The sequence below is a fragment of the Prionailurus viverrinus genome, chromosome B4, assembly GCF_022837055.1.
Source record: "Prionailurus viverrinus isolate Anna chromosome B4, UM_Priviv_1.0, whole genome shotgun sequence".
NCBI lineage: Eukaryota > Metazoa > Chordata > Mammalia > Carnivora > Felidae > Prionailurus > Prionailurus viverrinus.
In genome coordinates this window covers 41,925,895-41,997,983 of record NC_062567.1, presented here as the reverse complement: position 1 = coordinate 41,997,983, position 72,089 = coordinate 41,925,895, and the positions used below count along the sequence as shown (strand labels likewise).

Genomic DNA, 72,089 nt, shown 5'->3' with positions numbered 1-72,089 from the left:
AGAGAATCCCAAAAAGCCTCCCTGCTGTCAGTGCAGAGCCTGATGTCAGGCTAGATCCCATGAATCTCGAGATCATGACCTGAGCCAAAATCAAGAGTTGAATGCTTCACAGAGTGAGCCACCCAGGTGCCCCTGCAACAACTTTTTAAATTCAGAATTCCTTCTCTTATTTCCATTAGTCTTAATTACATTTAGCAGAATTTTAACTCTTAGAAACCTTAGTCTCCAGTGAAAACTAAGTAGTAGCCAATTGTAAAATGTTACCCCAGAATTCTTTAGATGGTAAATTCATGAATCAGTTAAGTACAAAACATGTGTTCCAATAGACCCAAGTATTCTTAGTTTCTCTGCAATAAGAAGTCAAAGCACAAGCCTACATTGAGCGATCAATGCTTTAGCATTTTATCTCAGTTGAGAAAGACTTATATGTCCAATGGATTCAATCCCATTTATCATGCAAGCAAAACTTTAAAGTTCCAGGTTACCAAAGTGAAAGCTATCTTAACAGTTACCCATGAAAAGGTCGAGACAGACAAAATTAACCATCATTTTAAGTCATCTTTTGGCTGCTAAATGACAGCAGAGAGAACATGAGCTTATTTGACCTTCAGCAAACCTAGATAGAATACAAGTTTCATATTTAATGCTGATAACTCTAGAGGCATGTCTATCTTTATTAAACCAACAAACTTAACAGGGTGCTCTTTGCTTCTTGACAGTGAAGGTAGGAGGAGGACCCCAGGATGCTGGAGACACTGACGATGGTATATACAGGCTGCACTCAAAGCGGCACAGAAACAGGAGGAGAGGCAGGTGGAGGCAGAAGAGGTGACGTCCTGTTGGAAGGCAGAGAAAGAAAGTTCTAAACCTGGTTCTAAACCTCATCAGCTGGGCTGATGAGCAGCCACCATGTTTTTGTTTTTGTTTTTGTTTTTGTTTTTGTTTTTGTTTTCCCCACCAAAGTGGAAAAACGCAGTCTGTGTTGGGCCGGAGAAGATAGGGAATTTCCCTGAAACAAAGGGAGTTTTGGCAGCTGCTTGGGAATATTCTTTAAAGTCCCCATCCTGAGGTAGATTAACCATAGTTAACTCCAATTTTAGCCATTAATCCAGGGAATGAATGAGAGAGAAACTCCCACATCTATGAGAAGAAGGAAGAGTGAGAGAGTCAGTGTCCCCTTCATTAGGGATGGCCTATTTGTCCTATTTGTTAATAGGCTGCAGGTCATAAGGACATTTAATTTTATCTACATTATTTTCTGCCTTTGTTTCCCACATCAATATATAACCATCAGATGAACATAGAAAGCAGATCCTGTCTACTGTGAATAGATACTGGATGTCTAGAAGATGTAAACGACAATATTTTTTATATAAGGGAAAGAGATAAAGTCAAAGTCAGGTCAAGAAGCCTGGTCACTGACCGTTGTCTGAAGCTAAGGGGCTAAGTCTCACAAATGACCTCCTAAACTAAATCGTGAAGAAGGCATAAGATGGAGGAGTTGCACAGAGACGGGGCATCTGTGATGGGGATGTTCCTCAGTGCAGCTGAGTCCTAAATCCCTAGAGTATCTGCTATGGCAGGATTAGTTAATGGGTAATTTTATTAGTGCAATAACCCAGAGAGTCCAAGGTAAAGGAGGACATAATGGAGACAGTCTAATCAAATAAAACTTGTATGTAGAATAGGAGAGGAAGAGTTGAGAGGGGCCATTACACTAGAAAAAGAATCCCAACTAGTTGAGGCATTAGCCTCATAAGGAAAATGAATGAGTGGTGGGGGTAGAAAGTGGTAACTATCAACTATGGCTTCATGACCTATTACAGAAATGAAGATGTTGGTAGCTATTTTTGTCATGCCTATGTGATAAGCAATTGTATATTTTTTTCTTTCCTTTCCACTGCCATTTTGTATAGGAAGTGTTGATAGAATTTATCAATGGAACGCAGATTTCTGAATTATGAGGGGCCACATCTAGAGCTGATGGGGAGGACTTCATGTCATTCGGAGACACGATGTTTGAGGTGGACGCGATGTCTAATGGGGTTTTGTGTTTCTAGGGAGACTAGGGAGAGGGTGAGAGGCTCTTTATTGGCATAGCAGAGAGTCGCCTCATCTTAGGTTGAAGCATGAAGTTGTTAAATAAGATTTAAATATGAATATAATGATGGCAATGACTTCTGGGCCTGTTTGCACTCAGATCTACTCTTTGCCTCTCTCCTACTCAGCTTTGCACTGCAGGGGAACTAACCCCTCTGGGCTGCATGTCCCAGTGTCTTAACCAAGCAAAGCCTGGGGCAAAATTTCAGTGCTCCACTGCTTTACAGGGTAGTGGAAATGAGGGAAAAGAGAAGTGGGGAGAGAGAGGATGGGAATCATGAACAAGGGGACACATCACTGAGCTGGCCACAGTTTCATGAAGAAACAAAGCTGGCCACTTGACCATGGGGAACGCGGCTGCACAGAACATCGTATGTGTAAACAGTCCACGGAAGGGAGAAGTGGAGAGAGAATTTATGTGTCAGTTCCTTTCCATCTCATCTATCATTGATTGTAGTTCATCCCAAGCAAAAACAAGCAACCTGCACTCATGGTACATACAGCTGCTGGTGAAGCCAGCTCTTATATCCTGTGGTGTGGTGCTTATCAGAGCCTGGAAATGGCATTCAGAGCTAGACAGTTCAGTTGTTGACTTCAGACAGTGGAGACCTATAGGCCTCACTTATAGGTGATCATTGCAGGGGCAACCGTGTAAAAGTAGGGGCTAAGACCCTGAGAGACGTCCGAAGCTGAGGCTGAGAATCTGAGAAGGTACGTAAGATGCGCTTTGTACAACCAGGCTCCAGGATTCAAGGTGGGGTTTGTCAAGAGGGGATGTTGATAGGAAGTTGGGGGATAGGAGAAAGGGAGGAGGCAGGGTGGTTTTAAGCCTTCTCTCCTTGAAGTTGCACCTCTAGCCACAGCTACATTACATTTATGTTTTTCTACCTCTGGTTGGACACCTTGTCTGTGCTTCTCGCTTCCGTCAAATGACCCAGCCACCGCCTTCTTTTGTCCCTAGTTTACCGGTGGTAGTGGCTTCCAGGTAGTGTTAAACTCTGAGTTTCCTTATTGATTCCTGGCTGGTTTCTGAGCATATTCGCCACTGTCTTAATTCCCTGAATGAAATTACCTTCGCTTTCGATACTCAGAGATGTTTCTGTTTCCTTTGCTAACTCTTGCGGACCCACTTATATTTTCTCGTTTTACCATTGTAATAATCCTGTGTTTTATTATATTATTGTATTATTGTATTACTGTATTATTATAAAATAATACCCATTTTATAGATGGGGAAACTGAAGATTAGGAAGGTTCGTCAATTAATTAATGGTTGGAATTGGGTCTTTGAACCCTGGCTGCTTGCCTCCACTCTGACAATGATATAGCTCTGATCTTCATCTTGGATATCTTTGCATTATCTTAATAGGCTGAGAATAATGATTGATAAAAATAATTAATGATAATAAAGGATATTTTCTTGGGTACAAAGGCAGATGTGTATGTTCTCAATGGCATTTAAAAATGGTAGGTGCAATGCTTTCAGGCAAGTTATTATGCCAATTATTTAAAATAGGCCTTTCAGTGGGAATGCAAGCTGGTGCAGCCACTCTGGAAAACAGTATGGAGGTTCCTCAAAAAACTAAAAATAGAACTACCTTATGACCCAGCAGTTGCACTACTAGGCATTTATCCACAGGATACAGGTGTGCTGTTTTCGAAGGGACACATGCACCCCCATGTTTATAGTAGCACGATCAACAATAGCCAAAGTATGGAAAGAGCTCAAGTGTCCATCAATGCATGAATGGATAAAGACGATGTATATATACACACAATGGAGTATTATTCGGCAATCAAAAAGAATGAAATCTTGCCATTTGTAACTATGTGGATGGAACTGGAGGGTATTATGCTAAGTGAAATTAGTCAGAGAAAGACAAAAATCATATGACTTCACTCATATGAGGACTTTAAGATACGAAACAGATGCACATAAGGGAAGGGAAACAAAAATAATATAATAACAGGGAGGGGGACAGAACAGAAGAGACTCTTAAATATGGAGAACAAACAGAGGGTTACTGAAGGGGTTGTGGGGCGGTGGTGGGCTAAATGGGCAAGGGGCATTGAGGAATCTACTCCTGAAATCATCGTTGCACTGTATGCTAACTAATTTGGATGTAAAGTTAACAAAATAAAACAATAAAAAATAAGTAAATAAATAAAATAGGCCTTTCAGTCTGTGACAGTAGCAGTAAGACCAAGTGTAGATACAAATTGGATCTGATAAAAGAAAACAAAACAAAACAAAAGCAACAGTTGAACGTGATACTAAATTCCCTTGGTAGATGCTGACTCATGATGTAAAGAGAAGAATATAGGAAATCAAGTGTGGAATAGAGCCGTTTTCAATTTTTTCCTTCTTTGATTTTATCTGCCAGGTGTTTGCTAGCATCTCAAAGTAGAATCTAGATATTCTACCCCCAAATCCCTAAGGTAATTCAGGCATCTGAAGTGGTTGTTGTTCTTTGTCTTTTTTTTTTTTTTCCTTTTTCTTTTCTCTTTTCTTTTCTTGTCTTTTCTTTTGAGAGTGAGAGCTGGGGAGGGGAAGAAGGAGAGGGAGAAGAAGAGAGAGATCCCAAGCAGACGTCAAGCCCAGTGTGGAGCCCGATGCAGGGCTCGATCCCACAAACGGTGAGAACGTGACCTAAGCCAAAATCAAGAGTTGGCTGTCCAACCGACTGAGCCACCCAGGTGCCCCTCAAGTGGTTATTGTACTTTGAACTCTCTATGCTTAACGCTGGTCGTATCACCCCTACTTGCTCTGGGCTTGAGTTTCATTTGGCCTCGTGTGCTTGTTCCCTTCCCAGTTTTCTCTCAGGAATCAGCTCAGATGGGACCTTTGTACAGTTGCTCACGTTCCAGTGCAGTCGGAATTAACTGCCACTTTCCTGCTCTAGGAAACTCTTGTCTTCTACGATGTCATTTCGGATTACACTGAGTAAATGTTTGTTCATAATTGCGTGGGGAAGGATTTTTTTTTAACGTTTTGTAATTTCTATTAATTTAATTTGATTTAATTTTTAATTTTTATTTATTTCATTATTTTTTTATGTTTATTTTTGGAGAGAGACCGAGCGAAAGTGGGGGAGGGGCAGAGAGAGAGAGGGAGACACAGAATCTGAAGCAGGCTCCAGGCTCTGAGCTGTCAGCACAGAGCCCGCCGCGGGGCTCGAACTCGTTGACCTCGAGATCATGACCTGAGCCGAAGTGGGAGGCTTAACCAACTGAGCCACCCAGCCGCCCGTCTGTTAATTTTAAACAAGTTTCTTTCCTCACTTAGTAGCATTTTGCTTTTGTTATGAAAGCAATACAAAAACAAAACACATCAGTGGCTTTCCTAGAGATATCTTAAAAGAGAAGCAAGCATTTAAAAGAAAAGGAGAAGAAATGTCTTTGGTTGAATATGAAGAAAACTATTTTCCAGTGGCCGAAAGTATAAGCTGAGTAGTGGTATAGCTCTAACACCTCGTTTGAAAAATCTCTCAGAATATTTATCATGGTAACACTGTCGGGAGAGATAAGGCTCTGGAGGACAGTGTGTACTTTAAGGGTCCAACAGGCAAAATGCACTTCAAAGCTAAATAATAAGGACATGTTTAGAGTTCAGTTTCAGTCGAGAAATGTTAATTAAGCAACTACTGTGTATAGAAAACTGTGGTAAGTACTAGATATTCAAAGTGCATATGGGCATGGCCATTGCCTAACATCTAGGCTGATGGCAAAGTGATTATTAATTAAAAGACAAGTATCTATGACAGCAAATAACTTATTAATGAGAAACAAATATTGTAACTAGGGAAAGATTCAGATGATAAATAACATATACTAAGTACAGGGGTGCTAAAGCCTGGGAATATAGATACTATTTGCTCTTACGTTTTCCACATTAACCCACTTGATTCCTTACGGGGTTTGCTAACGGTGCGGGTGTATACACTGAGAATCAGAGGCAACTCTTCACAGAAACATGTTTAGGGACTGATGTCAATGTTACATTAATGTGCTGCACTGATTCCCATTTTGCATAATACATTGCTGACGAGGAACCACACACACAGTGAACATATCAAGTAGTGTCATATTTGTGCTAGAAGCAAATCACTATTCTATAACTTTGCTTATGTTTCCACACGTGGTGGTAACATATGTATAATATACGTTATATATGTATATGTATAATATCATGTATATGTATATATATGTATAATATATATGTATAATATAATACATACCTTAGAATATAATTTAAATATTTGACCATTATTCTTTTATTCTTTCCTTGGAAGAAAAGAAGGTTGTGCTGTTTTCTAGCCAACAGTTTAACAAAGTGAAACATAAGAGCAATTAAACCATGACAATATTTCATTATTTGTAATCTTTCCTCTGGCTAATTAAGAGATCACTTTTCTTCTCTCCCATTTTCCCACAGCTTGAATTTGTAGTATTTTTCTAAGCGGGGAATTCTCTTGTGTATTTTCTTCTTTTGCTCTGTCTGCCCCGATGTGGGAGGTGCTATCAGACAGAACATTCTGTATCCTCTCTTAGTTCTTCTTGGATTTCCTCTGCCATCATGCAAACATCAGGGAAAGATGAGAGCCCTGTATGGACACTACATGCAAAATGATTACAGAGATTTAGCTAACCAGCTCACAATTTTGACCAAATTATTTCCCATTTCCCTCTCTTTTCTTTTTTTTTTTCTCTCTCTCCATTCTTTCCTCCCTTCCTTTCTTTCATTAGTCATCTATGTTATTATTTTTTCCTCCACTCATCGGTCAAAAATAGTTACTTTGCAGATACTTGTTTTGGGCTCTCTCCCCTGGGTGATGAGAGGAGCAAACGTCTTTCAAGAAAAATGCAAACAGATGTAAGAATTATGACCAGAACAGAAACTTTCAGAATGTGTCTGAAAGGTCAAGATCCCTTCTTCTAGTGCTGGGAACATTTTCAGTTGTTCTGCCCATCAGGTCTTTTCTTTCTGTTCAGCCTGTGTTAGGGAAGGCGATCCCCTGTCACCTCTCTATCTGACCAAGCTGTAAATGGCACATTCCAGTAAGGTCAAAGATGTTATCAGCTACTGTTTCTAGATATTGTGTTAATATCCTTAATTCTGTCTGATGGAGATTGATATTTGAAATTCAAAAACAACGGGAGAATAAACTCACAACAATGAAACTTTGGGGAAGGGGAGTACACCTCCTGGATTTTCAGGTAGAATTGTATTAAATTAAAAGAAGATCATTGAGTAGAAAAATTGGTATTCTGGTAACGGAACAGTGCTGGGTCCTCCAGAGTTTCTTTTGGAAGTGAATTTCAAAGACTGAGCAAAGTGAAGATAGAAGTTCACTTTCCTCCTTCTTTAGAAATACTATTTTTGTAAATTTTTTTAAATCATCTTTTTTAGTTAGCCTTAATTCTTAGTTATAAACGATAATCCAGATAGGGCATGTTGTGTTCTCTGGAGGCATGTAGACAACTATATGAGATTTCTTTTTTCCTTATACATTGAAAACTTTTTGGATATGAGCCCTTTGCGTTTTAATTGAAACAAACCCATTTGAGAGCATCAAATTATTCTTTCTTAGATACCAGAAAACAGAACCAAAGGCTCCTTCTTTTTAGATTTGTTTATAATTGTCTCTCCTAAAAGGGCATTCATTTGTTCCTTTATTTACTTGTTTCAAAAATTTGTTCGACTTTTTTTTTTAATAGAGAGCGAGTGCACATGTGCACATGCATGCAAGAAGGATAGGGCAGAGGGAGGGAGGGAGGGAGGGAGGGAGAGAGAGAGAGAGAGAGAGAGAGAGAATCTCAAGCAGGCACCATGCCCAGCTCAGAGTCTGAGTCAGGACCTGATCTGAGGACCATGAGATCATGACTCTAGCTGAAATCAAGAGTCAGGAGGCTTGACTTAGCCACCCAGGCACCCCCAAAAGTTATTTAACACTGACTATGTGTAAGGCATTGTCCTTAATACTGAAATAATAATGGTAATTAAATCACAGACCTTCCCCTTAGAGTGCTGAAACCTCCTCAGGGAGAAATCTCCACAAGGAATTGAAACTCAATGTGAAAGCATGAGTAATTGGGTCATAATTAAGGTGCTCTGAGAACTCATAGGGAGGATAGAATTAACTCCGCTCAGGCACAGAGAGGACTTCTTCAAAGAAATCCATTCAATTGTTTTTACAAGACAACTATGTATTTTGCCAGGTGGACAAGACAGGAGAATGGCATTTCACTCAGAGTGATTTACAGGCCAAATGCACAGCTTTCCATGACTGTTGAACTGCTGAAAGGTAGGATATAGGACATTGCTGGAGAGAAGCTGTGAATTGGGACAAAGCAGGCAAATAAGGGGCAGCTATTTATGGATGTGAGAAGGACTATTAAAGAGACATCCAAAAGTGTCTGAAGATTCCTGCTGAGGCCCAAACTGTTTCTCTTTTCTTCTTTGATGCAGGTCCCAGAAACTCATCTCTCTTTCCTTTGCATTAAAGGTTTCACTACCTATGGGATTTAGTATCACCACCAACTTGGACACATATTTCGGGCGGAAGGTTTTTAAGTCTATTGTGTTGATTTCCTCAAAGGCAATTCTTTAGATTCCTTTGCTTTTAAGATTTGTTTATTCATTCCCTTATCAGTTTGCTTATTTTCACTGATGATTTCTACAGACAAACTAGCAGAGGATAACAATACCAAACAAGTAACACAGTACAAGATTTTTTTTTTACTCACTGTAGTCTGTGGCATATAGTTCCCGGTTCTTTTTTCTGAGAAGTAAAAATGCCCTCGTGGCTCCATTACTCCTACACTTATTTGGGGGTATAAGTAGTAACTCCTCAAAAATTTGTTGACATCTGGTTAAATCTTGTGTTAGCCTTAGCCTAGGGTGACAGAGACTGTTGGCCAACCCATGAGCCATTCCAAATCACCTTTTCCCCTGCTAGTCCCACAAGTTACTCACTTTCCTGGCTCCCCATGCAGTGAGAGTGGCCATGCAGCTCACATTTGGCCATTAAAACTTAAGGCAAATTTCGCTAGAAGATTTCTGGAATGGCTTGCATTGCCTCTGTTCTCTTTTGTTTGCCAGAACACTGACAGTTACCTGGAGCCGTGGCAGCTATATTGTAGCAATGAGATTGTCAACAAATGCAAAGACAGTTTAGAAAGATTTTGAGAGCCGGTGGCATTGATGATGTTGTTGAGCTGTTGGACCAGTGCTCAGTCCCTTGATCTCTAGATTTCTTTGTTATATGTGTCCAGATGTATGTCTAAGAACCACCTGTCCACGGTTGTCAATTTCAGTTGGTTCCTCATCACACAGGAGAGGGAACTCACGCTGAATTAAAAATATAAACAGATGGTTTGACAAATGGGGAAAACAAGATGGAGGAATCAGAATGATTCTGTATTTGTTATTACTGTAGCAATAAGCTGTGTTCTTATCATCTGATATTACGGTACACATAGGATGTGCTGTGCTATCGAACAAGATGGTTTAAGATTAAAAACAAAACAAGGCGAAGCACGTGGAAACTCCTTGTGATTCGTGGTTTAAAAATCGAAGGGCCTTATGGGGCACCGGGGTGGCTCAAGTCGGTTAAGCCTCTGACTTCAGCTCAGGTCGTGATCTCAGGGTTCATGGGTACAAGCCCCGCGTCGGGTTCAGTGCTGACAGCTTGGAGCCTGGAGCCTGCTTTGGCTTCTGTGTCTCCCTCTCTCTCTGCCCCTCCCCTGCTTGCACTCTGTCTCTGTCTCTCAGAAAAATAAATAAACGTTAAAAAAAAAGTTTTTGAAAATAAAAGGACCTTAATTCTCACAGGCAGTCCAAGCTGCCTTTTCTCTGACAGCTCTGCTTTTATGTATGTTATTTCCTGACCTGTTATTTTATTTTATTTTTCTGATTATGGTAAGAAGGGAGCCTCTTCAAAATGTCTTAACACCTGATAGTTTTGCCCCCCTCAGAGTTAACACTTTCTCCATCCTTCATTCACACAGCAGCATCTCTCAAACTACAGAAGATCGCAAATGGGAAAACCCAAGATAAGCTTTATTTAGAAATGCAGAGTTCAAAGGAACAGTCATAAAAAGGAAGAAAAGGTACTCATATATTATTTTTTTAAAGTTTATTTATTTATCTGGAGAGAGAGAGAGAGAGAAGGGGAGAGACGGAGAGACAGAGAGAGAGAGAGAGAGAGAGAGAGAGAGGGAGAGAATGAATCCCAAGCAGGCTGTGCACTGTCTGCACAGAGCTCAGTGTGGGATTCAAACACACTACCCTGGGATCATGACCTGAGCCAAAATCAAAAGTTGGATGCTCAACGGACTGAGCCACCCAGGTGCCCCCTCATATATTATTTTTTTACTGACAACTAAATCCCATATGTCATATGGGATGTATGAATTGTACGTAACGACTTTTTTTTCTTGAACTAGATTACATAATGTGAAATCGCCTGACAATAGGTTTCTCTCCTCCCAGAAATGACCGAGGGGGATATTTACATAATGTGAAATCTCATGGCAAAAGGAAGAAAATACAACCCAGAACTTCTGACAGGAAATATGATTCTAGTGAGCATTTATTTTTAACAGAATCATAAAGTTTGAGAAGGATCTTTACGTCTAAAAGTCCCTGCTAAGTGGTGATCTACCATGTTCAAACACCTCCGGGGAAATCTAATTCCTTTTTCCCCAAGAGTCAATCACAGACTTTAACCGCTCCTAGAAAATTCAGGAAAGATTATCTTCTTTTATTTGACATTGGGTCCGCGTATGTTTGCTATTTAAGGGTTTTTTTAAATCATTTAGGGAGATGAATACTAATATCAGAGATTTGAGTTCCAGTGAAAGGAAAAGTTAACTTACACAGCAAACTTCATTGTCTTAGTTTGAGAAGTTGCCACAGCCACCCCAGCCTTCAGCAACCGCCACCCTGGTCAGTCAGCAGTCATCAACATCGGGATAAGACCCTCCACCAGCAAAAAGATGATGACTCATTGGAAGCTCACATAATGATTAACACTGTTTAGCAAGCAACAAAGTATTTTTTTAATGTTTGTTCATTTTGTTTTGAGAGAGAGAGAGAGAGAGAGCGCGTGCAAGCAGGGAAGGGGCAGAGAGAGAGGGAGACACAGAATCTGAAGCAGGTTCCACTCTCCGAGCTGTGAGCACAGAGCCCCACACGGGGCTTGAACTGACCTGCGAGATCATGACCTGAGCTGAAGTTGGATGCTTAACCAACTGAGCCACCCAGGCGCCCCAGCAACAAGCTATTTTTAAATTAAAGTATGCACTTTATAGGGGCACCTGGGTGGCTCAGTGGGTTAAGTGTCTGACTCTTGATTTGTGTCAGGTCACGATCTCGAGTTTCATGAGTTCTAGCCCTGTGTTGGGCTCTGCAGTGACAGTGTGGAGCCTGCTTGGGATTCTCTTTTTCCCCCTCTCTCTGCCCCTCCCTCTCTCTCTCCCTCTCTCAAAATAATTAAGTAAAATTTATTAAAAAAAATGTATGCACGTTTTTTAAAAAGACATGATGCTATTAGACACTTAATAGGTTACAGTATAGTGTAAACATAACTTTTCTATGCGCTGGGAAACCAAAATATTCATTTACTTGCTTTCTTATGATCTTTGCTTTCTTGAGGTGGTCTGCAACTGCACCCACAATATCTCTGAGGTATGCCTGGACATAATTTGTAATAGTGTTACACATAATATCAATAATAATATCATAATATCATATCATATCATATCATATCATATCATAATATCAAGGAAATGTTGGCTAAATGAGACATGAAACTTATATCATTGATAGTAAAGATTTTATAACACAGGTCGTAAAAATCCAAAACCTGTGTGAAAGGTAAGAAATTAAAATGTGCTGTTTTTGTAACAAATGACGTTTATCTCTAAAACAAGAAGTAACTTAACGGTCTCTGTAGTTTCAGTTAGATCACAGTGGGAAAAGGAAACAGGTCCCAAACTCTGCCTAAAAATCAGTTATTTGATAAAACATTTCCTGAAATACTTTGGCTTTTATGACCTAGGGAGATTACCGTAAGACCAGGAAGGTATCAAGAGGACATAGTAACGCAGCTACTGGAAAGTACAATCATAGCCTTGGAAAAGTATAAAAAAATTAAAGGAATAATTAGCAAAATGAAGCTTTAAAACTACTGCTCTGTTTCAGGTTGAGTTTAAGAATAAGAAGAACAATAGATTTTGAAGCAGTCTTATTTGAGTACGTTTGCTACGTAAGGCATTTCAGGTGTTCAGAAAGTTCGACTCTTTGCTTATTTTTGTTATTTATTTATTTATTTATTTATTTTTTTAGAGTTAGATTCTTTAACTGCATTTTACATTTTGTATAGGACTTCAGTAACTAAGTTGAAATTAATGTTTAAATGTTGAAACAGGTTTCAAATTGCCTCCATTAGTGAATTAGGTATTTCTGTGTAATACATCACCCTACAACTGATCTCCCAGTTCTCGTGCACCAGCAGCAAGGCATGGCTCACAAAGCTACCCCCCAGGGTGTGGGCCACAGTTGGGGTCTCAACTGGAGGCTTGATTAGGAAGGATCCTCTTCTGAGCTCACGGACATGACTGTTGGCTGGCCTCCTTCGGACCTTCCTGGCTACTGCCTGGAGACCCCAATTTCTTGCTCCATGGGTCCCTCCGTAGGGCTACTCACAGGATAGCAGTTTGCTCTTGTGGAGGTGGGGAGGAGATGGGGGGAGAGTTATGGAAACCAGCTCACACTCCTGAGGAAAGGATTAGGCGATGGCGTGAGTACTAGGAGGTAGGGGAGGTGATTTGGAGGCCATTTTATACAATTCAAAGTATAAATATTATCTTCTGTCTGCAAATGCCTAGGATCAAGTTTGTAATGGTCAGTTTGCTTTCACGTATCCTGATTAAACTGTAAACTCTTCGAGGTCATGCATTGTGACTCGTGTCTTCTTTAGCACTTGATAGAGTAGCCACCGTGTGAGCAGTGCCGCAGACATTCAGGCTGAATTAAGGAGTATCATTTGAAACAGTTGGTAAGCTTTATTTTACTTTCTGTTTTTTTTTTAAATTTTTCTTTAAATTATTTTTTTGTTTACATCTACATTAATTAGCGTGTACTGCAACAACGATTTCAGGAGTAGATTCCTCAATGCCCCTTACCCGTTTAGCCCATCTCCCCTCCAGTAACCCTCTGTTTGTTCTCCATATTCAAGAGTCTCTTATGTTTTGTCCCCCTGCCTGTTTTTATATTATTTTTGCTTCCCTTCCCTTATGTTTTGTCTCTTCAAGTTCTCATATGAGTGAAGTCATATGATATTTGTCTTTCTCTAATTTCGTCTAAGCTTTATTTTATATGGTTACTGATTATTTTTAAAAATCCAAATGGCAGGAATTCTTTTTGAAAACTTGTAAGACCTGTACTGTCTGCCGCCACTTTATAAATTCGATTCTGCTTGCTACAGTTTTTAAATGATCTTTTTCATTTCTGATTTTGTAATTTTGTACTATCACCACCAGATGGCATCACCACACCGACGAAGCTCTAAAATCAAGGCTCCTAAATTTAGAGAGATCTTGCTCTTAAGAATGAAGTAATGTATATTCTCATAAACTGCTATTGGGAATGTTAGGAAAGCACTACTGCAAGTAAAGTTAGCAAAATATATTTGAGTGTTAAAACTGGTAGTACTTTTTGACCTCATGACTCCACTTGCAGAACTCCATCTGCTACAAGCGGCCGCACGCTTAGATTTTTTACCTCAGCGCTATTTGAATTGCCAAATTCCAGGGAAGATCACATGTCCGACAATAGTGGGAAGGTCGAATATATATGATGCCACCATCCAGTTGAAAGCTATGAAAACTTTAAAATGATTTTGATGAAATATTCCATGATATGATAAATGCTTCTGACATAATGCTAATTGAAAACAATTGGATTGTAAAATAATGTGAGGTCCGTATCGTGTACAAGATAGAGAATATGGGACAGAAATATATTGACATAATTTTATAAGGCAATTTTAAGGTCTTTTCCTTCATATTTTCCTTATGAAAATTGCTCTGCTTTTTAACAATGACTAGCTAGAAATAGCATTGCATGTCATTAAGAAGTCAGTGTGAGGACAACAAAGCAATGGAATAGAAGTTTTTTGTACTTATCACAATTTAAGATTCTTTGTCCTCTCCTACGTTAAGCCATAAACAATTCATTTATTCCGGGCACCTGAGTGACTCAGTCAGTTAAGCCTCCGACTTCCGCTCAGGTCATGATCTCCTGGTTTGTGAGTTCGAGCCCTGCGTGGGGCTCTGGGCTGGAGCCAGGTTCGGATTCTGTGCCTCCCTCGTTCTCTTCCCCTCCCCCACTCACGCGCTGTCTCTTTCTGTTTCTCAAAAATGAATCAATGTTTAAAAAAATTAAAAAAAAATTTTTTTCAACGTTTTTTATTTATTTTTGGGACAGAGAGAGACAGAGCATGAACAGGGGAGGGGCAGAGAGAGAGGGAGACACAGAATCGGAAACAGGCTCCAGGCTCTGAGCCATCAGCCCAGAGCCCGACGCGGGGCTCGAACTCACGGACCGCGAGATCGTGACCTGGCTGAAGTCGGACGCTTAACCGACTGCGCCACCCAGGCGCCCCTCAATGTTTAAAAATTGTAAAAGGTTCATTTACTCAATAATTGTCTAGTGTTTTTTATATGCCAGGTATTACACTGTGTGTAAGACACAGTTTCTGCCCTTAGTGAACACGTGGTCGAGAGAGAGAGAGAGAGAGAGAGCGAGAGAGAGAGAGAGAGCAGATATTCTGAAAGCTATGTGATAGATGCAGTGTTAAAGACTAATGATGGGTTTTCTTTATCTCATCTTATAGTCTCAATTCTCTGAATTTGAACTGTCAAATATTCAATTTATGAGTGTGACATACTGAACTTTGTATAAAGTTTTCATTGTTCAAAGGTTTCCAAGAGCAGACAGGATGCATGAGTAAATAATCTTTGCAAGTATTTACCTACTGGAAGAGAGATTATCTGCCTGTGAGAAATACATTATTGATACTGTCCCTCAGGTAGATTACAACATAGAACACTGTTACTGAAAAGTCTTGGTTGTTTGAGTTTACCAACATTTGGATTGTGAGACTGAAATTAGGTTTTCTGATACAGATTTCTACAAGATTTTCCCTCTTCTCTGGAACTCGGTGGTTTAACACAACATAGTATATGTGTAAGGATTAGCTGAGGTGATTTATGCAGAACTGAAATAATAACACAAATCTCCCTAAACCTAAAAAAAATATGGCTGGCACAAAAATTACCTAAAAGTTCATTTTCTTCAGCTGGTAACCAATGAAATATAGATGGCAGCACACAGAATTAGCTCATTCTTACTCATGTTTGAAGAGGAACAAAAAATACCGGAACAGCAACAACAACAACAACAAAGAAAAAGCAACTTCTAGGACCAAACACTACAATTTCAAGCAGTAGCCACTTTAGTACAATATCAGATTCTCATGTGAAAGTTCGTTACAGACCATACTGGAAGGATCCATACTGAAGAGGCTAAATTTAAACTAAGCCAAGATTTCAAATGTAAATTTTGAATCAATGTTATTTAAAAAATCTACCTTTTACCTTGTTTCTAGACCTTGTATGAAAATGAGGGAAGATAGGAGGCCCTTGTGGGGGTCACCTTGTCTCACACAGTGAAATGTTCCTGCACAGCGCTTTGAGGTACACAGTGAGCTCCTTGAGTTTGAGACTTCCTGTGTGGTTTTAGCTCCAGTTGCTGGGCTAGATATGTTGGTAACCTCTCAGGAAGTGTCTGAGTCTATTTTTATGTTTTATTTTCATAGGGTATTTTATAGTATCTTTGATAGTGGACTTTCAGTTATCTTCATGATGATGGATGGTGGAGTTAGCATAGAAAAGTAGATGATCTAACACGCATTTATGTGTCACTTAACTATATTTTATATTTTACTATTGGTTTGGGTACACTTTGGCAAAGCAATATCAAATGATGATATTTTTCTGAGCTTTAACCAACCGGTAATTAGTGAAGGTGGATTAAGAAGATGAGGTGCTGGTAGGAAGCTAGGTGAGCATGAAAAAACACAAGTGTAAATCCACTAAGTGGAGAAGTCTTTGAGATGTAACACTGAAAGTTGAGTTCAGAGCTATATATCTCTGTGTAGGTTTGAATTGAACCCCTGTATGTGTATATATATATATATATATATATATATATATATATATACATACATCTCACATTTTCTTTATCCATTCATCAGTTGATTGGCATTGGCTCTCTTTCTGTAACTTGGCTATTGTTGATAATGCTATAAACATTGGGATGCGTGTGTTCCTTCAAATCAGTATTGTATCCTTTGGGTAAACACCTAGTAGTGCACTTGCTGGGTCTTAGGGTAGTTCTAGTTTTAAGTTTTGGAGCAACCTCCAGAGTGGCTATACCACTTTGCATTCCCACGAACAGTGTAAGAGGGTTCCTCTTTCTCTACATCCTCACAAACATCTGTTATTTCCTGTGTTGTTCATTTTAGCCATGCAGACAGGTGTGAGGTGGTATTTCCTTGTGGTTTTGAATTGTATTTCCCTGCTGATGATTGATGTGGATCATCTGTTCATGTGCCTGTCAGATCATCTGGATATCTTCTTTGGGAAAAATGCCTATTCATGTCTTCTGCCCATTTCTTAACTGGATTATTTAGGTTTTGGGTGTTGAGTTTGGTAAGTTCTTTATTGATTTTGGATACAAACCCTTCATCAGATATGTCATTTACAAATAGCTTCTCCCATTCCATAGGCTGCTTTTTAGTTTTGTTGATTGTTTCCTTCACTGTGCAGAAGCGTTTCACCTTGATGGAGTCCCAATAGTTCATTTTTTGCTTTTGTTGTCCTCATGTCTGGAGATGGGTTTAGTAAGAAGTTGCTCTGGGTAAGGTCAGAGAGGTTGCTGCCTGTTTTCTCCTCTAAGATTTTGACGATGTCCTGTCTCACATTTAGGTCTTGCATTATTTTGGATTTAGTTTTATGTATGGTGTAAGAAAGTGGTCAGTTTCATTCTTCTGCATGTTGTTGTCCAGTTTTCCCAACACCATTTGTTGAAAAGGCTGTCTGGTTTCTATTGGATATTCTTTCCTGCTTTGTTGAAGATGAGTTGACTATATAGTTGTGGTCCATTTCTGGGTTCTCTGTTCTGTTCCATTGGTCTATGTGTCTGTTTTTGTGCCAATACCATATTATCTTGATGACTACAGCATTACCTTGATTCCAAAATGAGAGAAAGACCCCACTAAAAAGGAGAATTACAGGCCAATGGCCCAGATGAACATGGATGCAAAAATTCTCAATAAGATACTAGCAAATTGAATCCAACAGTACATTAAAATAATTATTCACCACAATCAAGTGGGCTGTAGGGGTGGTTTAATATCTGTAAATCAATCAGCGTGATACACCACATTAATAAAAGAAAGGATAAGAGCCATATGATCTTCTAAATAGATGCCGAAAAAGCATTTGGCAAAATACGGCATCCATTCTTGATAATAACCCTCAACAAAATAAGGGTAGAGGGAACATAACTCAATATCATAAAGGGCATATAAGAAAGACCCACAGCTAATATCATCCTCAGTGGGGAAAAACTGAGAGCTTTCCCCCTAAGGTCGGGAACATGACAGTCTCACCACTGTTGTTCAACATAGTACTGGAAGTCCTAGCCTCAGCATTCAGACAACAAAAAAGAAATAAAAGGCATACAAATTGGCAAGGACAAAGTCAAACTTTCACTATATGCAGGCGACAAGGTTCTCTGTGTAGGAAACCTGAAAGACTCCACCAAAATATTGCTAGAACTGAAACATGAATTCAGCAAAGTCACAGGATATAAAATCAACACATGGAAAGCTTTTCCATATGTTGCATTTCCATACACCGATAATGAAGCAGCAGAAAGAGAAATTAAGGAGTTGATCCCATTTACAATTGCACCAAAACCATAAGATGCCCAGGAATAAATCTAACCAATGAAGCAAAAAATCTGTTCTCTGAAAACTATAAAACACTTATGAAAGAAATTGAAGAAGACACAAAGAAATGGAAAAACCTTTCATGCTCATGGATTGAAAGAACAAATAATGTTAAAATGTTTATACTACTCAAAGCAATCTACACATTTAATGCAACCCCTATCAAAATACCATTAGCATTTGTCACAAAGCTGGAACAAGAAATCATAGATTTTTTTTATGGAACCACAAAAAATCCCTGAATAACCAAAGCAATCTGGACAAAGAAAAGCAAATCTGGAGGCATGACATTCCAGATTTCAAGCTATATCCCCAGAATGCGTTTTAAATAGTTCTCAGGTAACGCTTATGCTATGGGTCCCAGGACCACACTTCCAGACCTTCTAATCTTGTTTATTTTTCATCATTTCACAATGAAAGCATTTCTTATGTTTCCTAATACCATGTGCTGAATCAGAATTTCTTCCTTGAAATGGCTTTCTCTGACAAGATAAACTGCTATTGATTTCTTCAAACATTCTCAATTAGCGTTGCCATTTCAGAGCCATATTTTCTGCTTAAATGTTATCTCCCCAATAGAATCTGCTCTCAGAACGAAGGTTTACATTTTTACCTTGTTAAGGTTCACTCCTCCTTTCTGTAGCAGAAGATCTCTGCTTTGCTTGTTCTTAAGGGAATCCCATTTATGAATAAGTTCAGTTCAGTTTTATTTTGGTCAGCGGCCAAGATTATCCCTTTGTGGTTCCAACCCCCCTGCCCCCACCCTCAATAGAACGTTCAAGTTTCCTACCTTCTGTTGAGGAGAGCTTGAAAGTGTCCAGAACTGTTGAGATAGTAAATCACCCAAAGATGACAGAGAGGTGGTAGAAAATGCATGATCCAGGACAGCTGGGTTATTTCTTGCTTTCTGTCCCATTATGTTCAAAAGTTCTCTTGTTGGCGTCCATCTCCCCACCATCTTGTGCTATTCTCTCTGCCTTTCCCTTCCCAAGTGCCTGTGGGAAAACATCAGGTTCAACAAGTGCACTTCTTCCTTCTCTTAGAGTACTTTCTTTGTAAATTAGTTTCAGCTTTGTCCCAGGCTGGGTGAGAAAGAGTGGCTTTCAGGGTATGAGTGACAGGGAGGGAAAAACTCAGAGAACAAGAAAACAGCTAGGGGAATAGCCTTGAAATTCTGTCTCTCTGTATTTATATACTCATTCATGTATACATTAGTTCAGTCATATATTTTTTCTTCGTTCAGCAAATATGAGTTCTGTGTGACTTCACCTAATGCTAACCACCACTTTTTAAGACATTAGTTCCCCTCCCCATATGTCATTTTCTAATTAATTAAAATGGCATAAATTTAAAAATGTTAAGCATGTATATGCAAATGAAACATATATTTAAATGTATACCATTTTAATATATGTCTATCAAGTGTGTTTAAAATATATGTGTCATAGACTTTATTTTTAAGCTATAATCAAATATGATACAGAATTGGTGATCTTTGGGACACATGTACAGTTCTTGTTTATCTCCTAATCATCAAGAGTTAAAAAATATATATTTTTTCTATACTTAATGACTACATTTCTGTAGCTTCTTGATATTTTCCAGCTTTTGTAAATGTTTCTCTATTGTGTCTACATGATCACAAATATGACATGTGAAATTAAAAAATTTGGCCCAACATTCTTAAATACAGGAAATTATGCAGCTAAAACATCTGAGAGGACAGAGTTAAAAGTTTTTAGAAATTGGTATACTGCATAAAATTACAAAGGACAAAAATTTCACCATCAATAATCACTCAAAATTTGTTTAAACTCCCTTCTAGTCATTGTTTGTTTTCTTGTGTGGTCAACTCATAATAGTTTAATAGTTCTATATATATATATTCTTTACTGCTGGTTTGCAGCCCTCTCTGGAATTTTCCTGGTGTGATCTGAAATTGGCACCTGTACTCAGAGGTCAGAGTGAGATCAAAGAAAGAAGCAGGCCACTCCAGATTGGTAGGTGGCAAGTTTAATAAGCAAAGGGAACTTATGAGGCTTGTCTTGGGCAGCAGCAAAGTGGATGCATTCCTGCACCTACCTGCTAAATCTTAAAAGTTTAAAAAGAGGCCTTAACTGGTATAGGTGTTCTCAATATCACATCACTAGCTCAAAGCTCAAAGCTCAAAGCTGTGGCCTTGGCACAACCCCTGGGAGCAGGAAAGGCAAGCAGAACCCACATTCCAAGGACAAGGAATGGGGTGAAGAGCCTCTGAGTGCTTGGGTCCATCTCATGAGCCAGTGAAGTCAGGGCACATCTTTTTATTATTCCCCAATATTCACAGACGCTTAAAATTTCACATAAGTACAAAGAAGAACGTCTTAAAAAATACAAAATATTTTATATCACCTAGAATAATCATTGTGTGTATACACTTTGTAAACATATAACAGTAGGATATATAGGTAGATAAGTGGGTAGATGCATAGAAGATACAAGTGTTTTTAGTAAAATAAGATCACTACTTGCTTGAATTTTAAAACAGTATTACATTTTATTTTAGCAAGATTTCAGAAAATAACAGATTGAAAATTAAACTAAAGAATACTACTTAAAATGAATACTTCCTCAAAATAAGACATTATTTCCTAGATTTTATTTGTTATGGTTAAGAGAAAACATTATTTTAAAAGTGTGTTGAAATTGTTAGACTTTTACCCTTTTAAGGGTGTTTTAATTTATTTTAACTTTTTAAAAAAATATGTCTCAGCTTTATTCAATATAACTGACAAAATTGTACATATTTAAAATGTACAATGTGATGATTTTATAGACATATAAATTGTGAAATAGTTAATTAACACATCCATTACGTCACATAGTTACTTTTTTGGCAGGCGGAGGAGGTGAGAAGGCTTAAGATCTATTCTGTTAGCAAATTTCAAAAATACAATACAGTATTAGTGTTATTTGCTGTAGCCACCACGCTCTACATTAGATGCTCAGAATGTATTCATCGTGAAACTGAAAGTTTGTACCCTTTGACCAACATCCTTATTTCCCCTACCTCCCCCAACCTATGGCAACCAGCATTGTACTTTCTGTTTCTATAAGTTTGGCTATTTTATTTATTTATTTATTCATTCATTCATTCATTCATTCATTCATTCATTCATCTAAAGATTCTACATGTAGGTGATACCAAATAGCATTTGTCTTTCTCGGTTTCTTATTTCCTGCCTTTTTGATGACAGCCATAATAACACATGTGAAGTGATATCTCATGGTTTTGACTGGCATTTCCAAGATGATAAATGATGTTGACCATATTTTCAGGTACCTGTGGGTCATTTGAATATCTTCTTTTGAAAAATGTCTGTTCAAGTCCTTTGCTCATTTGTGAATGGGATTATTATTATTATTATATTGATGTTGAGTTATATGAATTCCTATATATTTTGGATATTGACCCCTTAAAAGATATGTGGTTTTCAATTACTTTCTCCCATTATTAGGCTTCCTTTTCATTTTGTTGTTGCTTTTATGGTGCTAAAGCTTTGTAGTGTGAGGTGCATTGTTTATTTTAGTTTCCTTTTTTTCCCCTGTGCTTTGTTGTCATATCTAAAAACAAATCATTGCCAAGATAATGTCAAGGAGCTTTCCCCTATGTTGTCTTTGAGGAATTTTATGATTTCAGATCTTACATTTAAGTCTTTCATCCATTCCTTATTATTTAATTTCATTTAATGTATTTTGGTAGAGAGAGCGTGAGTGCAGTAGGGTCAGAGAGAGAGGGAGAGAGAATCCCACCCTTAGAGCAGAGCCTGATGCAGGGTTGGATCCCATGACTGTGCGATTATGACCTCAACGAAAATCAAGAGTCAGATGTTTAACCGATTGAATCACCCAGGCGCCCCAAGTCTTCCATCCCTTTCAAATTAGTTTTTGTGAGTTTTGTGTGTAAGATAGGGGTTCAATTTTGTTCTTTTGCATGTGGATATCAGTTTTCCCAGCACCATTTGTTGAAGAGACTATGATTTCCCTTCTGTGTGTTTTCAGTGACTTTTCAGATTAATTGATTGTATAAGTGTGAGTTCGTTTCTATGCTCTCTGTTCTCTTCCATTGATCTATTTTTCTGTTTTTATGCCAACACCACACTGTTTTGATTACTACAGTTGTGTAATGTGGTTTGAAATCAGAAAGTGTGTTGCTTTCAGCTTTTTTTCTTTCCCAGGATTTCTCTGACTCTTTAGGGTCTTTTGTGGCTCTATAAATGTTTTAAGATTGTTTATCCTATTTCTGTGAAGAGTATCATTGGAACCCTGATAGGAATTGAATTTAATCTAAATATGGATTTGGATGGGATTGGGAGTTAAGACGGTGCAGTCGTAGGAGGACCCTATGCTTGCCTCATCCCTCAAACAAAGCTAAATAATTATCAAATCATTCTGAACACCCATAAAATTGATCTACGGATTGAGAGAACAAACTTCACAACTAGGGGGAGAAAAGAGGCCACGTTGTGGAAGGTAGGAGGTGTGGAGACGTGATTTGGGGGGAGAAAAGAATTGCCAGTGCTGCAGAGGGGAGTGAGCCTTGATCAAGGAGAGAGAGAGAGAAAGAGAAAGAGAGAGAGAGAGAGAGAGAGCGCAGGGCACAGGGCATTGCATAAGAAAAAACACTTCTCCAAAACCATTGACAGGGAAAATGAGAGGGGCTGATAATAACAAGTTTTTACAAGCAGCAGAACGGAAAGTCTGAAGTTCAGAAGTTGATGTCATCGCTGGATTGCAGCATGGTGGGCATAGAGGTGCTCCTGTGGAGAAGAGGGCAGAGGCCCAGGAACAGACTGCATGTTCTGAGGATCCCCTGGGTCCCATTGAGGGAGACAGAGAGACAGTTGGACTGCCCTGTTCATTAGCATAAAGTAGAGACACCGGCTGAGGGCAGCTAACCTGGGTGCTGGCTTTTGGCCACACTTCACCATAAACTCCAAGCTCCTGCATGTTGGTGCCCTTCTGGGACAAACCTGCGCCGGCCCCGACACAGCGAGACCATCCCCCAGCGTATCAGGGCAGGTCTGTGTCATGCCGGTCCCTAAAATTTGGAGTCCTGAAACCCATCCAGTTCACCTGAAATAAAACAGGAGCGCTGCACCGCCAGGTGGGCAGACAGCTGGGACACAGACAAGGTGAAGGCAGGGATCTGAGGGAAGCCTGAGACAAACAAAAGGAGATTGATTGTTCGCTCTTCTGTGAAGGCTTCCTGAATAGCAGTGGGCTTGAACTCCCCTCTCTGGGGCTGAAAGAGCCAGATGACACCATTTTTACCCCTCCTCATCAGCACAGACAGACTTCAGTGGACAAAACGGGGCCCAGAGTGGAGGCTTGAGCCGCTTACGCCAAGCTCTGCCCCACTGTGTACTGCAGGTGCTTTTTTACTAGGGCAAGTGTGCCTGAGAGTCAGGGTAGAAGCAGGCCCCTCTCCCAGAAGGACCAGCACAAACCCTCCCATGCACCAAGTCCACTGACCACAGAGGGCAGCAAAGCTTCAGCTCAAGCGGATGTAGGATCTAGCTTCTTCTAGCAAGCAGGCCAAAGCACATTTAGTTAAAACTCTCCACACAATACACTAAGTCCCAACCCTCCCCACCGCAGGCAAGGAGAGACTCTGCAAAGGACTGATCTGAGGAAAAGAGCAGACAAAACAAAACAGCAGAGTGCACACAGGTTAGACCAGAAACACTTGCCGAAGTGCCAGGCCCTGGATGGTAGATGAGTTCTTCTTAATATAACCATTACTCTCAGGAGCAGGATACATAACAGTATTTCCTAACACAGAGAAGACAGAGACCTAGACAAAATGCCAAGATGGAGGAGTTCATCTCAAAATAAGTTCATGGCTGGGTGTAAGTAGTATGCCTGGACCAGAATTTAAAACAACAATCATAAGGATACTAGTTGGGCCTGAGAAAAGCATAGATGATCCCCAAGAGTCCCTTAACACAGAGATAAAAGACCTAAAAACTAGTCAGGCAGAAATAAAAAGAAAAAAATGCTATAGCTGGGAAGCCAAACTGACTGAATTTACATAATGATTACAAGGATGGAAGAAACAGAGGAATGAATAAGCGATTTATAAGATAAAATTGTGGAAAATAAGGAGCTGAAAAGTAGAGGGAAAGAAAAATATTGAGTCATGAATGTAGACTTGGGGAACTCAGCAGCCCATAAAGTATGATAACATTCATATTATAGGAGTATCAGAAGAAGAGAGGGGAAAAAGGGACAGAAGGTTTATTTATTTTTTGAGGTATTTAAAATAATTTTTTTCTTTCTTCCTTCTTTTCTTTCTTTCTTTCTTTTCTTTCTTTCTTTCTTTCTTTCTTTCTTTCTTTCTTTCTCTCTTCCTTAATTTTTTAAAAAATATAATTTATTGTCAAGTTAGCTAACATACAGTGTACACAGTGAGCTCTTGGTTTTGGGGGTAGATTCCCACAATTTATTGCTTACATACAATATCCAGCCCTCATCCCAAGAAGTGCCCTCTTCAATGCCTATCACCCATTTTCCCCACTCCCCCAATCCCACACTCCCTACAGCCTTCAGCTTGTTCTCTGTATTTAAGAGCCTATTATGGGTTTGCCTCCCTCTCTGAAACTATTTATTTCTCTTTCCTTTCCCCCATGGTCTTCTGTTAAGTTTCTCAAGTTTCACATATGAGTGAAAACATGTGATATCTGTCTTTCTCTGACTGAATTATTTCACTTAGCAAAAACCCTTAGTTCCATCCATGTTGTTGCAAGTGACGGATTTCATTCTTTCTCATTGTTAAGTAGTATTCCACTGTATGTACATATATATAAACCACATCTTCTTTATCCGTTCATCAGCTGATGGATATTTGGGGTCTTTCCATAATTTGGCTATTGTTGAAAGTGCTGCTATAAACATTGGGGTACAAGTGCACTTATGAATCAGCACTCCTGTATCCTTTATCCTTTGGATAAATTCCTAGTAGTTCTATTTTAAATTTTTTTGAGGAACCTCCACACTGTTTTCCAGAGCGGCTGCACCAGTTTGCATTCCCACCAACAGTGCAAGAGGGTTCTCCTTTCTCCACATTCTCACCAACATTTGTTGTTTCTTGAGTTGTTAATTTTAGCCACTCTGGTGTGAGGTGGTATCTCAGTGTGGTTTTGGTTTGTATTTCCCTGATGATGAGTGATGTTGAGCATCTGTTCATGTGTCTGTTGGCCATCTGGATGTCTTCTTTGGAAAAGTATCTATTCATGTCTTCTGCCCATTTCTTCACTGGATTATTTGTTTTTCAGGTGTTGAGTTTGGTAAATTCTTTATAGATTTTGGATACTAACCCTTTATCAAGTATGTCATTTGTAAATAACTTCTCCCATCCCATAGGTTGCCTTTTAGTTTTGTTGATTGTTTCTTTTGCACTGCAGAAGCTTTTTATCTTGATGAGGTCCCAATAGTTGTTTTTGTTTTTTGTGGTTTTTTTTTGCTTTCGTTTCCCTTGCCCCTAGGGACATGTCTAGTAAGAAGTTCCTGCGGGTGAGGTCAAAGAGGTTGTTGCCTGTTCTCCTCTAGGGTTTTGATGGTTTCCTATCTCACATTCAGGTCTTTCATCCATTTTGGGTTTATTTTTGTGTATGGTGGAAGAAAGTGGTCCAGTTTCCTTCTGCATGTTGCTGTACAGTTCTCCCAGCATCATTTGCTAAAGAGCCTGCCTTTTTTCTTTCCTGCCTTGTCAAAGATTAGTTGGCCATACACTTTTGGGTCCAGTTCTGGGTTCTCTATTCTATTCCATTAGTCTATGTGTCTGTTTTTGTGCCAATACCATACTGTCCTGATGATTACAGCTTTTTAGTAGAGGCTAAAGTCCGGGATTGTGATGCCTCTCACTTTGGTTTTCTTTTTCAACATTACTTTGGCTATTCGGAGTCTTTTGTGGTTCCATACAAATTTTAGGATTGTTTGTTCTAGCTTTGAGAAGAATTCCAGTGCAATTTGAACTGGGATTGCATTGAACATATAGATCACTTTGGGAAGTATTGACATTTTAACAATAATTGTTCTTCCAATCCATGAGCATGGGATGTTTTTCCATTTCTTTGTGTCTTCTTCAATTTCTTTCATAAGTTTTCTCTAGTTTTCAGTATACAGATATTTTACATCTTAGGTTAGGTTTATTCCTAGGTATTTTATGGTTTTCGGTATTTGGGATCAATTTCTCGATTTCTCTTTCTGTTGCTTTATTATTTGTGTATACAACTGCAACCAATTTCTGTACATTGGTTTTGTATCCTGCGATTTTGCTGAATTTATGTGTCAGTTCTAGCAACTTTTTGGTGGAGTATTTCGGGTTTTCTTGTAGACTATCAGGTCATCTGCAAAAAATGAAAATTTGACTTCCTCTTTGCCAATTTGGATGCCTTTTATTTCATTTTGTTGTCTAATTGCTGAGACTAGTACTTCCAACACTATGTTAAACAACAGTGGTCATCCCTGTCCCTGTCAGGACACCTCCTGATCTCAGGGGGAAAGCTCTCAGTTTTCCCCCATTGAGGATATAATAGCTGTGGGCCTTTCATATATGGCTTTTATGATGGTAAAGTATGTTCCTTCTATCTTGACTTTCTTGAAGGTTTTTATTAAGAAAGGATGCTGTATTTTGTCACATGCTTTTCCTGCTTCTATTGACAGGATCAAATGGTTCTTATCCTTTCTTCTATTAACGTGATGTATCATAGTGATTGATTTAGAAATATTAAACCATCCCTGCAGCCCAGGAATGAATCCCACTTGATCATGGTGAATAATTCTTTTAATATACTGTTGAATTTAATCTGCTAGTATCTTGTTGAGAATTTTTGCATCCATGTTTATCAGAGATATTGGCCTATAATTCTCCTTTTTTGTGGGGTCTCTGTCTGGTTTGGGAATCAAGGTAATGCTGCCTTCATAGAATGAGTCTGGAAGCTTTCCTTCCGTTTCAATTTTTTGGAACAGCTTGAGAAAGATAGGTATTAACTCTGCCTTAAATGTCTGATAGAATTTGGCCCAGGACTCATTTTTTTCTAGATATTTGATAGCTGATTCAATTTCTTCGCTGGTTGTGGGTCTGTTATTCCTGTTTCAATTTTGGTAGTGTATGGGTGTCTAGGAATTTGTCCATTTCTTCTAGGTTGTCCAGTTTGTTGGCACATAATTTTTCACATCTCTCCCTTTTATTTTTGAGACGTCTAAGGGTTTATGAGTTTTGTTAATTTTTTTAAAGAAAACCAGCTCTTAGATTCATTGATCTGTTCTACTGGCTTTTTTTTGATTCAATATTGTATATTTATGCTTTAATCTTTATTATTTCTCTTCTTCTGCTGGCATTAGGATTTCTTTGCTGTTCTGATCCTAGTTCCTTTAGGTGTGCTATTAGGTTTTGAGTTTGGGATTTTTCTTGTTTCTGGAGATAGGCCTGGATTGCAATGTATTTCCCTTTTAGAACTGCCTTTGCTGCATCCCAAAGGGTTTGGACTGTCATGTTTTCATTTTCCTTTGCTTCCATATATTTTCTATTTCACTTAATCTCCCCTCTGCCTTCTCCATCCTTGCTGTCACTACATCTAGTTTATTTTGCACCTCATTTACAACATTTCTTAATTCATTGTTACTATTTCTTAGTTCCTTGATCTCTGCAGCAATAGATTCTCTCTTGTCTTCTCTGGTTTTTTTCAAGCCCAGCTATTAATCTTATGACTATTATCCCAAATTCATGTTCCGTTATATTGCTGATAGCTGTTTTGAGCAATTCTCTAGCTGTCATTTCTTCTTGGAATTTATTTTGAGGAGAATTCTTCCATTTCATCATTTTGGCTAATTTTGTGTTCCTTATGTGTTTTAATAGCTTATTATGGGTCCTGCACCTGTGAGCACTATTATATTAAAATGGGGTCACACACTGTCCAGGGTATGGACTTTCAGGAAGTGTTTTTGGTGTGTGTTGTGTGGTCTCTGGTTGTTGTGACCCTGGTTGCTTTATTTCCTTACTCGTATTGGTGGTTTGGGCCCTCCACCAGGTCTGCTTTGATTTGTTCATTGACGTAATCCTGGAAAAATTAAAAAAAAAAGGGGTGGTGGTGGTGGAAGAAGCCTTATCCCCTACAAAGAGAGACATGACAGGCATGAGGAAAAAGAAATGAAAAAAAAAATGACCAAGCAGAGAATCAGAGAAACGATATGGTTTAATTCAGACAGAGAGGGAAAATGAAAACGAGGGAGATACAGAAGAGGTGTAAAAAGAATGGATTAAAAATGTCTGCTTAAACAAACCAACAACCAGGATAGCCAGAATAGAGAAGGGAAGGAATAAGCAGAAGAAAAGGAAGAAAGAAGAAGAAGAAGAAGAAGAAGAAGAAGAAGAAATATATATATATATTTAATAAATATATATATATTTAACAAGAATTGATGACGTAAAACTGCTGGACTGATATCTGATGGTACTTTGGAACTGGTGGTTGTCCTGGTCTGGAGGAGGGGCTGTCTGGTTCTGCCAGTGTCAATCTTGATCTGGTAGATATGCAGTTACCAAGTGTGGAGGGTCCTAGTTTGGTGTAGGCGGGTCCCGCCTCCACTCTGGGCCCGTTGACTGTTCCCTGAAGTCCCACCATGTTGGTGATGGGGAGAAAAATGGCAATACCCCAGTCTCTCCCATCCAGACCAGGTATCCCAAACCACTCTGGTCAAGCCATGCTCGCAGTGCCCTGCACAGTGCGAGTGCGCTGGTTTGTTCGGTTCCACAGTCCCCTGCGCCCTACAGGTTCTAGGCTGGGAGTCAAACCTTGATGTCTTAAAGGGTCCCCCTCTGTGTGCCACAGTTCTGGGGAAGTGCCACTCTGCCCAAACAGCTGACAAAGGGTCTCTGGCTCCTCACAGTGCCAAGAGGGCATGAGAGGCTGGTGTGTTGGGTGTCTTCAAGGATCCCACTTGGCACACCTTGGTTTTGATTCCAGGGAAGTGTCACTCCACCCAGTCAGCTGACAAAGGTCCTCTGGTTTGTCACAGTGCTGCATGGGCATGAGTGTGCTGATTTGTCCCACTCCACAGTCTTCCACGCCACCCCAATCCTTAAAGGATCCTGCTTCACGTGTCTCAGTTCTGGGGTAGAATGACCCCACCAGCTAGTGGACAAAGGGCCTCTGGCTGGCAGGCACCTGCAAAGTCTTTTGTCCTTGGAAACTATTTGTCTTCTTCCCGCAGCACTCAAAGGAGAGGATTTCTTATTCTGACTGCACTTCTGAGCTGGCTACCGAGCCGGGCGCTGGCTCCCCTCCTCTCCAGGTGTGCACACAAGGAAGCCCCAGTTTAGAGAAAGCCGTGCAATCCTAGAATGAGGAAGAAATTGGTTCTTTCTCCATTTTTTTTCTGTTCCCTGGTTCATGGCTTTTCTCTTGTCCAAATTCTATCCTACACTTCCACAGCCTCTCTTTCTCTTCCTTTTCCTCTCCTTTTCCTCTCAACAGAAGGGGATCCCCCCTCATGCCTATGCCACCTGTTTTATCTCTCCCAGTTCACAGCCATGAACCTATGGCCTACCAAGTTGTTCCTGTGGGCCCCTGGAGATATTTATGTCACTCTGTAACCCAGATTCCTGGAATTCCAAGTCTTCTGGCCTCAATACTTCTGTGTTTGAGGGACAAAGGAACTTCTGGTCCCCTTATTTCTCCACCATGTTGACTCCACCCCCAGCAGAAAGTTTATTTAAGCAAATTATAGCCGTGAACATCTCTAATATTTGGAAGGAAACAGACATCCAAATCCAGGAGGCACAGAGAACTCCCATCAAAATCTACACAAACAGGCCAATACCAAGCCATATTGTAGTAAAACTTGCAAAGTACAGAGATAAGGAAAGAATCCTGGCAAGCAGCAAGGGAAAAAAGTCCTTAACCTAGGATGGAAGATAGATCAGGTTTGCAGGAGATCTGTCCACAGAAAATTGGCAGGCCAGAAGGGAGGGCAGGATGTATTCAACATGCTGAATCAGCCAAGAATCCTTTATCCAACAAGGCTGTCATTCAGAATAAAGGAGAGATGAAGAGTTTCCCAGAAAAACAAAAACTAAAGGAGTTTGTGACCACTAAACCAGCCCAGCAAGAAATATTAAAAGGGGCTTTTTGGGTGGGAAAGAAGGATCAAAGCAACAAAGACTAGACAGGAACAGAGAAAATCTCCAGAAACACCAACTTTACAGGTAATACAATGGCACTACATTCATATATATCAATAATCACTCTGGATGTAAATGGACCAAATTCTCCAATCAAAAGACATAGGATATCAGAATGGATTAAAAAAAAAGTCCCATCTATATGCTTCCTACAAGAGACTCATTTTAGACCTAAAGACACCAGCATATTGAAAGTGAAGGGATAGAGAACCATATATCATTCTAACAGAGGCCAAAAGAAAGAGAAGCCATACTTATATCAGACAAACTAGATTTTAAGCCAAAGATTGTAACAAGAAATGAAGAAAAGCACTATATCATATTAAAGAGGTCTGTCTAACAAGAAGACATAACAAATGTAAATATTTATGCCCCCAACTTGAAAGAACCCAAACATATAAATCAATTAAAAACAAACATAAAGAAATTCATTGATAACAATACAATATTAGTAAAAGACTTTAAAACCCTACTTATGGCAATGGACAGACCATCTAAGCAGAAAGTCAACAAGAAAACAATGGTTTTGAATGACACACTGGACCAGATAGACTTAACAAATATATTCAGAACATTTGAACCTAAATCAGGAGAATATACATTATTTTCAAGTGCACAGGGAACAGTCTCCAAAATAGATCACATACTGGGTTACAAATCAGCCCTCAACAAGTACAAAAAGGCTGAGATCATATCGTTCGTATTTCCTGACCACAATGCTACGAAACCTGAAGTTAACCACAAGAAAAAATTTGCAAAGACCACAGCTACATGGAGGTTAAAGAACATTCTACTAAAGAATTCATGAATTAACCTGGAAATTAAAGAAGAAATTAAAAAAAATACATGGGAGCAAACGAAAATGAAAACATGATAGTGCAAGACTTTGGGATGCAGCAAAAGCGATTCTAAGAGGAAACTATATAGTAATACAGGTCTACAATAACAAGCAAGAAAAGTCTCAAATACTAACCTAACCTTATACCTAAAAGAACTAAACAAACAAACAAACAAACAAACAAACAAAAAACAGCCAATAAAGCCCAAAGCCAGCAGAGGAAGGGAAATAATAAATATTAGAAGGGAAATATATGATATAGAAACAAACCAAAAACCCAGTATATCAATGAAATTAAGAACTGGTTCTTTGAAAGAATTAATAAAATTGATAAATTCCTAGCCAGACATATAAAAGAGAGAGAGAGAGAACCAAAATAAATAAAACCAGTAATAAAAGGATAGATCATAACCAATACTGCAGAAATACAAACAATTATAAGAGAATATTAAGAAAAATTATATGTCAACAAATTGGACTATCTGGAAGAAATGGATAAGTTCCTAGAAACATATAAACTACCAAAACTAAAATAGGAAGAAATATAAAATTTGAACTGACCCATAACTAGCAAAGAAACTGAATCAGTGGTCAAAATCTTCCAACAAACAAAAGTCCAGGGCCAGATGGCTTCCCAGGGGAATTCTACCAAACATTCAAATAGTCAATACATATTCTCAAAATGTTCCAAAAAATAGAAATGGAAGGAGAACTTTCAAACTCATTCTGAGGCTAGCATTACTTTGATTCCAAAACAAGCCGGAGTACACTAAAAAGGAGAATTACAGGCCAATATCCCCAAAGAACATGGATGCAAAAATTGTCAACGAGATACTAGTAAATCGAATCCAACAGTACATTGAAAGAATTATTCACCATGATAAAGTGAGATTTATTCATGTGCTACAGGGCTGGTTCAATATCCACAAATCAAACAATGTGATATGCTACATTAATAAAAGAAAGGATAAGAACATATGATTTTCTGAATAGATGCAGAATGAGCATTTGACAAAATACAGCATCTATTCTTGATAAAAACCCTCAATAAAGTAAGGATAGAGGGAACATACCTCAATTTCAAAAGTCCATATATGAAAGACCCACAGCTAATATTATCCTCACTGCAGAAAAACTGAGAGCTTTTCCTCTAAGGTCAGGAATAAGACAGGGATGTCCACTCTCATCATTGTTACTTAACATAGTACTGGAAGTCCTAGCCTCAGCAATCAGACAACAAAAAGAAATAAAAGACAAACAAATTGACAAGGAAGAAGTTAAACTTTCACTATTTGCAGACATGATACTCTATGTAGAAAACCCAAAGACTCAACCAAAAAAATTGCTGTAACTGAAATATGAGCTTGGCAAAGTTGTAAATATAAAATCAACATACAGAAAGATGTTGCATTTCTACACACCAATAATGAAACAGCAGAAAAAGAAATCAAGGAGTTGATCCCATTTACAATTGTACCAAAACCATAAGATACCTAGGAATAAACCTAATCAAAGAAGTAAAATTCTGTTCTCTGAAAAATATAAAACACTTATGGATGAAGTGAATATGCCACAAAGAAATGGAAAAACATTCCATGTTCATAGATTTAAATAACAAATATAGTTAAAATGTCTATCCTACCCAAAGGAATCTACACATCTAATGCAATCCCTATCAAAATACCACTAGCATTTTTCACAGACCTATAACAAACCATCCTAAACTCTGTATGGAACCACAAAAGACACTCAATAGCCAAAGCAATCCTGAAAAACAAAATAAAACAGTAAAGCTGGAGGTATCACAATTCTAGACTTCAAGCTACATTACAAATCTGTAGTCATCAAGACAGTATGGTACTGGCACAAAAACAGTCACATAGACAAACTGGACAGATAGAAAACCCAGAAATGGACCCATGACTATACGGTAAACTCATCTTCAACAAAGCCAGAAAGAATATGCAATGGAAAACAGTCTTCAGCAGATGGTGTTGGGAAAACTGGTCAGTGATATACAGAACAATGAACCTGGACCACTTTGTTATACCATACATAAAAATAAATTCAAAAATGGATAAAAGAACTAAATGTTAGACAGGAAACCATCAAAATCCTAGAGGAGAAAACAGGAAGCAACCTCTCTGACTTTAGCCACAGCAACTTCTTACTACATACATTTCCAGATACAAGGGCAATAAAAGCAAAAGGAACTATTGGGACTTCATCAAGGTGAAAATCTTCCTCACAGTGAAGGAAACAACCAATAAAACTAAAAGGCAGCTCAAGGAATGGGAGAAGATAATCGTAAATAACTTATTTGATAAGGGGTTTGTATCAAAAATCTATAAAAAATTTATCAAACTCAACACCAAGAAATAAATAATCCAGTTAAGAAATGGGCAGAAAACATGAACAGACATTTTCCCAAAGATATCCAAATAGCTAATAGACACATGAAAAGATGCTCAACATCACTTATATCAGGGAAATATAAACCAAAACTGCAATAAGATACCACCTCATGAGTATCTGAATGGCTAAAATGAACCACATAGGACACAACAGATGTTGGTGATGATGCAGAGAAAGGGGAACCCTTTTACACTATTGGTGGGAATGCAAACTAGTACAGCCATTGTGGAGAATAGTATGGAGGTTCCTCAAAAAGTTAAAAATAGAACTACTCTATGACGCAGCAATTGCACTACTAGGTATTTACCCATAGGATACAAAAATAGTGACTTGAAGGAAACATGCACCCCAATGTTTAAAGCAGCATTATCAGCAATAGTCAAGTTACAGAGAGTCAAAACCATCAACTAATAAGCGGATAAAGAAGATATAGATAGATTGATAGATAGATAGATAGATAGAAGATATCTATAGACAGTTAGATCTATAGGTATATATAGACAAAAGATCTTTATATGTCATAGAATCTGGGTCTGGAGTCCTTCTTGTCCAGCAAGAAAGAGACACATGGGATTAAAAATGAGACAGAGGCTAATGTCTAGGAGGAGATAAGAGCCCTGAGTAAGGGTCCTTGTTCTGTTTTTATTAGGATCAGAAGGCTTACAAATGTGATGGATGTGCACAAAGAGATGATGAAATCATGAATGTTAACTCATGGGCATGAGGGAAAGGGGGTTTTGAAGATATACGGTGTTAGGGGTTTGGGTCAATACAGAACAAAATCCTGGAACCGGGCAGAGGGTTGTTTACAGCAGACATGAGGCACCACCTCTGTTTACCTAAACTGGTCTAGGGGACAAGAAAGACAGAGCATGCTACCTCAGGGTCAACAAGTCACCTTTCTTTTGCTAATCAGCTCTGCTCTGGGCAACTTCACCCTGCTTCAGTCTACAGCCCTATTTACCTTTCTACCTAATTTGGTTCTTCCTTCCTGTAAAAGCAGCTTTCTGCTATTGTACTAAGTTGGGGGGGGCATTTCTGCCCCAAATACCCAATCTTGTTTACCTCATCTTGGATATTTTCATCCTGAGATTCCCCTATTCCTACACCTTTGTCCTATACTGGGGGTCTTTGCCCCATTTACCTAATCTTATTTACGTAATCTTGTTTACCCAAACTTGGGTGTGTACATCCTGTGGCTTTCTAATTCTTTATGCCTTGTTAACCCATTGGTGCAAGCTCAGGGAATTCCTAAACTTATTCCCCACATATATATATGGGGAATATCCATATTTAGGATGACCAAAAGACCCCAAATAAGTTGAACCTGAAAAAGGCTACACCAAGACACATTGTAATTAAATTGTCAGAAGTCAAAGATAAAGAGAGAATTTTGAAAGAAGAAAGAAAAACCAACACATCACATACAAAGAACACCCCTTCCCCCAATAAGACTATAGGCAGATTTCTCAACAGAAACATTACAGGCCAGGAAAGAGCGGGATGATAGATTCAAAATATTGAACAAAACCCCTCAGTCCACCAAGAATATACTATGCATGGCAAAGTCATCTTACAGAAATTGAGGAGAGGTAAAGACAGTCTTGGACAAAGAGAAGATTAAAGACTAGCTCTGCCTTACAAGAAATGCTAAAAGGCATCTTCCAAGGGAAATAAAAAGATGCTAATTAGTATCCCAAAGGCGTATGAATGTATGTGTAAAACTCACTGGTAATGACTGTATCGTCAAAGTCAGTTTTCTTTTTTTTTTTTTTTAAATTTTTTTTCAACGTTTATTTACTTTTTTTGGGACAGCGAGAGACAGAGCATGAACGGGGGAGGGGCAGAGAGAGAGGGAGACACAGAATTGGAAACAGGCTCCAGGCTCTGAGCCATCAGCCCAGAGCCCGACACGGGGCTCGAACCCACGGACCGTGAGATCGTGACCTGGCTGAAGTCAGACGCTTAACCGACTGCGCCACCCAGGCGCCCCGTCAAAGTCAGTTTTCTAAAAAGCTAGTAATGGTAATTCATAATTCACTTATGACTCTAGGTTGAAGTTAAAAAACAAACGTATTAAAAATAACCATAACTCTAATAATTTTTAAATGGATAAAAGCTGTAACATCAGTAACCTAAAATGTGATGGGTGGGGAAAAATAAAAGTGCAAATTTTCTGTATGCTGTTGAAATTAAGTTGTTATCAGCCTAAAGTAGGATGTTATAAATAAATTTTATCTAAGCATAGTGGTAATTACAAAGGGAAAACCTTTAGTAGATACGCAAAAGATTATGATAAAAAAGTCAAAGCATATCACTCTACAAAGTTATCAAATCACAAATGAGACAGTAAGATAATCTAGTAACTAAGGACCTACAAAATAGTCAGAAAACAGTGAACAAATGGCAACAGTAAGCCCTTCCCTATGAATAATTGCTACGAATGTAAGTGGATGGAATTCTCCAATCAAAAGACATAGCTTGAGTGAGTGGATGAAAAACAATTTCCAACAATATGCTGTCTGCAAGAGACTCACTTTAGGTTTAAAGATACACATACACTGAGTAAAAGGATGAAAAAGTTTATTTCAAGCATATTGGAACTAAAAACCCAAAAAGTAGACATACGTTTATGAAACTAAATAGACTTTAAGAATGGCCAAAACAGATAAAGAAGATCATATAATGAGAAATGGGCCAACCCATCAAGATGATACAATTGTATATATTTGTGCGCTCAATATTAGAACACATAACTATATAATACAAATACTAACAGAACTAAAAGGATAAATAATCAGCAATACAATTAAATTTGGATTCCTTAATGCCCCACTGTTAACAACTGATAGGTCGTCTCTGAAGAGAATCAATAAAGGGGTGCCCAGGTGGCTCAGTTGGTTAAGTGACCAACTCCTGATTTTGGCTCAGGTCATGATCTCACGGTTTGTGAGTTCGAGTCTTGTATCAGGCTCTGTGCTGACAGTGTGGAGCTTGCTTGGGATTCTCTCTCTCTGCCCCTCCCGTCATCTCTCTCTCAAAATAAATAAATAAACTATAAAAAAAAGAAAACTAGATTTGACAATATCATAGACCAAATGGACCTAAATATATACAAAGCATTCCGTCCAACATCATGATACACATTTCTCTCAAGTGCACATAGAAAAATTTCTAGGATAGACCATATGGTAGGCCACAAACAGTTCTTAGGAAATTTGAAAAAGCTTGAAATCATACCAATTATCTTCTGACAACCATGGTAAAAAAGTGCAAACCAAAAACAGGAGGTTAACTGGAAAATCAATAAGGAAAGATATGTAGAAATCAAATATCACACTGCTGAACGATCAATGGAACACAAAATCAAAAAGGAACTAAAAAAATGTATAATACAAACAAAAATGGAAATACAAAATCCTGAAACTTATATGATACAGCAAAAGCACTTGTAAGAGGGAGGTTCATAGTGATGAAAGCATAGATCAAGAAAAAAGATAGTTCCCAAATAAACAACCTGACTTTAGACCTCAAGGAACTAGAAAAGAAATAAAAAATAAGTCAAAGTTAGCAGAAGGAAGGAAATAATAAAGATTAGAGCAGAAACAAATGAAATAGAGAACAGGTAAACAATAGAAATATTAACAAAATTAAAAGTTGGTTCTTTGAAAAGAGATAAAACTGACAAACCTTTAGTTAGGCCAACCATGAAAGAGAGAATCCAATAGAAATATTAAAAATAAAAATGGAGACATTGCAAGTGATGTCACAGAAATACAGTGGACATAAGAGAATACTATGAACAAGTACATGCCAACAAACTGAATGACCTAGAGAAATGGACACATTATTAGAAATATAAAACCTACCAAGCTTGAATTATAAAGAAAAATAAATTTGAACAGACCGATAACATGTAAGGAAATCGAATCAGTGATCAAAATGAAGAAAAGTCCAGGACCAGGTGATTTCATTGGTGAATTCTGTCAAATATTTAAAGAATTAATGTCCATCCCCAACTCTTCCAAAAAAACGAAGAGGAAGAAACACTCTGAAGCTAATTTTACAAGGCCAGGATAACCCCATTACCAAAGCCACATAAAGATCCCACAAGAAAGGAAAACTACAGGTCAATATCCATGACAAATACAGATGGGAAAATTCTCCACAAAATATTAGCAAAGCAAATTCAATAGCACCTAAAAAGATTATACCCCACGATCAAATGTGAGTTATATCCAAGATATAAGGATGAGCCAACATACACAAGTCAATAAAGGTGTTCATCACATGAATACGGTGAAAGGTAAAAATCACATGATCATCATAAAGATGCAAAAAAAAGCATTTAACAACATACTTTTACAGTAAAAACTCACAGCATACTGGATACAGAAGGAACATATTGGAACATAATCAAGACCATATATTTACAAGCACTAGCCACCAGCATCTCAAGATAAAAGATTGAGAGGTTTTCCTCTAAGATCAGGAAGAAGACAAGAGTGTCCACTTTCACCACTCCTTATTCAACAGAATACTGGTAACCCTAGCCAGATCAATCAGGCAAGAAAAAGAAATAACATCAGAATTGGAAAAGAAGTACTAATGTCTCTATTTGTTGATTACGTGGTCTTATATATGGAAAATCCTAGTGAATCCACACACACAAAACCTATGTTAGATGTAATCAACAGTTAAAGAACCGGTGGTATTTAGAAAAGAGGGCCATTGCTCAAGTGATGAAATAGTATCTGGTACAGTATTTACAATTGTAGTTACCACCCAATTAAATGTACTATAATTCTTTCCAGTCTCCAAGATCCACCTATCTTCTGCACAGGCCAAATAGGCAAGTTGAATGAGGATGTGGTGGGAATCATCACCTCTGTATCCTTCAAGTCCTTGATGGTGGCGTTAACCTTTGCAATTCTTCCAGGGATGTAGTACTGTTTTTGTTTTACTATTTTCTTAGGTAGAGGTAGTTTTAGTGGTTTTCACTTGGTCTTTCCCACGATAGTGGGAAAGGGACCCACTCTATAGTTCCCACTCTATAGTTCAAGGAACCAATATGGCAATTCTACTGATGAGTGTATCTATTCCAATCATACATTCTGAAGCTGATGGGTTGAGGGACCTTCTGGGCTCACATTGAGACAAACCTTAGCTAAAACTGTATTGATCACATGACCTCTATAAAAACTCTAGTCAGACTTCTGGACTATCATGATATTTGGGTTCTTCTAGAATTTAAGTGTCAGTTCAGAACCAATGTCCAGTAGTTCCCAAAAGGTGTGATTATTTTCTTTTCCTCAATGCAGTTTCCCTCCTAAAAGGTGGTGTTCCAGGGTAATTCCTCAAGAGGATTTGGTCTCTTCTTTATTCAGGGACTTGGGTCTATAAACTGGCTCAAATCTGGGAATTGATTGAGCAGCCATAGGTGTCTGTTTTTATTATTCAGGTTAGACATTTGTTCACTTGACCTAGAGCTTTTCTATTGATACAAATCAAGTAAGAATGTTTTAGGCTTCCCCTCTATTTCACTTCTAGGAACACCCTAGATCTACCAGCCAATGCCATAGATCTGCACAAGCCAGATTATTCTGATTGCTGCTTTGACTCTGCTCTCCATTATGGGAACTGCACCCACCTTGCATTTGGCCACTGATGGCCACCACTTGTCCCTTGCACCTTGGGATCCAATTACTTTCATTGCATCTAGGTTTCACAATTCAATGTCTATAGTGCCCATTGTAAGGTCTGGCCTACAGAGAACAGTTATCACAGAGGTCTGCAAGAATGCTTGGGCTCATCTCATAAATTTGTTTCTCAAAGTAGTGGTAAAAGGTGTGTCTTTTCTACCCTGTGTGTTTGAGTATGTCTTCAATAACAAATCCATTCTAACATTCCAATTTCCATAGGCCTTTGAATCTCTTCCTCTACATTAAATCAAGGCAGGTGTAGCATGTCTAACCTTCTCACTATGGGCCACCTTTTGGCTCATGCTTCAGCCAACCAACTAATCAAATTGTTAGCATTACTCCTAACTCCCTGATCAGTAACATTAAGTGAAGAATGTCACTTAATTGTGATATTCTTTGTGAGCTCCTATCATTATGCAGATGGTCCCTAACTCAGAAAACTTGACTTTTGATTTTTCCACTCTGCAATGGTGCAAAAACAATGCATATTCAGTAGAAACCATACTTTAAATTTTGAACTTTGATCTTTTTCTGGGCTAATGCTTTGTGACATGATAATCTCTCAAGATGCCAGGCAGTGGCAGTGAGCTATAGGTCCCAGTCAGCCACACAATCACAAGGGTAAACAACCAATATACTTGGAGAAATCTTCTGTACCCATAAAACTACTCTGTTTTTCACTTTCAGTGCAGGGTCATCACATTACATGAAATAGCCAGCATTTATATAAAACAGGTTTTGTGTTAGATGATTTTGCCCAAGTGTAAGCTAATGAAAAGTTCTGAGCATTTTTAAATTAGGCTAGGTAAAAAGGATTTGGGGGAGGTTAGGTGTATTAAATGCATTTCGGACTTGAGATATTTTCAATTTACAATGGATTTATCAGAACATACCCCCATTATGAGTTGAAGAAGGTTTGTAATCTGCCTCTTCTAACTTTATATTCCTTCCACCATTGTTCCACAATCTTAATATCCATTCTCACATATGTTTTCCAGATTTCTGTGTATACACTTTTGTGTGCATATAAATACTCAGGTATTCTTTTGGAGTACAGGCTTTCTTGTCTTAATTACACCTTGAAGGGCCCACTGGGACAGGAGTATAGTTATAGATGTGGAAGCAAAGGGGGGTTTTGGGGATGTGTCCTGAGAGGAATCAATCTTGTCTGGCATGGCTACTGCTTCAGGGTAGGCCATTATATTATACTGAGGTAGCACATGGTTGATCTTCTCAGACAGGGATGGACAAGCTGTTATCAGTGAAAGTGGAGAAGGTACTACCACGGGATCAGAGAGGACACTTCTCCTGGAGAGGGGACGCTTCATCAGGATTTCTGTGTTCAGTGTCTTCAGCTTCATAGGGTTCTTCTTGTATGTTTCCACTCCACTCCATTCCAACCCACAGGATCTCATTCTCTTCTAATCAATGCCCTCACTTTAACACTAGATATCTCATGAGGTGGAGGGTTCAATTTGCCTTGTGACCAACTAGAAGCAGGATGAGATTCTGCATTTGGTTTTCAGCAATCTCAGTCTTGTGGCTGCAGGATATTAGGGTCTCCTTCTGGGGACACAGAGACTGTCAGTTTATTTATGACCTGCATAAATAATAACATAGCTGCACCATTACACATTTCCATCAATAGTGCACAAAAAATGCAAATTCTTCATCTCCTTGCATACATTTATTATTTTGTGTAGTAGGCATCCTATTGGGTACAAGGAGTGTCATTTTATTTTTATTTTATTATTTTTTTAAATGTTTATTTATTTTTGAGACAGAGAGAGACAGAGCATGAGCAGGGAAGGGGCAGAGAGAGAGGGAGACACAGAATGTGAAGCAGGCTCCAGGCTCTGAGCTGTCAACACAGAGCCCGACGCGGGGCTCGTCGCGAGGCTCGAACTCACGAACTGTGAGATCATGACCTGAGCCGAAGTCGGACGCTCAACCGACTGAGCCACCCAGGCGCCCCATGTCATTTTATTTTTTAATAGTGTTTTACTGTGTTTTTTTTTTTTCAGGTGACTGATTTTTTTTAAGTTTTTTTTTTTTTTAATTTAAATTCTAGTTAGTTAACACACAGCATAGTATTAGTTTCAGGTATACAAAATAGTGACTCAACATTTCCATACATCACCCTGTGCTCATCACAAGTGCTTTCCTTAATCCCATCACTTATTTAACTCATCCTCCCTGTTCCCACCTCCCATCTGAGGTTATTGATTATTCTTAAGTCATAGAATGAATTGTGAAATGTTTTCTTTATTTTAAAATTTTCTGGAAGACTTTTTGTAGAACTGGTAATATTTCTTCTTTTAATGTTTAGTAGAATTCTCTGGTGAATCTGTCTAGTCTTAGAGTGTATGTGTGTGTGTGTGTGTGTGTGTGTGTGTATGTGTGTGTGTGTGAGTGTATGTAAGAGTTTTTAAGTAGAATATCATATTTTTAAATAGACATAGAAATTATTTAGGTTATCTACTTTTTTTTGATTGACCTTTGGTGGTTTGTGACTTCTAAAGATTTTTGCCTATTTCACTTAATTGGTGAAATTTATTGGTATCAAATAGTTCATAATATTCTCTTATCTTTTAATATTGTAGAATCATTAATGAGGTAATTTCATTCTTGATTTGATAATTTGTGTCTTTTCTTTTTTTTTTCATATCAGTCTAGCTAAGTGTTTGTCAATATTATTGATCTTCTCAAAGATCCATTTTACCAACAGCTCTTTTAAGCCTACTTTGACAGCCAGATCTAGTTAATATTATCTTCTTATATAAATTCCATATATATATATATATATATTCCATATATATATATATATATATTCCATATATATATATATATATATATTCCATATATATATATATATACACACTATAACCATTTGTCTTATTCTTACAAAATAGGTTCAAAGAGAGTTTTCCATTCTATGTAATAAAATTTTGTACATTATGAATGGAAAATACCATTAGTGTGGATGTTCCTTCCACAAGATTTTAAACTATGGTGATCTTATTTCTGTTTAAAATCTCAAGTGATAATGAACTCAGTATCTTTCACACTTTTGGGCAACTCAAATTTTAGAAAGGTTTGTTTTGCATTGTTGCCTGTACCAAAATGGCATTAAAGATAGGTGACTTAGAAAACAAGAGAGTCTATTTTGACATTTCTACAAAAACACAATTCAACTGAATATTATTTCATAATTTCTGTTTGATACAGGGTATATAATGGGGAAACAAGAAAAAATGGAAAGCATGAGAGGAAACAACTCTTATTTTATGGTAGTTCTGTTTCTGCTGACAGATTTAGTGAATGCTGAAGTCTTTAATGAAGAGCTTTAATGACTCTTTTTGAAACTAAGGTAAGAAGAATGCAAGAGATGTTGTGACTGGAGAGGGCAAATCAAGGCCTAAATCTTTAGCTACTAAAGGCAAAAGTGTAACAGAAATGCTCCAAATTATGTGAGATTTAATGTACCAATGTATGTTATTGAACAAAAATTACACGTGGAAATAGTCTAAGGATCACAAATAAAGCAAACTGTCTCCCTTCATCATTTTCATTCCTGTTCACATAAGCTATTTGTTTTCGAGATAAATCACATGTCCTTATTCCTCGCCTGGTAACATTACCAAGAATTTTGGACTCATAATTTCTTCACACTCACTTAACTTTTATCATTTTTATTATAAAAATGAAGAAGTGGAAAGAATATATAAGAAAAATAATATAAAAAATAAAAATGAAAACCTATTTTCTATGGACCTTTGCTTTTGGAATATTATCACCAAATTTTATGCAGTCTGCCTGCTTTATTAAGTTCACAGAAATTTAGTTATAGACCCTGCTACTATTCTGCTTTGTTCTGTCCTACTATGTCATCAGGAAGATCTCTCTTTCTCATTGTATTTATTTATGATTTCTTCTTGGGTATTTTTTTAATTATTTATTTATTTATTTATTTATTTATTTATTTATTTATTTTGAGAGACAGAGACAGAGCATGAGTGGAGGTGGGGCAGAGAGAGAGGGAGACACAGAATCCAAAGCAGGCTCCAGGCTCTGAGCTGTCAGCACAGAGCCCGACGCGGGGCTCGAACTCAAAAACTGAGCTCATGACCTGAGCTGAAGTCGGTTACTTAACTGACTGAGCCACCTAGGCACCCCTCATCTTGGTATTAAATCTTGGTTTCTACTACCTTATCATTCTTTTCACCTAATATCATTAGAGTTTTTACTTTTCTTTGACACAGCCAAGACTTGGTGAATGAAAAAATAGTGAACATGAGTAATATTTTATTGGAACCTTACAGGATAGATAAATGATGAAGTAGAAAAGAGGTACAGGAAATATTTTAAAAAGCACGAAAAATACATTGTTATTGGGGTACAAAAGTGTGTGAAGGTTTTAAGGACAGAGAGATCTTTGTGGATAATGTCTTTATAATTGGCTAATTAATGATAGCTTCATTCCTTAAATAGTTAGAAAAATTAACAGTAAATCCTAAAAAATAGTCATACACCCATAGTCTGACATTAATACTTTATATTTTTATTTATTGTAAATATTGTTGATAAAATATTAAAGCTATATAGTATGATAGCTTTTCTAGAACCTATTTTATCTATTATAGTTATGATAAATCTAGGATCTTATTTAAGGCCCTAAGAACTAAAATTGCTGAGGTATGTGGGTAGCTCAGTTGGTTAAGCATCTGACTTTGACTCAGGTCATGATCTCACAGTTTGAGAGTTTGAGCCCCACTTGAGATTCTCTCTCTACCTCTTTCTCTTCTGTCCTTCCCAATTTGTGCTCTCTCTCTCAAAATACATAAACAAACTTAAAAAAAAAAAGAAATAAAGTAACAAAGAAACAAAGAAAAAAAATAAAGAAATAATAATTGCTTTTCATTGGTTGTTTGCCCCAAATTTTTAGAAATACATATGTATCAATTGATCTGTTAATATTAAACAATGATAAGTAATCTATACAACTTTTAAAAAGGACAGATTAATGTGGTTGATATGGAAAAACAAAACAAAATTGCTTTTGTTTCTGCCTAACACTTAACTTCTAGGTCAAATAGGGCATAGAGCGGCTTACTGAATTAAACAAATAATATAGTTTTTAAAGATTAAAAAAGAGGCAATGCATTCCTATAAACTTATGATAACTTAAACCTTAAAAAATTTTTTTAATGTTTATTTATTTTTGAGAGAGGGAGAGAGACAGAGCATGAAGGCCAAGGAGCAGAGAGAGAGGGAGACACAGAATCCCAAGCAGGCTCCAGACTCTGAGCTAACAGCACAGAGCCAAGAGGCAGGGCCGGAACCCACAAACCATGAGTTCATGACCTTGAGCCAAAGTTGGGTGCTTATGTGTCAGCTGCCCAGGCACCCCAACCTATGCTAACTTTTAGAGTCCATTTTCCACTTGGTTCCTTACATACACAAATGTTATTCAATAATGCCTAATAAAGCCCAATCTCTTCATTTGCCCTGAAAATATTCTAGATGGCTGCTGAAGAGGATGGGACTTCCAAAGTCAGTCACTTCACTCAGCTGCTGCTTCGGAAGCACACAAGTATAAACTGAAGTTGGTCTTATCACCCCACAATCCAGAAGACAGCTCTGCCCTAAGAGTTTAGAAGTCGTACTCTTCACCCTCTAAAATACACGTCCAAAGTCCATGTGCTGGCTTAATCATTCCTTACCAGTGAGGTATATAATAGTTGGTAGCAAAAGAAACGATGAAATACATTTCTGTCAAATGACGTCGTTTGGCACTGGGGAATTTGACATAAGCCATAGATAGAGATGTCTGGCTGCCGTGCAGAGGAATGACACCCCGGGCCTGGCAGATCACAGTCCATAGGCATGCTTGAAAACCGTGTTTGCCTTTAAGAGAGAGCCCTGTCGCCTGGGAAATTTGTAGAATGCTTTCTTCATTATCTCTATTCCTGTCAGAAACCTATTTCCTGAAAGCAATGAGCTACATCTTAAAAAGAAACAGCATGAGCCAGAGGCAAACCAGAAAAAAGAAAGCTAGAGACTTCACAGGTGTTCCCACCAGTATTTAGAAGAGGATGAGACAGTTGTGGTTTGGGAGTGATGGAAAAGGGAGCTCCAACCAGGAGCAAGTGCTTTTGAAAAGACTTCCCTTGGTGTGGCTGGCATCGAGGTGGATTTATTGTTATTACTGCACATTTCTAAGAAGACTCTTGAAGCTTCACAGCATTGGGGGCCTTCAGATGGACAGATCAATGTGGTTGATATGAAAAACCATATCATATGGTTCCTGCTTTTGTTCCTTCCTAACACTTCCTTGTAGGGTTAAAAAGGGCATAGAGCTGCTCACTGAATTAAACACATAATATAGTTTTTAAATGCTTTGATAGTTTTTGCTACAAGACGTCGAATAGATGAATTTGACTTTAATGCTTTAAAAGGAGCACAGTCAAACCTATTTAGTGTTTTAAACATGTCTCTTTCTTTCTGTCCTAATTTTTATTATGTAAAGACTCTGTTTCTTCAGGCAGTTTAAAAAGGACACAACAAGTAAGTACTATTATTCAAATAAGTATGTGCTATATTCAAATCACTTATCTCAATTTTTATGTATTTAGATTTACTATAATATATTAAGCAATATGGCTATCCTTAGGATGTTTGTTAAAAACAGAGTCCAATGTATACACAATTTATAATATTTATTTATATATATAAATAGTAAAAATAAAGTAATTGGTAATTTACCTTCATTTTGTAAAAAAAAATCATGTCAAGTTGAATGTGGATATATATTTCCCTTTTTATTTTTATAAATTTTTACATTTATTGTTAAGCATTTCCTAACCTCATGAGATTTTGAGAATGCCTTTTTTTTATGCTTCAGGGTAACTGCTAAAGCTCAGGTTTGTACTGATCCACAGAATGTCTGCAAACTTCAGCATTTGAGGTCTCTAGGACTCCTGTCTGACACAGAGTGCAGGAGTAAAGGAGACCCTGAGGCCAGTGGAAACCATGCGGGGGAGTATCTATGGTCACATGGCCATCGGCTATCTTTCTCCTGACACGGTCTCTCTGACAGTCAGTCAAGCAAGTCAGCTAGTACCTTCTGGAGTCAGGGCAGAGGTGAAAGGCCCCCAGAGCCAGCACATCATCGTAGCTGTGATCCTGACCAAGCTCTTTTCCGGCTGTGAAATCCCAGGTACGGATGAGGTATTGCAGCCAGCGAGGTTGGGTGACCCGTGCCTGTGCTGCCACATTGTCCAGCAGAGAGGGATAAAGTAGCATTTGCTACGGGAAAGTTGTGGACAAAGTTGGGAGGGCTTTGCATTGTTGCCCCAAGAACTGACTCCTGGATCAATGTTAATCCATATTGAATGTTAACTTTATTCTGCAAATGAGGAAAGGAGTGGATCAGAATATTTCTGATGCAGAATATGATTTTTTTTTTAATCCTGAGGTGTTTTAAGGAGTATGTGATTCTTTTTTCGACAGTATAAATCTGTGATTTTCCCCCTCTTATCTCTATAGGTGCTACCTAACCGGTTAGCAATGAACTATCCAAAGGTTGAATTCTCTCTTCTTTCAGTTAAGTGTAATAAAAAAGTTTGATGCTTTGACTATAGGAGTATTTTTCTAGCAAAATAAATCCAGCTTTATATTTCCAAATTTAGTTTCTTATTATTTTGTTATACGGATAGTCAATTAAAATACAACTAAACAAAAACCAGTTAGCTAGGAATACACAACCTTAAGACAAGATATATAATTTGGCACTTTTGTAGAGGGAATATTTATTGAAAAACAAATGGCAGTGTGTATATACATCTTATCATTATTTGATGATTGTTCAAGTTTCCCAACAGTATAATGTAATTAAATGGTGAAATATTAAGATATTTTAAAAATCCAAAAACCATATCTATTGAGGAAAAACAGTTATCTGATTCTTTCTACAGTTACCAAAAATATTCTTTTGGGGAAAATGTTTTCTCCTCTTTAATCACTGTGTATTTTATTTCTAGGGGAGAGAGATTATTATGTATTTTTTGTGAAAATATTTTCTATAAGCCAAGTGTAGGTGAAGGATCATATTTTTGGATAAATATAAATAAGATATTTTTATGACATATATACTTGAACTGAGTATATATTTCCCTTTTAAATATAACATAATATTTTGACATATATTTACTTGAACTAGACTATCATTTAAAATATTTTATGCATGTTTATTTATATATATTTATAATATAAGTTTATTTTAACTAAAGAGTATCATTTACAGTCTGACATTGGGAATACTATATATATTCCTTTAAGCTCAGTTTTCCTCATCCACAAAGAGAAAAGAAATCAATCACCACGAATTACAAGTCATGCTTCCCTCATTTAATGTTACTTCCTAAACTCCCTTTCCTTGAATCTCATGATTTTCATATTTTCCTCATACTTGAAAAAGGAGTCATGATCCACTGACTCTAAAGTTCAAGGGATAATATGAATGAATGAGCGGGGTCTGACATAAGCTATGTGGCAGGCGCAGTGTTGGTCAAATTGGTGTGTGTGTGTCCTTAGTAAGAAGGGCTTACTCTATTTGGTGTCAATATAATTGCCATTTGGGCATAACACAGGCACTAAGTGATCAAACATAATTTTCAAAAGGTGATATAAGACTAGAGGTTTAGGTGAGTATGGAATATATCAATTATTAAATTTTGGCCATGAATTCAATGATTTTGAAAGAACTGAATGCTTAACATAACATGCCCATAAATGGTCATGGACCATTATTTAATTGTGTAGAATCTCTGTTGTAAGGCATTACAAAGATGAAAAAAAATTTCCCTAATATTCCCAGATACTTCCTTTAACCTGTTTATTTCAGATGATCATGCTTATCATTCATTTAGCTGTTCCTGTTACGTAATGATAAATTTTGCCATTTTAATGCCTCAGGCCACATTGCACAGGATTCGAACTGTGTTCTTTGCCTACAGTCCTCAAAAATGAGTGAGTAGAGAGCGACGTGCACGAATCTGATATCACCCTTTTCGAGGAGACAGATGGATGAAAGATGTTCAATGGATGAAAGGAGAGGTAAAGTTTTTTGTTTGCTTTCTTATTTTGTGAAAATATGATTTCAAGTAAGAAGAAGTGAAATCATGATAATTGGGTTTCTGTATATTTGACGTTATTTGTCCGGTTCTTCAGAGATCAAGGGGTATATGTAAATGTAAAATTCAAGGATATTTGTAATCACAGTAAAAAGGGATATTCATTTCCAATTCCAGAATGAATTCCATTTTGTTCCAACTCTGAGGGCTTTCCTAAGCTCAATGCTTACTATATATTTTGCTTTCTGAATCTGTACAGAATTGCCACGGCGTAAGGTTGCATTAACCCTGGGAGTTACATGTATTTTCCTCCTGCTGGCAAGCACAGGCTTAAGATATCTGCGTGAGTATCGGGCACACACATTTTTTTTTTTTTATGAACAAGGAGCAGCGTGAAAAATGAGATACCATAACTGAACTTCTGCTGAGCCTTTGTAAACTATAGAGTCCTATAGAAATGTTAGTAATCAAGATGGTGTTTATAATATCGATGACGATGATTTTGCTATTTTGCCATCACTTAGCTTTTATACCACACGAAATAGTGTATGTCATGGCTGTAATGGCACAAAATTTTGCTGAAATGTACAGTGAGGTTAACATATATATTCATCTTTATATTTTGTGAAGGAGGAAGTTTTCCATATGACCAGAGAATTGGAAAAATCTTTCTTTGAGTATTATCCTCCTTATCATACTGCAACACTGCTTAAATCACAGAGGAATATAAGGTTGATCTATTTTTATATCACTTTTTATATTTTTCATATCAATTGTTAAAAATTTATATACAATGCTTTTTAAATATCTTCTTCCTGATTTTTTAATCCTTTGGCTCATGAATTCAGCAACAATTTCGAGAATCTTTCTGGGTCAGGGCCTATATATGATAGATACTAAAGGTACAGCAATTTTAAAAAGTCAGCACTTAATGAGCTCAGTTTAAAGGGGAAGATTTGTTTTTAAATGAAACAGTTATATATTTTTTAAAGATGAGGTTTATTTATTTATTTTTGTTTATTTATTTACTTTTGAGAGAGAGAGGGAGCACGCAAATGGGGGAGGGGCAGAGAGAGATGGGGAGAGAGAAAATCCCAAGCAGGCTCCTGACCACCAGTGCAAAACCCGGTGTTGAGCTCAAACTCATCAACCGTGAGATCGTGACCTGAGCAGAAGTCATATGCTTAACTGACTGAGCCACCGAGGCACTCCTACTTATTTTTAATGTTTTATTTATTTTTGAGAGAGAGAGAGAGAGAGAGAGCATGAGCTGGGGTCGGGGGCAGAAAGAGAAGAAGGCAGAAGATCCTAAGTGGGCTCTGTGCTGACAGCAGGGAGCCTCATGAGCAGCTGGAAATCATGAACCCTAAGATCAAGACCTGAGCCGAAGTCAACAACTCAACTGACAGCCATCCAGGTGCCCTGTAAACAAAGCAGTTTTTAAAATGAAATAATATTAGTGCTGGGGTAATGGCTTCAAGATATCAGCTGAATAGAATATTTCATGCTGAGGGCCAGAAAACTTTCCTCCAGGAGATAATAATTGATATGATGTAAAGGATAGGGAGGACTTAACCAGGAAGCGTGGGGTAGAGAGACTACTTATCCAGGCATAGAAAACAAGAACCAAAGAACTGGATGCTTTAGGAGAATTAAGAAGTAGGTATAAATAGGTTTGCCTAGGTATGCACGTTTTGATAATTTTAATATCTTAAGAAATTTTAGGTTTGTTCTAAAAACAAAAGAAACCACTGAAAGGTTTTATGTGAGGGAAAAACATGACTCCTGTCCCATGAGGCGATAGGGATTTGGGAAAGGTCAGTCTCAACAGATCGGCAAGTAGGTGGAGGGAGAAGATAACAGGATGTTTCAGGAATCAGGGTTAGTTAGAATGACTGAATTAGTGTTATGAAGAAGTAATGAAGGGTAGGCACCATATATGAGAAATCTTCAATAAGAAGAATTGCTAGAATATGAGTGCGTAAGGGAGACATTTGAATCAGTGATACTATTTGACATGAGGCTTACACACCTTGGTGAATGTCTTCCAAATATTAAATATTACTAAATTTTAATTACTAAAATTAAATATTAGTAAATATTACTAAATAATACTAAATATTACAGAGAACACAAGAAGAACACTAAGTATGGTTTGATGTTTGCGTAGGTGTGCTAATAATGGTAAGGAGTGAGGTGCTTGGATATATCAGTGGAGATGACCAGAAAGAATGAGATTGGTCTGTGTCTGTTAGAGTGGGTTTTATTTTATTTTTTTATTTTTTTATTTTTTTTTAATATATGAAATTTATTGCCAAATTGGTTTCCATACAACACCCAGTGCTCATGCCAAAAGGGCACCTCAATACCCATCACCCACCCTCCCCTCCCTCCCACCCCCCATCAACCCTCAGTTTGTTCTCAGTTTTTAACAGTCTCTTATGCTTTGGCTCTCTCCCACTCTAACCTCTTTTTTTTTTTTTTTTCTTCCCCTCCCCCATGGGTTCCTGTTAAGTTTCTCAGGATCCACATAAGAGTGAAACCATATGGTATCTGTCTTTCTCTGTATGGCTTATTTCACTTAGCATCACACTCTCCAGTTCCATCCACGTTGCTACAAAAGGCCATATTTCATTTTTTCTCATTGCCACGTAGTACTCCATTGTGTATATAAACCACAATTTCTTTATCCATTCATCAGTTGATGGACATTTAAGCTCTTTCCATAATTTGGCTATTGTTGAGAGTGCTGCTATGAACATTGGGGTACAAGTGGCCCTATGCATCAGTACTCCTGTATCCCTTAGATAAATTCCTAGCAGTGGTACTGCTGGGTCATAGGGTAGGTCTATTTTTAATTTTCTGAGGAACTTCCACAATGCTTTCCAGAGCGGCTGCACCAATTTGCATTCCCACCAACAGTGCAAGAGGGTTCCCGTTTCTCCACATCCTCTCCAGCATCTATAGTCTCCTGATTTGTTCATTTTGGCCACTCTGACTGGCGTGAGGTGATACCTGAGTGTGGTTTTGATTTGTATTTCCCTGATAAGGAGAGACGCTGAACATCTTTTCATGTGCCTGTTGGCCATCTGGATGTCTTCTTTAGAGAAGTGTCTATTCATGTTTTCTGCCCATTTCTTCACTGGGTTATTTGTTTTTCGGGTGTGGAGTTTGGTGAGCTCTTTATAGATTTTAGATACTAGCCCTTTGTCCGATATGTCATTTGCAAATATCTTTTCCCATTCCGTTGGTTGCCTTTTAGTTTTGTTGGTTGTTTCCTTTGCTGTGCAGAAGCTTTTTATCTTCATAAGGTCCCAGTAATTCACTTTTGCTTTTAATTCCCTTGCCTTTGGGGATGTGTCGAGTAAGAGATTGCTACGGCTGAGGTCAGAGAGGTCTTTTCCTGCTTTCTCCTCTAAGGTTTTGATGGTTTCCTGTCTCACATTCAGGTCCTTTATCCATTTTGAGTTTATTTTTGTGAATGGTGTGAGAAAGTGGTCTAGTTTCAACCTTCTGCATGTTGCTGTCCAGTTCTCCCAGCACCATTTGTTAAAGAGGCTGTCTTTTTTCCATTGGATGTTCTTTCCTGCTTTGTCAAAGATGAGTTGGCCATACGTTTGTGGGTCTAGTTCTGGGGTTTCTATTCTATTCCATTGGTCTGTGTGTCTGTTTTTGTGCCAATACCATGCTGTCTTGATGATTACAGCTTTGTAGTAGAGGCTAAAGTCTGGGATTGTGATGCCTCCTGCTTTGGTCTTCTTCTTCAAAATTCCTTTGGCTATTTGGGGCCTTTTGTGGTTCCATATGAATTTTAGGATTGCTTGTTCTAGTTTCGAGAAGAATGCTGGTGCAATTTTGATTGGGATTGCATTGAATGTATAGATAGCTTTGGGTAGTATTGACATTTTGACAATATTTATTCTTCCAATCCATGAGCAGGGAATGTCTTTCCATTTCTTTAAATCTTCAATTACCTTCATAAGCTTTCTATAGTTTTCAGCATACAGATCCTTTACATCTTTGGTTAGATTTATTCCTAGATATTTTATGCTTCTTGGTGCAATTGTGAATGGGATCAGTTTCTTTATTTGTCTTTCTGTTGCTTCATTGTTAGTGTATAAGAATGCAACTGATTTCTGTATATTGATTTTGTATCCTGCAACTTTGCTGAATTCCTGTATCAGTTCTAGCAGACTTTTGGTGGAGTCTATTGGATTTTCCATGTATAATATCATGTCATCTGCAAAAAGCGAAAGCTTGACTTCATCTTTGCCAATTTTGATGCCTTTGATTTCCTTTTGTTGTCTGATTGCTGATTCTAGAACTTCCAGCACTATGTTAAACAACAGTGGTGAGAGTGGGCATCCCTGTCGTGTTCCTGATCTCAGGGAAAAAGCTCTCAGTTTTTCCCCGTTGAGGATGATGTTAGCTGTGGGCTTTTCATAAATGGCTTTTATGATCTTTAAGTATGTTCCTTCTATCACGACTTTCTCAAGGGTTTTTATTAAGAAATGGTGCTGAATTTTGTCAAAGGCCTTTTCTGCATCGATTGACAAGATCATATGGTTCTTCTCTTTTTTTTGTTAATGTGATGTATCACGTTGATTGATTTGCGAATGTTGAACCAGCCCTGCATCCCAGGAATGAATCCCACTTGATCATGGTGAATAATTCTTTTTATATGCTGTTGAATTTGATTTGCTAGTATCTTATTGAGAATTTTTGCATCCATATTCATCAGGGATATTGGCCTGTAGTTCTCTTTTTTTACTGGGTCTCTGTCTGGTTTAGGAATCAAAGTAATACTGGCTTCATAGAATGAGTCTGGAAGTTTTCCTTCCCTTTCTATTTCTTGGAATATCTTGAGAAGGATAGGTATTATCTCTGCTTTAAATGTCTGGTAGAACTCCCCTGGGAAGCCGTCTGGTCCTGGACTCTTATTTGTGGGGAGATTTTTGATAACCGATTCAATTTCTTCGCTGGTTATGGGTCTGTTCAAGCTTTCTATTTCCTCATGATTGAGTTTTGGAAGAGTGTGGGTGTTCAGGAATTTGTCCATTTCTTCCAGGTTGTCCAGCTTGTTGGCATATAATTTTTCATAGTATTCCCTGATAATTGTTTGTATCTCTGAGGGATTGGTTGTAATCATTCCATTTTCATTCATGATTTTATCTATTTGGGTCATCGCCCTTTTCTTTTTGAGAAGCCTGGCTAGAGGTTTGTCAATTTTGTTTATTTTTTCAAAAAACCAACTCTTGGTTTCGTTGATCTGCTCTACAGTTTTTTTAGATTCTATATTGTTTATTTCGGCTCTGATCTTTATTATTTCTCTTCTTCTGCTGGGTTTAGGCTGCCTTTGCTGTTCTGCTTCTAGTTTCTTTAGGTGTGCTGTTAGATTCTGTATTTGGGATTTTTCTTGTTTCTTGAGATAGGCCTGGATTGCAATGTATTTTCCTCTCAGGACTGCCTTCGCTGCGTCCCAAAGCGTTTGGATTGTTTTATTTTCATTTTCATTTGTTTCCATATATTTTTTAATTTCTTCTCTAATTGCCTGGTTGACCCACTCATTGTTTAGTAGGGTGTTCTTTAACCTCCATGCTTTTGGAGGTTTTCCAGACTTTTTCTGTGGTTGATTTCAAGCTTCATAGCATTGTGGTCTGAAAGTATGCATGGTATAATTTCAATTCTTGTAAACTTATGAAGGGCTGTTTTGTGACCCAGTATATGATCTATCTTGGAGAATGTTCCATGTGCACTCGAGAAGAAAGTATATTCTGTTGCTTTGGGATGCAGAGTTCTAAATATATCTGTCAAGTCCATCTGATCCAATGTATCATTCAGGGCCCTTGTTTCTTTATTGACCGTGTGTCTAGATGATCTATTTCTGTAAGTGGGGTGTTAAAGTCCCCTGCAATTACCACATTCTAATCAATAAGGTTGCTTATGTTTATGAGTAATTGTTTTATATATTTGGGGGCTCCGGTGTTCGGTGCATAGACATTTATAATTGTTAGCTCTTCCTGATGGATAGACCCTGTAACTATTATATAATGTCCTTCTTCATCTCTTGTTACAGCCTTTAATTTAAAGTCTAGTTTGTCTGATATAAGTATGGCTACTCCAGCTTTCTTTTGGCTTCCAGTAGGATGATAAATAGTTCTCCATCCCCTCACTCTCAATCTAAAGGTGTTCCTCAGGTCTAAAATGAGTCTCTTGTAGAAAGCAAATAGATGGGTCTTGTTTTTTTATCCATTCTGATACCCTATGTCTTTTGGTTGGCGCATTTAATCCATTTACATTCAGTGTTATTATAGAAAGATACGGGTTTAGAGTCATTGTGATGTCTGTATGTTTTATGCTTGTAGTGATGTCTCTGGTACTTTGTCTCACAGGATCCCCCTTAGGATCTCTTGTAGGGCTGGTTTAGTGGTGACAAATTCCTTCAGTTTTTGTTTGTTTGGGAAGACCTTTATCTCTCCTTCTATTCTAAATGACAGACTTGCTGGATAAAGGATTCTCGGCTGCATATTTTTTCTGTCTAGCACCCTGAAAATCTCGTGCCAATTCTTTCTGGCCTGCCAAGTTTCAAAAGAGAGATCAGTCATGAGTCTTATAGGTCTCCCTTTATATGTGAGGGCACGTTTACCCCTTGCTGCTTTCAGAATTTTCTCTTTATCCTTGTATTTTTCCAGTTTCACTATGATATGTCGTGCAGAAGATCGATTCAAGTTACGTCTGAAGGGAGTTCTCTGTGCCTCTTGGATTTCAATGCTTTTTTCCTTCCCCAGTTCAGGGAAGTTCTCAGCTATTATTTCTTCAAGTACACCTTCAGCACCTTTCTCTCTCTCTTCCTCCTCTGGGATACCAATTATGCGTATATTATTTCTTTTTAGTGTATCACTTAGTTCTCTAATTTTCCCCTCATACTCCTGGATTTTTTTATCTCTCTTTCTCTCAGCTTCCTCTTTTTCCATAACTTTATCTTCTAGTTCACCTATTCTCTCCTCTGCCTCTTCCATCCGAGCCGTGGTCGTTTCCATTTTGTTTTGCATTTCATTTAAAGCGTTTTTCAGCTCCTCGTGACTGTTCCTGAGTCCCTTGATCTCTGTAGCAAGAGATTCTCTGCTGTCTTGTATACTGTTTTCAAGCCCAGCGATTAATTTTATGACTAGTATTCTAAATTCACTTTCTGTTATATTATTTAAATCCTTTTTGATCAGCTCATTAGCTGTTGTTATTTCCTGGAGATTCTCCTGAGGGGAATTCTTCCGCTTGGTCATTTTGGATAGTCCCTGGTGTGGTGAGGACCTGCAGGGCACTTCCCCTGTGCTGTGGTGTATAACTGGAGTTGGTGGGTGGAGCCACAGTCAGACCTGATGTCTGCCCCCAGCCCACCGCTGGGGCCACAATCAGACTGGTGTGTGCCTTCTCTTCCCCTCTCCTAGGGGCGGGATTCACTGTGCGGTGACGTGGCCCATCTGGGCTACTTGCACACTGCCAGGCTTGTGGTGCTAGGGATCTGGCGTATTAGCTGGGGTGGGTAGGCAAGGTGCTCGGCGGCAGGGGGGCCAGGCTTAGCTCGCTTCTCCTTAGGTGATCCACTTCAGGAGGGGCCCCTCTTCCGTGGGCCTCTTGTCTGCGCTTGGGTCTGGCGACTCTGTTCTGCTAATCCTCTGGCGGTTTTCTGGGTTATTTAGGCAGGTATAGGTGGAATCTAAGTGATCAGCAGGACGCGCGGCGAGCCCAGCGTCCTCCTACGCCGCCATCTTCCCAGAATTCCTCTAGAATGGGTTTTAACAGCAGACACAGACCATCAGCACGTACACGGTGGTATTAAAAGTCTGGAGATCAAGGAAGATGCCTGGATGAAAGATACTGGAAGATATCATAGAGGAAAGCAGAAGCTGGACCATGCTCTACCTTGTGAAACCAGGGAGAGTAGATTAGGCTAGAAGAACAAGGGTGAGGTGGAGGATTCTTAGGATAAATCAACATTTGGATGGAGGTCAAAGATGAGTAAAAACAGTGAAAACCCATAATGCTTGGTTAAACAAGTAGGTGGGAGTCCAAAACATTATGCTATCATGGAGAGAAGGCAAAGATAGTCAAGGGTTCCAAATAGTACAGGAGGATCAGGTATTATAATGGCTAGAATTAAGCTTATTAAATTTGGCAAGAGAGAGGCCGAAATGATATTTTCTAGAGTAGCTCCAGTGGGATAGTGGGTATGGTCAAAGCCTGACTGTAATCGCTAAACTCATTCAAACATTAGGAAGCAGAGACAGTGAATACAGAAAAGTATTTTTTCAATTATGACTAAGTGAAACATTTATCAAGCCTTGTAAATAAGTGGATCTATACGATCTCGAACATTGTTAAAGGGAGTATAACCTGATACAAGCACTTTGTCAGTTTGGTATTATCTTCTAAAACTCAACATGATTCAGTTGTTGAATCTCACCCTAAGTGTATTCTCACCCTAAGTGTATATCCAACGGATGTACTTGCACATACACAGAAATGAACATCTACAGAACAGTTTGTAGCAGTGCCATTCACAACATCGAACATCTCACAACTACTCAAAAGATCATTAATGGGAGAGTAAATGAGATCTCTGCAATTGATTTACCAATGGAATTTAGGTGACAGTCAAAACAACGACAATGGGGGGTGCCTGGGTGGCTCAGTCGGTTAAGCGTCTGACTTCGGCTCAGGTCATGATCTCGCGGTTCGTGAGTTTAAGCCCCGTGTCAGGCTCTGTGCTGATGGCTCAGAGCCTGGAGCCTGCCTCTGATTCTGTGTCTCCCTCTCTCTCTGACCCTCTCCCATTCATGCTCTGTCTCTCTCTGTCTCAAAAATAAATAAACGTTAAAAAAAATTAAAAAAAATATTCACAAAACAACGACAATGGTATCCAACAATATGCATGAATTTTAGCAAGAGCATATGAAATGGAAAAAAAAGGCAAGAGCACAAACATGTGTGTATGTCCTGATACTTTTTATCAGCTGAAATAGTTAAAAATGAATCAATACATAAAGAAGGAATAACACTGTATGTAAAATGTGTGAAGGGAGTAATTGAAATGTCCGTTAGTTACAGCATGTGAGAAAAGTAGGGAGATGAGATGAAATGACTATAAAGTAAATAAATGTAATGGTGAAGGTTCTGGCTACAATTTGGGGTAGCTAACAACTTGCTAACTAAGGAAGAAAAACCAGTTCTGAGAGTAATGTGGTAAGTGTCTCATGAATGGAGGAATGTGAATAATCTTATGCTAACACCCAATCTAACAGTAAAGAACTCTGTTACAAAAAATATGAAAAAGAAAGGACAGGAATTTTGCGGGAAAGCTGACTTGAAATGATCATATGCAAGAGAAGGGAACCATGAGAAGGAAACTGTGGAGGGTTCAAGAGAGAAATTGACAGTACTAGATCAAGATCACCAAAGATTCGATATGGGATGAAATCCAGAGCAAGGGTGAGAGTTTCACACTTGTTCAATGCGAAGCACATTTTTTTCTGGGGTAGAGTGAGAGATACCTGTGTATCTATAGGAGGAGGTGCAGGAAGGTGAGGAGAAGGTATCCTTGCTGGTGACTGTTTCCATGCAAAGGAGCAGGTGACGCCATGTTCTGAGAGGAAGGGGCAAGGAGGTGCACCAGATAATTTAGACTAAGTATAAATACTTGAAATAGCTGTTGAATTGAGAAAAGAGTGTGACTCAGGAACTATACTGAGTAATATTGAGTGGTGAAATGGTGAAGAAAACCGTAAGCGTTGGCCAGCATTAGTTAGTATGTGTACAGTTTTGTGATATTTTATCATTTGAGTTGCAGAAACTTGTGTTCCAAAATTGGCCATTTCTGTATATTTAAAATTTTTGTTTTTACTTTTCAAGGAGGCCCCACACCCAACCCCCATGACCCTGAGATCAAGAGTGGCTTGCTCTATGGACTGAGCCAGCCAGGAGCCCCAGTGAAGTTGACTATTTTTAGAGGCGCATAAATACCATGTTGCAATCTTCTTAGAGGTCCTGCCAAAATTAGTTCTATACCATGTGTCCTTGGATAGACAAAAAGGAAAGGACAAGGGAATTGGTTAGTCACAAGAAATGGTAGTATTTAGGTACTTGAGGTCTTAATCTCTCTCTTTCTCTCTTTTTTTTTTTTTTGAATGTCTTTATTTTTGAGAGAGAGATAGAGAGAACACAGGAGAGTGGGGGTGGGCAGAAGGAGAGGGGGGGCAAGAGGATCCAAAGAAGGCTTCGGGCTGTCAGCACAGAGCCTGACGCGGGGCTCGAACTCATGGATCGTGAGATCATGACCTGAGCCGAAGTTGGACACTTAACCGACTGAGCCACCCAGGCGCCCCATTGACACTTCAACATATTTTAACCTAACATTTTCTCTGATTGTACTTTCGTTTAATCAGCAACATTCACTATGCCATTTAGAATTAGAGTGATTATAATAAAGTGATCTATTACAAGCATTCAAGACCTTAATTTTATAATATGAATTGAAGTTTTTCATAGGTATTCTGGTGCCACCAGGCAAGATATGAAAAAAACAGAAGAAAAAAATGCTTCCTTAGCAGAAGTTGGAGATCACTCAATTCACTGTAATCAATTCAGTACAGGTATGTACTGAATAATTACACTAGTAGTTTACAGATTTTTTTCCATGGAATGACCCCATATGTCAAAATGATCCCATTTTGATATATATCTTTAAAACTTTACATTGAACTTAGGTTCTTTAATTTTGCTGACCTTTTTAAAAAATCAAATCCATTTTCTTTATTATAGCTAATTGAACTGTTGCCTTTCACGAAGTCATTTTGATTTGATTGAGTGATTTATGCCTGTGATGAATTTTCTCCAATATAGATCCCTTGGAATTAATACCATTCTCTTATATTCACTTTGGTGGATTTCTTCTGAAGGGAGAACTGCTTCGTATTGGAGCAGTGTATCTGTAGTTGGGAAGTCATGATTTCTCAGTGTAATCCGAGCAATGGTCTGAGGTCTGAGACATGATCTCTGGCTCCACAGTTTGGCCAAAAGCTATTCCCAACACACTTTTGGGATACAGGAAAACCACCTATTTTTTCATCATTCAGTGTGAAGTAAGGAAGAAATACAGGGAAAGGAAAGGTCTCTAAGTTGTCTCGTGGTTGAGGATCATGTGGCTTTTGTTTCAAGATAAAGACCATGACGCATTCCTTTTTTTTTTGTTTTCTTTTTTCTTTTATTTAAATCCAAGCTAGTTAACATACAGTGTAGTAATGGTTTCAGGAACAGAATTTAGTGATTCATCATGTACATATGTAACACCCAGTGCACATCCTAAGTGCCCTCCTTAATGCCATTCACCAATTTAGCCCATCTCCCCACCCAAACCCCTCCAGTGATCCTCAGTTTGTTCTCTGCATTGAAATATCTCTTATGGTTTGCCTCCCTCTCTGTTTTTATCTTATTTTTCTTCTCTTCCCGTATGTTCATCTGTTGTGTTTCTTAAATTCCACATTGAGTGAAATCATATACTTGCCTTTGATTGACTTATTTTGCTTAGCATAATACACTCTAGTTCCATCCACATTGCTGCAAATAGCAAGATTTAATTCTTTTTGATGGCTAATATTTCATTATATATATGTGTGTGTATATCTATCTATCTATACACACACACACACACACACACACATATATATATATATATACATATATATATATATATATGTATATATATATATATACACACCACATCTTTATCCATTCATCGATGGACATTTGGTCCATTTCCACAATTTGGCTATTGTTGATAGTGCTGCTATAAACATTGGGTGCACATTCCCCTTCAGCATTTTTGTTTCCTTCGGATAAACACCTAGTAGTGCAGTTGCTGGGTCATAAGGTAGTCCTATTTTTAATTTTTTTGAGGAACCTCCATACTGTTCTCCAGTGGCTGCCCCAGTGTGCATTCCCACCAGCAGTGCAAAAGGGTTCCCCTTTTTCCACATTATTGCCAACATCTGTTGTTGCCTGAATTGCTCATTTTAACCATTCTGACAGGTGTGAGGTGGTATTTCATTGTGGTTTTGATTTGTATTTCCCTGATGATGAGTGATGTGGAGCATCTTTTCATGTGACTGTCAGTCATCTGATGTCTTCTTTGGAAAAGTGTGTGTTCACATCTTTTGTCCATTTCTTCACTGGATTATTTGTTTTTTTGGGTGTTGAGTTTGATAAGTTCTTTATAGACTTTGGCTACTAGCCCTTTATCTGATATGTCATTTGCCAATATCTTCTCCCATTCTGTCGGTTGCCTTTTCGTTTTGTGGATGCTTTCCTTCACTGTGCAGAATCTTTTTACCTTGATGAGGTCCCAATAGTGCATTTTTGCTTTTATTTCCCTTGCTTCTGGAGACATGTCTAGTAAGAAGTTTCTATGGCCGAAGTCAGAGAGGTTGTTGCCTGTTTTCTCCTCGAGGATTTTGATGGTTTCCTGTCTTACACATCTCATCCATTTGAGTTCATTTTTATGTATGGTGTCAAAAAGTGGGCCAGGTTCATTCTGCATGTCGCTGTCCAGTTTTCCCAACACCATTTGCTGATGAGACTGTCTTTTGCCACTGTAGTTTCTATGCCTGCTTTGTCCAAGATGAGTTGGTCATACATTTGTGGGTCCATTTCTGGGTTCTCTGTTCTGTTCCATTGATCTATGTGTCTGTTTTTGTGTCAGTACCGTAATGTTTGATGAAAACAACTTTGTAATACAGCATGAAGTCTGGAATTATGATGCCTCCAGCTTTGGTTTTCTGTTTAAATATTCCTTTGACTATTATGGGTCTTTTCAGGTTCTATACAAATGTTAGGATTGTTTGTTCTCTCTCTGTGAAGAATGTTGGTGTTATTTTGATAGGGATTGCATTGAATATGTAGATTGCTTTGGGTAGTATCGGCATTTTAACAATATTGTTTTCTAACCCATGATTATGGAATGAAGACAATGACACATTTCAAGGAAAATGGTACTGTTGTCGAAAAAGCTGTTACCACTTTTCAAAAGAAGAGGAAACTTGGGAGAGGAGCAAGGTGGCATGCCAAGATCTGCAGTCTAGTCTCGTGAAGATTGATACTAAAGAGGAGCAAGTACGTCTACTCTACTAAACCTGAGTAAATGCTTTCTGGGAAATTTGTATGTCTTGAGCTAGGATAATTGTGATAATTGCCTCCAGTATAATTTGGCCACTTTGTTTGGAAGCACTTGTTAACTGGTGCAGATGTCTCTGCCGAGGAGGAGACAGAGACCTGGTGTAACAGAGACCTGGAAGAACCATCGTTTTCAGCCAGGGAAATGGTGACGTGAGATGTTTTTCAGTCTTTTTAGTCTAGGTGTCACATCTTCCCTTTTTAGTATACATCAGAGAGTTCAGTATTTAGCTTCTCAGAGCTCATACAGGGCGAAAGAAAAAGCAGCCTGAAGGAGACAATTTCGTATTGTACTCGGTTCTGTTCCTTCATCAGTATTTGGGACTGATCACACTTTTTTTTTTAAGCTTATTTATTTTGAGTGAGACACGGTGTGAGTGGGGGAGGGGCAGAGAGCGAGAATCCCAAGCAGGCTGTCAGCATCGGTGCAGAGCCCAAGGGGCTCAAACTCATGAGTGTGAGATTATAACCTGAGCTGAAGTCGGCTTAACTGATTGAGCCACCCAGGAGCCTCAGGACTGATCACACTTCTTAAACTTTTTTTAATGTTTATTTATTTTTAAGAGGGGGGAGAGGGGCAGAGACAGGGACACACAGAGCTTGAAGCAGGCTCCAGGCTCTGCGCTGTCAGCACAGAGCCAGACGCGGGCTCGAACTCACAAAGTGAGAGAACATGACCTGAGCTGAAGTTGGACGCTAACCGATTGAACCACCCAGGCACAGCAAGATGAGACTTTTAAGGCAAGATGAGACTCATTTTCATAGCCATGAGAAAAAAGGATGAAAAATAAAGAGATTGAATGTAGTTGCAATGATTGTTTAAAAACGTATTTTTTTGGGGGGGTGGGATGCCTGGATGGCTCAGTTGGTTAAGTGGCCAACTTTGGCTCAGGTCTTGATCCCACAGTTCATGAGTTCAAGCCTCTCATCGGGCTCTGTGCTGACAGCTTGGAGCCTGGAGCCTGCTTCAAATTCTGTGTCTCCCTCTCTCTCTGTTCCTCCTCCACTCACACTCTTTCTCTTTCCCTCAAAAATGAATACAAGCTAAAAAAATTTAAAAAATGTACTTTTCTTTTACTTATAATCCAGAATGACAGAGGAAACATCTCTTTTCTAGAAGAGAAAAATTTAGATCACATTGCTATTCCTTATGTAGTTTGGGAATATAAAGTCAATCGAATGGATTTTGATGATTTCCTTCTAATGATTCCATTTAGGCACTGATTCCAGTTACACTAATTATTCATAGCAATATTATTTCTATTAGTATCTTGTGAAGGATAAGTTAAAAACCCTATGTTAAAGAAAAGACAACACTCAGGAGTGCCTGGCTGCCTCAGTTGGTAGGATATTTGACTCTTGATCTTCGGGTTGTGAGTTCAAGCCCCACGTCTAGGCCTTACTTAAACAAACAAACAGGGGCGCCTGGGGGGCGCAGTCGGTTAAGCGTCCGACTTCAGCCAGGTCACGATCTCGCGGTCCGGGAGTTCGAGCCCGGCGTCAGGCTCTGGGCTGATGGCTCGGAGCCTGGAGCCTGTTTCCGATTCTGTGTCTCCCTCTCTCTCTGCCCCTCCTCCGTTCATGCTCTGTCTCTCTCTGTCCCAAAAATAAATAAACGTTGAAAAAGAAAAATTAAAAAACAAACAAACAAACAAAACAAAACAAACAAAAAAACTTCTATATTTTCTTATTTATAAAACCCTTATTAAAATAATAATATGAATGAATACCTTTTATTTTTTTTTTTAATTTTTTTTTTCAACATTTATTTATTTTTGGGACAGAGAGAGACAGAGCATGAACGGGGGAGGGGCAGAGAGAGAGGGAGACACAGAATTGGAAGCAGGCTCCAGGCCCTGAGCCATCAGCCCAGAGCCCGAAGCGGGGCTCGAACTCACGGACCGCGAGATCGTGACCTGGCTGAAGTCGGACGCTTAACCGACTGCGCCACCCAGGCGCCCCATGAATGAATACCTTTTAACTGTTGGAAACCATTGAGTTAGATAACAGCATATGGATTCAAACAAATTAAAAAAATCCAGCTACAGCTTATAAGTACCTTGATTAATTTAAACCTCAATTGTTCTCTATCAATTCCTAAATGATCTGAGATTTTTCACTCAGAAATTAACTTATTTATTACCCGTATTTCCCTTGTAATTTCCAATCCAGTTTTCTCCAGTTTTAGTCCTGCCACTGAAGTTTCTGGACTTCAGAGTTTCACTGTTTTATTTTTGAAGGAGAGAGAGAGATAGAGTGTAAGCGAGGAAGGGTCAGAGAGAGAGACAGACACAGAATCTGAAGCAGGCTCTGGGCTCTAAGCTGTCAGCACAGAGCCCAACGCGGGGCTTTAACTCATGGACCGTGAGATCATGACCTGAGCCAAAGTTGAAGGCTTAACCGACTGAGCCACCCAGGCGCCCCTGGACTTCAGAGTTTCACTGAAACTTCTTCTTATACCTGTTCTCCTTGCATTGCCATGAACTAATCTACAGCCTTTGAAATTTATTGAGACTTTTGCCGTTGATCAGAGCAAAATCTAAGTTTCATAGTCTATTACCTCATTGTGATAGCCTGGCTTTCAGTGTCTGAACTGGACTGCTGATATACTATACAGACCTGTGAGAGACTTTGCTGTAGAACGGCATTACTCTTACACTGATAGCTTAGGATTTCCTGTGTTTTGCTGCTTTGTAAAGCCTAAGAGTGTGATGAAAACAGTGGCTTAAATCCATGGATACTGAAAACTGAGATTGCGTTTGATACATTTCTGTGTACCCCTAAGATATAGCAAAATTATGTGAGTAAAAGAATCAAAGAATATTTAGTTTTAGTGTTTCTTCAGAGACCTAGAAATGATAAAGCATGTATTTGTCATGTTTATATAATACCCATCCATTTTCCTTAGGCATTTAAACATACAGTATTAAAATTTTTTCTTACACAGTTACAGTGAAAAAAAAATTGGTGTGTGTGTGCATGCATGTGTGTGTGTGTGTGTGTGTGTGTGTGTGTTTGAGAGAAGGAGAAAGAGGGAGGATGATTAGATTACATTCATTTTAGGAAAGAACATTAATTTGTTGCTTCACATTTGCATCCATAGGAAACATTTGAAGGAAATAAAATACGTCAATTGGAATAATGATTACAAATAACTTACAGTATTTTTATGTTAAAGATATTTTAGAGACTGCATACATTATCCAGTCCACAAAATCTTAAAAGAGATAGGGATTCCCACTGTATAGATAAGAAAACGTTCAAAGAAGTTTTATTTGCTTAAGGGCACAAAGCAAATAAGTGGGAAATGCTGTGTTAACATGTAGGTATAGTTTCTTCATTTTTCACTGCCATATAATATTCCACAGTGTGGATATACTTCATCCATTCTCTAGATGATGGGAATTTGGGTTGTTTCCACCTTTTGTTGTTATGAATATTCCTTCATTAAACATGCTTAGGCATGCTTCTGTGAAAAATTGTTTTGTGTGTGCTCACTTCTATTTATCATATCATCCTAGGAGTGGAATCACTGGGCAATGTTTGTAACAGTTTAATTTTATACAATAGTTCCAAATTATTTTTCAATATGATTTGAGCAACAGCTTAAAAGATATGTTTGATCTCTATCATCACACAAACTTGGTGTTAATTTTAATTTCTGCCACTTGAATAGTTGTAAGATATATCCTTGTGGAATTGAATTGCGTTTTTAAAATGTTTACTTATTTTGAGAGAGAGAAAGAGAAAGAGAGAGCTTAAGAGAGGGTCAGAGAGAGAAAGAGAGAGAGAGAATCTCAAGCAGGCTGTGCACTGTCAGCGCAGAGCCTGATGTGGGGCTCGATCTCAAAAATCATGAGACTATGACCTAAGCTGAAATCAAGAGCCAGATGCTTAACCAGCTGAGCCACTCAGGTGCTCTGATATGCACTTTTCTGATCTCTAGTGAGCTTGGTACCTTTCTATACATATGGCTATATTCCTTATTTACTTGAACAACTTTTTTTAAGTTTATTTTTGAGAGACACAGAGTTTGAGTGGGGAAGGGGCAGACACACACACACACACACACACACACACACACAGAATTCAAAGCAAACTCCAGGCTCTGAGCTGTCAGAACAGAGCCCAAGGTGGGGCTTGAACTCAGGAACCAGGAGATCATGACCTGAGCCGAAGTTGGACACAACCAACTGAGATGATGCCTTATTTATTTGAAATATGTTCTCATTTTTTTGTCCATTTTTTCTTATTGGATAATTTTGTTTTCTTGTTGATTTCTAGAAACATGTATTTGTTCTTTAAATTATTGCAGATATCTCCATATTTGAAGCTTGTATTATACAATCTCTAAGGTGTCTTAGAGAAGAGAAGAAGAAGATGTCTTATGAAGAGAAGTTCCAGGTTTAGTGCAGTCATACTTACCTATCTACTTCATCATACATGGAGATATTTTTAAAGTTCATTGTCTCCCTTTCTGTATATCTTTCATCCAGTCACCAAGAATTGAGTGATTCCTTCACTGAAGCATTTCCATTTCAATGTCTTCTCTGCCCCATGGAGAAATTAGCCCGCCTCCTTCACTTATCATAGTGGCATTTGGAGATCTAAATGCTCAGTATTTTAGGAGTCCTCTGTGGGTAAGGCATTTTCATTGATGTTGTGAATAATCCTAATTATTCTGGTTTACACACAGATCTTCATTCAATCAAAAATAACATACAATTATTGGATTGGATTAAAGGTAGGACCCAAGAATCCCCGAAAGTGGCTGGATGGCTCAATCGTATCTCAGAGTCTGTAAGTTTTTATTTCACCATCTTCCTGCCCTCCTTCCTGCTTAGTAACTGATTGGTAGATTATTGGTGAACAAGAGGAACAGATCCTTGGGGACTTAGGGAATATCTTTAATTCCATTTGATCTCGCTTCTTAGATAGGCAACTGAATGCAAATCTGAGACCTCAGTAGACCCAAAGAGCATGATTTATTCCATGTTCTTTAATGGAGGGTCCTTCCAAACACAGTAAAATGATATTTTGCTTTTGTATCTTTCTCTTGTATGTTCTACAGTACTAGCAGGTACACATGTACGGTTGCAGGAAATGTTAAAAATACAACAAGGAAAGAAAAGTTGTATTTATAAAGCCAGTTCTCTCTGGCAGTGACATCTGTACCTGTTTTCTTGGTATCATTCAAGAACAACAACCAAAAAAAGAGCTTATCCCAATAAGTCATCTAATAATGTTGCACTCTAACGTGGTCATTAAAATCTTCAATGGTATTATTTAGCAGAAGTCCACATAATTTCTGGAAGCTCTGTCTCATTAGTAAATCACATAGATTTGTTGGTTGATGTCCAGGAAATGAGTTCAGAAAATGTAGAAAAGCGATCTGTTTTAACTGAATCTAAGTAGCAGGGGGACACCGTGAGAAACAGGCTATTTGACATGCTGTTTATCGATGGCCCACGATGTGCGAGGCACCCTTCTAGCCGCTGAAGCTATAGTGGTGAATGAAACACGCTACAGTGTCCCGCCCTTATGGATATTACATTCCAGTGCAAACATCATAGTGCTCTAGGTGATGAGTGATGACAATCCCAATATGCCAAGTAAATTACATGGCACATTAGAGGATGATAAAAGCTACATGGTGGTGTGAGGTCTTACTTTTAGCTCTATCACAAGATATCTTTTGTCTACGAAATTAAGAGGAAGAGATTTCACTGCTTTAAATGCGGTGGTCAGAGACAGACTCCTTGAGAACCGATGTTTGTACAGTATCTGTTTTTATTTTTTATTTTTATTTTTGAGAGAGAGGGAGCGTGCATAAGTGAGCAGGGGAGGGGCAGACAAAGAGGGGAGCAATAATCCCAAGTCAACTCCACACTGCCAGTGCAGAGCCCAACACAGGGCTCAAACTCACAAACCATGAAATCATGACCTGAGCCAAAACTAAGAGTCAGATGCGTAACCCACTGAGCCACCCAGGCACCCCTGTGTTGTTTAGTATCTTGAATGAGCAGGGCATGTGGATTAGCTGATACAAATGCATCCCAGCAGTAACAACAGCTGTGGTCAAGACTCAGAGGTAGGAGTGTCCTTAGCATTCCTGAGGAAATAGCAAGAGGGCCTGGGATGCTGGAGCAAGGGGAACGAGGTGGGAGAGAAGTAGGTCAGAGAGGGAATGACGGTGAGAGCATGTGGGGATCAGAAAAATATAAGACCTTGGATTGGTTCATGAGGGTCATGAGAAGCTATTAGAGGGTTTTAAGCGGAGGAGGGACAAAAGCTGGCTCCTGCTTTGGAGACGCACTCTGGACAGTCTGTTGAGCTGAGATGGCCAAGTGGCCAGATTCTACACTTGTTCCACAGATGTGTGCAAGACGGACAAGTCAGGGATGGTGTCAAGGTTTTTGGTCCAAGAGTGGTAAGAATGACGTTCCCATTAACGTTAATAGGGCATATTTGGAATTCAGTTTTAGACACAATGGTAGTAAAACTGTTTAAGCATTTAGCTATGTATGGGGGTGTCGTATGGGCCTTGTGATAGATGATCATGCCGATCAGGTGAGAGGTCTGTGCCTGGGATGCAAATGTTGTGTGCAACAGTGTATATAGACAGTATGACAAGTGCGAGGCTGGGATGATTCTCAGGAACCTAAGGTCTGAGCCCTCGGACACCCTCATGTTTAAGGTCATGTTAAGATAAGGGGACAAGAGGATAACCAGAAAACATCACCGAGAAAAGTGCTTCAAGAGACAGAAGGAAACCCATGAAGGGGCAGTGAGGCCAATGGAACCCCGTACAAAGAAGTTCTACTGAAACAACAGCTGAATGTAAAAAGTTGGGGACACCTCCATTTTATTTCTTGAAATGGTTACTTCCCATCAGATTCCTGAGGATTTGGGTGAAAATTAAAACTAAGAAATGTTTTTATCTGGACAGTGTAGCCCAGCCTTCACATTTAAAATCCAGGTACCTTAGGCTCATGGCCCAATTTCACCGAAGTCTAATGCTTCGTTTGTTGTGGAAGACATTAGGCTCAGTGGAGAAAAAGTGCACTCTATTTTAAGTGCAAATCAGCACCTTTTTTGCTCAAAGTGAGGCTAGCAGTGGAGATGCTTGCTCTGGGCACATCAATCTGAATTATAGACACTTAGAAATATGTTTATATGTAATTGCAGTGTGTCACTTAATAAACATTCTTTATTTGATCACTTCCCAGACATGTCAGGGGTCTTAGGAGCATATTTCAAGTGTATATGTATAACTCCCTCTACCTCGCAGTCTACACTACCCTTTGTACTTCTTCACTAGTTCCAATGGTCCATTGGTAACATTTCATTAGGTGTAGATACAATTACGCTTCCTGATCTTAACGCTCTATGTCCCTCTCAACATTTGTAAGGCCATAAAAATAAGTGCACATATGTTTCAATTTGTGATAAATTTTGCCTGAGAAATGTCTTTCTAAAATAAATTTATTTTCTGGTGCAGGAATTTAGAACACCGTGGACCGACTGTAAAATGTGCATGCCTCAAGCCATCAATTATTTTTACTACTAATTGTAGCAGACTCTATCATTACATTTGTGAAAAGGAGTTCTCTGGCCCTGATAATTAAAAGAAGTACTGTGATCAAAGTTTTAACATTTCCATTCTTTAACAGGTATTCAGAAAAAACAAAGGGTTTTCACTCAGATTAGTCAATTATGTATGATTTATGTAGGATTGTGATGTTTCAAACATCTCTCAGTAAGGATACAAGAATAGCAAAATTATACATTTAAAAATACATTTTTTTTGAAATTTCAAGAACCAAGTCATCAGAGAATATGAAACAAATTCATCTTGATTGAGTATAAGATTTTACATTTAAAAAGTAAATAAAAGATCTTGATTCAAATCGGTGATTAATGCATTCACATTGTTGAAAACATAAGAGGTACGAACTGATGAACAAATTCTCTCACCCCATCTTGGCCCCTATGCACCTAGTTGCCATCTGAGAGGCAAAAATGTAACTAGTTTTGATAGTATTCTGGAGATATTCTAGAAAAGTACCACCAAAGGCATGCTATCGGCGAAACAAATGTTACACAACTACAAACTGTTGTATTGCTTCTTTATGTTTTTGCTTAAAAATATGTCACATGGTTTATTTCGTATCAGTACATAAGAAGGTGCCTCACTTTTTGTAAGCTGCAGCAAATGATACGCCAAATGGATGTGCCAACACTTTATTTACCAGTGTTGTTTCCAATGGATATTGAGGTTTGTCCTAAAAGTTTACAGTTGTTACACAATGGTGGAATGAATAGCACTTAATACAGTCTCATTTACCATCATGGATAGATATAGGGTAAATGTAGGGTAAATGTCTAGCAGTGTACTTTCAGCATCGAAGTGTGTATACATTACATTTTAATAGACCATTTCATATTTCAATAGAGGCTGTACGTCTATATCTGCAGACAGCAATGTCCAAGAATTCCTGCTTCCCCACTTCCCCACCATAGTGTATTATCAATCTGCTTGGTTTTCCCAATAAAATCTTCACCAATTGAAAAAAAGGTTTATTTGTGTCATTTCAATTTATAATTTCCTGGTATTTGTGAGGCTGAGCATATGTTTAGGGTATTTTTTTCATTTAAACTATCTGTCCATGTCATTGTGGATTAATATCACAAACCTAAGTTTGAGCAAAGAAACCAGACATAAAATCGTTCATCCTATAAAATTATACTTTTTTTCATAATGTTTCTCACCAGGCAGATCTAATCTATGTTATTAGAAATGAGGACAGAGGCGTCTGGGTGGCTTCATCAGTTAAGCAACCAACCTCAGCTCAGGTTGTGATCTCATGGTTCACAGGTTCGAGCCCTGCATTTGGCTCTGTGCTGACAGCTCAGAGCCTGGAGCCTGCTTCCGATTCTGTGTCTCCCTCACTATCTGTCCCATCCCCCACTCACACTCCATTTCTCTCTCAAAAATAAATAAATATTTAAAAAATATATAAAAAGAAAAAATGAGGTCAAAATTCCTGCTGTATGGATTTATTCCTAAGAAGAATAATAATGGGGGAATGACTAGTCTTTACCATGGTGCAGAGTTATGCTTGGAAAGAAACCATGTCCAAGGTGCATTTCTCAGGTGCTGATAATATGGAGTGTAATAATCTGGGTGCTGTATACAGGGTGTTGTAGTGATTCCTTGGGCTGCCATGACAACTACCACAACCTGGGTGTCTTTGAACAACGTGCATTTAGTTTTTCATTGTTGTGGAGGTGAGAAGTTTAAAATTGCAGTGGCAGGGCCAAGCTCCATTTGAGACTATTTTACTCCATTGGAATAAATTCTTCCTCGCCTCTTTCCAGCTTCTGGTGGTTGTGGGTGATCCTTGGTGTTTCTTGGTTTGTCTCTGTGTCACCCCATCTTTCCCTTGTCATCACAGGGCATTCTTCTTCTCTGTCACTCTTCACATGTCCTCCTCCTTATAAGGAGACTCATCATATTTGATTTGCCCCCTCCCTAATGACCTCATTTTAACTTGATTACATCTCTAAAGACCTTATTTCCAAATAAGGTCATACAGGTAGTGGGAACTAGAATTCCAGCATATTTATTTTTACCTTTGTTTCTTGTGCTTTTGGTGTCCTATCTAAAAAAGTCATTACCGTGACCAATGCCAGGAGCTTTTACTCTAGGTTTTCTCCATGCAGTTTTATGGTTTCAGGTCTTATGTTTTGGCCTTTAATTCATTTTGAGTCAATTTTGAGTTTAAGATAGGGGTCCAGTTTCAGTGTTCTGCATGTTTGTCCAGTTTTCCCAACACCATTTACTGAAGAGATTATCCTTTTTCCACTGAGTTTTCTTGGCTTACTTGTTAATATCAGTAGGGTCTATATGCATGGGTTTGTTTTGGGGCCCTTGATTCTGTTCCATTAGTCTATTTTTATGCCAGTACCATGCTATTTTGATGATTATTGCTTTGTAGTATAGTTTAAAATCAGGAATTGGGATGCCTCCACTTTTGTTCTTCATCTCAGGAATGCTTTGTCTACTGAAGTTCTTTTGTTGTTTCAAATAAATTTTAGGATTGTCTTCTCTATCTTTGTGAATATGCCATTAGAAATTCGATAGGGATTACACTGAATGTGTGCATGGCTTTTTGAGGTTGTTGTTGTATGTTTCCTTTGTCATAGACAAAGGTTAAGCCTCTGTCTCTTGGTATCTGCTCAGGTCATGATCTCAAGGTTTGTGGGTTCAAGCCCCATATCAGGCTCTGTGCTGACACTGTGAAGTCTGCTTGGAAGTCTCTCTCTCTCCCTCTTTATCCTCTCTCTCCCACTTGTGATCTCTCA

At 38.4% G+C, this 72,089-nt stretch overlaps 1 protein-coding gene across 1 annotated transcript; it reads left to right on the top strand.

Annotated features, from left to right (window-relative positions):
- The first annotated feature begins 46,475 nt into the window (after window positions 1-46,475).
- On the top strand, window positions 46,476-69,353 carry LOC125169508 (NKG2-D type II integral membrane protein-like). The gene is made up of 7 exons (XM_047864899.1): window positions 46,476-46,585; window positions 48,384-48,483; window positions 48,760-48,843; window positions 59,033-59,146; window positions 61,516-61,661; window positions 66,418-66,521; window positions 69,223-69,353. Exons 2-7 carry the CDS (start codon window positions 48,450-48,452, stop codon window positions 69,347-69,349), a joined length of 609 nt encoding a protein of 202 aa, XP_047720855.1. The 5' UTR covers window positions 46,476-46,585; window positions 48,384-48,449; the 3' UTR covers window positions 69,350-69,353.
- Window positions 69,354-72,089: the final 2,736 nt, after the last annotated feature.

Coding starts and splice junctions, on each gene's coding strand:
- LOC125169508 (XM_047864899.1), top strand. CDS start 48,450: ATGGATGAAAGATGTTCAATGGATGAAAGGAGAG. Junction 48,844..59,032: donor CACAGGCTTAAGATATCTGC/GTGAGTATCGGG, acceptor TATGAATTGAAG/TTTTTCATAGGTATTCTGGT. Junction 66,522..69,222: donor TCAATCGTATCTCAGAGTCT/GTAAGTTTTTAT, acceptor TTTCTGGTGCAG/GAATTTAGAACACCGTGGAC.